The sequence below is a fragment of the Solanum lycopersicum genome, chromosome 8 (assembly GCF_036512215.1).
Source record: "Solanum lycopersicum chromosome 8, SLM_r2.1".
Taxonomy (NCBI): Eukaryota; Viridiplantae; Streptophyta; class Magnoliopsida; order Solanales; family Solanaceae; genus Solanum; species Solanum lycopersicum.
Window position 1 is genome coordinate 16153980 of NC_090807.1, and position 72089 is coordinate 16226068.

General features: G+C 32.8%; 1 protein-coding gene and 1 long non-coding RNA gene across 7 annotated transcripts; one reads left to right on the forward strand and one right to left on the reverse strand.

The window, feature by feature from the left end:
- Positions 1–33673: 33673 nt before the first annotated feature.
- Positions 33674–40165, forward strand: LOC101246741 (transcription factor TCP2-like). 5 transcript variants are annotated; one of them, XM_069287742.1, is made up of 4 exons: positions 33686–33970; positions 34187–34299; positions 35143–36206; positions 39502–39907. In XM_069287742.1, exon 3 carries the CDS (start codon positions 35198–35200, stop codon positions 36188–36190), a length of 993 nt encoding a protein of 330 aa, XP_069143843.1. In that variant the 5' UTR covers positions 33686–33970; positions 34187–34299; positions 35143–35197; the 3' UTR covers positions 36191–36206; positions 39502–39907. The 5 variants fall into 5 exon arrangements, with proteins under 5 accessions (XP_010324914.1, XP_069143843.1, XP_010324913.1 ...); XM_010326611.4 differs by lacking the exon at positions 39502–39907 and adding an exon at positions 39914–40165 and having other exon boundaries at positions 33688–33970; XM_010326612.4 differs by lacking the exons at positions 34187–34299; positions 39502–39907 and adding an exon at positions 39914–40165 and having other exon boundaries at positions 33674–33970.
- A 3599-nt stretch (positions 40166–43764) lies between these two features.
- Positions 43765–44478, reverse strand: LOC109120945 (uncharacterized). 2 transcript variants are annotated; one of them, XR_002028359.3, is made up of 3 exons: positions 44306–44478; positions 44122–44180; positions 43765–43994 (listed from the first exon to the last, which is right to left on the reverse strand). It is a non-coding gene; the product is annotated as an uncharacterized lncRNA (long non-coding RNA). The 2 variants fall into 2 exon arrangements; XR_011210997.1 differs by having other exon boundaries at positions 43765–44180.
- Between the last annotated feature and the right edge of the window lie 27611 nt (positions 44479–72089).

The following is a 72089-nucleotide window of genomic DNA, read 5'->3' on the forward strand; positions in this document are numbered from 1 at the left end:
TACAGTATGGGACGTAGATCAGACTACGGTCCGACGATGGTAACTGTCGATTGGACCTGTAATTTTTCTAAATAATTGATTTCTCGTTTGTTTTAGATATGGGGTATTACATTATCTCCCCCTTGGGAACATTCGTCCTCAAATGAAGACTAAACTAGCTGAAATAACATGGAGAGCTGCAATCCCTACTATCAAACACTGAGAACTGAGTTTTTGACAGAATTGAGTTCTGAGAACATGAAAATACACAGAAAATGCAAGTACAAACTGAGGGAACATGATTTTAATACTGAATTCTGAATGATTGAACAATTGAAGAGGAACTATTACCTCAAGCTAGAGTGGAATTGGAAGGATAGTGGTGAGGATACTTGGCTTTCATGACTGCTTCATCTTCCTAAATACCTTCCTCTACAGACTAACTACTCCACAAAACCTTGACTGAAGCGACTTCTTTGTTTCTCAACCTTCTAACCTGACGGTCAAGAATCTCAATTAGTACATCCTCATAATAAAGACTATCTTTCACCGCCACACTGTCTAATGACACTGCAGATGCTAGATTACCCACACATTTCTTAAAGAGCGAGATGTGGAAGACCGGATGCACTGCTGCTACGTCTGCTGGTAACTCTAAATCATATGACACCTTGCCAATCCTTTTCAAGATCTTTTAAGGGCCAATATATCTAGGACTCAGTTTACCTTTCATGTCAAATCTCATCACTCTTTCACAGGTGAAACTTTCAGGAAAACCCAATCATCAACTTGCAACTCTAGTTTCGTTCTTACATCTGCGTAAGATTTCTGACGACTCTGGATTTCTTAAGTATATTTCTAATGATTTGCACCTTCTCCATAACATAAAGGACTGAATCTGTCCCTAACAAAGCTGCTTCACCTTCTTCAAACCAACCAACAGTAGATCTACATCTACACGCACACAAAGCCTCATAAGGGGCCATCTGAATGTTGGAATGGTAGCTATTATTGTAGGCGAACTCAATCATAGGAAGGTTATCATCCCAACTACTCTAGAAATTGATCACAGAAAGCTCTAAACATATCCTCTAGGGTGTTAATTGAACGCTCTGCCTGTCCATCCGTTTGTGGATGAAATGTTGTGCTAAGGTTAACTTGAGTACCAAGACCCTTCTGAAATGACTTCCTAAATGAGAGATAAACTGAGTACCTATCTGAGATTAAAGAAAATGGAACACCATGTAACCTTACAATTTCATTAATGTAAAGCTTTGCATAGTCCTCTACCGAATCTATAGTCTTTACAGCCAAAAAGCGAGAAGACTTAGTCGTCCTATCCACTATCACCCAAATGGAATCATGTTGTCTGCGAGTATGTGGTAACGCTATTATAAAATCCATATTAAATACATCCCATTTCCAAGTAAGAATATCAATCTTTTGAGTCATACCTCCTGGTTTCTGATGTTCTACCTTGACTTTCTAGCAATTGGGGCAGTTACTCACAAAATCTACTATATCCCTCTTCCTGCCATTCCACTAATAGACTTCCCATATATCATGGTGCATCTTAGTGTCACCTGGATGAATAGAATATCAGAGATATGGGCTTCTGCAAGGATGTGCTTTCTCAACTCACCCATATAAGGAACACACAATCTACCCTAGTAGCCATGTACACTATCTCCCATTTGGGAGAAAACCTCCACTATCTGACTATGGACTTCACCCTTAAGTTCATGCAAGATTGGATCACTATCTTGCTTTTCCTTAACCACCACTACCAAAGAATATTATGCCTATTCTTGAATTGTTACACCACTATCTGATAGCTCATAAGGCGAGCTCCCAAGCGAGCAAGCATGTGAACATCCTTCACTAGCTCCTTCTTTTATTCCTCAACATGGGCTACACTACCCATAGATAATCTTCTAAGAGAATCTGCTACTACGTTTGCCTTACCAGGATGATAATGCATACTCATATCATAATCCTTAAGTAAATCAACCCATATCCTCTGACGAAGATTCAACTCTTTCTAGGTGAACACATACTGAAGGTTCGTATGATCAATGAACACCATACAAGTAGTGTCTCCATATCTTGAATGCAAACACCACTGCTTCAAGCTCAAGGTCATGAGTTGGATAGTTCTTCTCTTGCACCTTAAGTTTTCTAGAAGCATAAGTTATAACCTTATCTCTCTGCATCAACAGACAACCTATGGAAACTCTAGACGCATCATATTAGATTACATAACCATATGAACCCTCTGGTAGAGTCAAGCCAGGAGCTATAGTCAATCTTATTTTCAATTCTGCAAAGCTTTTCTCACAATCATATGACCACTGAAACTTGACCATCTTCAGAGTCAACCTAGTCAATGGTGAGGCTATGGATGATAATCATTCCATGAACCTTTTACAATGACACTCTAGATCTATGAAAATTCTGATATCTGTAAATGAGGTAGGTCTGGGACATTGTTTCACTGCTTTTAAATTCTTTAAATCCACTCTGATCCCTTCACAAGATACAATGTGACCAAGGAAATCAACACGTTGCAACCAGAACTCGCATTTGATAAACTTAGCAAATAACTAGTGATGTTTGAGAGTCTGCTAAACAACTCTTAGATGACTCGCATGTTCTTCCTCATTACTTAAGTGACTGAGGATATCATTAATAAAGATGATAACGAACAAGTCCAAATACTCTTTCAACACGCTATTCATCAAATCCATGAAAGCTACAAGAGCATTGGTTAGTCCAAATGACATAACCACAAATTTATAATGACCATACCGAGTTCTGAAGGCTATTTTTAGAATGTTTCTATCTCTGATTTTAAGCTGATGATAACCAGATCTGAGGTCTATTGTTTGAGAAGTATCTAGCACCCTGAAGTTGGTCAAACAAGTCATCAATCCTGGGGATGGGATACTTATTCTTTATTGTGAACTTGTTCATCTGTTTATAGTCAATGCACATTCTGAGAGAACCATCATTCTTCTTTATGAACAACACTGGTGCAACCCATGGTGAAATACTAGGTCTAATGAAACCCTTGTCTAGAAGGTCCTTCAACTGCACTTTCAATTCCTTAAGCTCTGCTGGAGACATTCTGTAAGGAGGAACAGAAATAGGCTGGGTATCTGGAAAGAGATGAATTCCAAAATCGATTTCCCTTTTGGGAAGGACTCCGGGACGATCTTCTTGAAAAACTTGTGGAAACTCAATTGACTACTGGAACTGACTGAAGAGTTTGTGTTTTAGATCTAGATTCTTTAACCCAAACTAGATGATAGATATAACCCTTGGAGATCATCTTTCTGGCCTTACGGTAAGAAATGAATCGACCCATAGGCGCTAAGCTACTAGCTTTCCTTTATAAGATTTGTTCATTTGGAAACTCAAAACAAATAATCCTAGTTCTATAATCGACTAAGGAATAATAGGAATGTAAACAATCCATGCCTAGAATTACATCAAAGTCTACCATTTCTAACTCTGCAAGCTCTACTGAGGTGACTTTCTAAGAGATTGTGACAGGGAAATTTTTGTATATCCATCTAGTTATAACTAGGTCACCAACTAGAGTAGAGACTGAGAAAGTTTCTGAGAGACTTTATGGACTAACACTGAATTGGACTGCTATGTAAGGAGTTACAAAAGAAAGAGAAATCTCTAGATCTAACAATGCGTAAACATCAACGTCAAAGAATCGTAACGTACTAGTGATCGGGAGAACCTTCCAGATCCTGGTAGGCCTGAAGAGCATAAAACATGTTCTGGCGCTAATCGCCACCTGTACTAGATGAGTTACCCTACTAAGTCGAGCGACTTGCTGGTGCAGATAAAGTTGTAGACTGAGCTTTACCATTACCACCTCTTTGACCTTGTCTAAAAAGACAATCCCTCAACCTATGATCAGACTGACCGCACCCAAACCATCTTTCTTTTCCTACGAGACACTCACCCGGATGTTTATTACCACACTTAGGGAAAGTGGGTTATGACTTGGTGCCTGAAACGCTTCCCTGAGACTTAGAGCTTGGTGCTCTAACCTTCTGGTCATACCTATTCTTGGAGGATGGAACAGTAGCTGATGAAGGGGCTGGATCTGAAAAATTTTGGTGACTCTACGAGCGATTTCCACCACCTAATTTCTGCTTAAAATAGTCATAGTTCCCAGTCCTATCCTTCTTATTATCCTTATCCTATAGATTTTCATATCTCCCAGTAACATAGCAAGTTTGCACTCAGTTTTCACCAAATCTAACACTCAATACAAGAACGTATTCATTAGAGCCCTGGAGTGCGCAACCATGTGAGGAGCATACCTTGAAAGTTGGTTAAAATTCAGCCCATACTCTTGGACCATCATGTTTCCCTGCCTTCAGTTCATAAATTCATGAGCATTTGTTTCTCTTAACTCTATTGGGAAAAACCTATCCATAAAGGTCTCACTAAAGCAATCCCAAGTAATAGGAGTTGCATCTGTACCCCTATTTTCCTTCCACTGAGTGTACCGGATATGAGCAACATCCTTCAACTAGTATGATGCTAACTCAACTCGATCATTCCCAGTAACTTGCATTACCTCAAAGATCTTCTTCATCTCGTCCAAGAAATTCAGAGGATCCTCATTAGTTTGTGATCCTAAGAACTCGGGTGGATTCATCCTAACAAAGTCACGGACTCTTGCTACTGTTGATCCACCATTTACATGCAAAGGAGCATGAACCTAATTGTTTTGGTTGGTTATATTCTGAGCCAACATTTGTATGGCATTCCTAAACTCAGCATTGAAGACTTCCTGATCTGGCACTGGAGGAGCTACGTTTGCATTCGTGGCATTCGCATTCCTAGTGGCAGCTCCACGAGGAGGCATGATCTAAAACTTAAAACCCTAGGTCTAATCATGATATAAGAATCAAGAATCTGACTGAAAACTAGGGGTTTAAATTAAGTTGGAAAAGATAAAAATACCCCGAAGTTAATTTTTGCTGGACCAAATGATGACCTGGACTGACAGGCCATCGTTCAATCGATGTCCGTTGTTTGGGTTTGTAGGTTGGGTTTGTTCAACAGGACTTTACTAAAACGGGCATAACTTTTTACTCGGAGGTCTGATATTAGCAATGACGGTGGTTATGGAAAGCTAATTAAACTATCTATATTTTTTTATGTCATATGATGCCTAATTCATTTTGGAAGGGCTGCAGTGAAAATCTACGAACTTGTAGTACGGGCCATATATCAGAATACGGTCTGTCGATGGTAACCATCAATTGGACCTGCAATTTTTCTGAAAATATGATTTCTGGTCTATTGTAGATAGGGGTGTTACAAATTCCATCACTTAATATTAAACAACATAACAATTGATTCACTACACAACAATTCATCACTAGTTTATAGCTTAGAGACTGAGACTTAGATCAAGTTTCTAATCTACTTCACAACCTAAGTCAATTACTCAAGCACTAGCATAATTAGATTACGATATATCACAATCTACACATAATTATCATAGTAACAACATAGGATAGTAATTCACACACAAACCAAATCAATTATATCAATACTATAAATTCAATTTAATATGCATAGGGTAAAGGGGAAAATATCATCTTCTACAAACTAGGTCAAATCATCAAGAATTAGAAGAGATAAGTAGGTACCAAAATAAATCACAAACAAAGCAATTCACATGATCATTTTCTCATTGGAAAAAAAATCACTTGAATTTTATCCTTTCGAAATCAATTTGGAGGAGCCCTTTGGGGATAGAGATCCCTAAGGTAAAAGGAATCACATACCTTACTAATTGATGAATTTTGATGGATAAACTTGATCCTTTTCATCCCTAGAACCCACCTCTAGCTTTTTCTTCAATGGGGTTTATTTGGGAGAGAGAAAGGAGAGAGAAGGAGGAACAATTGGGTTTGGAAAATTATAAGGGTTAGTTTTAGTCTAATTAGGTTTGGGTCTTTATATAGGTCATTAACTAACTTAATTAGACCTCCCTTAACCCCTAAATAATTAGCAAGAAACCTAATTAATTAATTTAGCAAGTCCTAAAACGTTCAGCAAAAACAATCTCTTTGACAGACGAGACCACGTCCATGCCCAAATTGTTAATCGATGGCCAATGGAACAAAGTTCCTGTTGGTCCGTTGTTTTGATCAGTGAGTTGCCAAAACTACCCCTTCACAATTTTGTCTAAGTTCACCAATGGTTCGTCACCTGCACACATAGGTAGACACTGCTTATTGGCAGCTTTTTGCCACATTGCAAGGGTGCTCTTCAAGGGCCGTTGGTTTGTCCTTGGGGAGTCGTACCCGGATGTTTCGACTATAAACTAACTCTAACATGTGTTAGACACCCTTACACAAAAATTCATCATTTCACGACTCCTAAAACTTAGTTCAATTAGCTAAGGCACACTTGCACATCATTGAACTAGTTTTCGAACATCATGGACGTTCCTTGACGTTTTGATTCTAAAAGTTTCTACATGACTCAAATACATTATAATTGACTCATAAAAAGTGTTACCACTCTTTTGAATCTAGTGTTAGTCTCTAGATTAGGCTTTAGAGTTGTAGAGTATTACATAGTCTCAGTCAAATGCAAGAGTCAATCACAATCTACCAAGTGTCAAAATGACATCCTTTGGCCAATTTTAAGAAACCTTTTTCACTCTCTATAACTATAAATATGAGACAAACGTGACACACAAAGGGGATCAAGAAACTCTTTAATGAACATTTTTCAATACGAGAAATCTACAACACCAGCTACATAGTTCTTCGAAGAAGTGGTTAACAGAGTTTTTCCCGGAGATCGACTTTCAACGATGAAGTTCTTTCCAACGTTTCCAGAGATCAAATACATCTCAAGGAGGTCTTCATCATCCTACATTCGGGAAATACACTACTAAAGAACCTCAAATTACGGAGAAGCTTAGGAGAGAAGAATTAAGAGAACAACAAATTGTACTCACAAGATTCATTAATAAAAACACATTTTACTTTATTTATTTTGCTTGCGGTTAATTTTCAGCTCTTAAGGAAATTTGTTGCAAACAAATTTGGCACACCCCGTGGGACCAGTTCTGTTCTTTATCTCTTCTTCCTACAAATAAAAAAAATAGTTCAACTTTGCAATGACCTAAGAAGAACAATGATGTTTCATGGAAGGACTCTATTGTTGCCACATTTGTTGATTTTTATGATGTTGATCCAATCACAAGACGTGAGTTCAAGACAAGTGCCTTGAATAGATCTGAATATATCATCTTCTTGGAGATGACAAGAAAGAGCAAGTGTTAAATGACATCAATACTACAATCCTTGAGGGAAACATTGCATCTATGTTGTTTGATGAACTTTATCACTCTAGCTTCAACTTTGGTGAATATAAGAATTCAGTGAATTCTTCAATTTAAAAAAAGGTTAACTCCTTAATGGTTTATGCAACTGACATGAACGAGAAGTTCCCATCGGTGGAACTAATAATTGGAAACTAAAAGAAGTCTATAGATGACAAAAATCTCCAAATAGCCCAACATATGATCAACTTAGACCTACAACTCTAGAGAGTCACATTACAATCTAACAGTGCAAGAAAAAGTTGATATGGATTCTCCCACCAAGCTAGTTGACTCTCTGAGAACAAAGTGATCTTCTACAGTTGTCACTCTAACATTTCAACAACTACAATATATGATGAGCATATCTAGCACGTAAATTCAAATTGTAGTCCCATAATCAAAAGTAATCCAAAAAATCCAGTCCTGCAATTCTTGATGAGCTGCTAACCAAGAAAGTCATTGTAGTCCCATAATCAAAGTAATCCAAAGAATCCAATAAAGTTGATGATCCCATGTATTGTAAGTTTCACCGCATTATCGTTCATCACACCACAAGATGCTTCATTTTGAAGAAAAAAATCATGACATTATCACCGGAGGGCAAAATCGTCATGGACGATGGGGAGACAGCTGAGATAAATCATGCAAGTGTCAAACTTGATCGTAAAAAGGGTTTGAATTCAGAAGCTCTTACTTTTATGGCATCGCTCAAAATTTAATAAGGTTTCATCATACTACAATTTGGGAGCTTTGAACCAGTTGAAGTTTTTGCCCGGAAGAAAAACAACAAACACATTCAAGGAAGATGACTTCTCAAAAAAAAGAGTAGTGACACTTGGACTTTTGTCGCCTTCAAAAAGAAAAAGCATAAAGGGACTTCTAAACTTTGACTTTCAAGTCGACAAAAAATCAAGTAGAAATTAGCTTCAACAATGTGAAATCATTAAATGCAACACCAAATTGTGGCTTATCAATGCTTCATCACGAAATACTTGAAGGATAGTTACATTGATGGATTCTTCCCTGAAATGCTCCGCGCGTACGAGCTTAAACTGCAAGTTCAAAAGCTCCTCGACACACAATCATATGCCGTAAGTTGTAGCGATCCTTGACATACAAGCCAAAATTGTAATTTGAAATGGTCCTTGACATACGATCCTAAACTGCAAATTGAAAATGCTCCTTGACATACGATCCTAAACTACAAATTGAAATGATCCTCGATATATGAGCCTAAACTACAAGTTACAACGCTCCTTAAGGTAGGAGCATAAACTACATGTTACTCCTGGACCACAAGAGTATATAATATGTACGACCCAAAAAAACCTAAAATAAAATAAATAAAACATAGCTTCTTCAACTACCATATGACTTGATCCTCTTCGCTAAGGTATATAGGCACTTTGATTAATTGTTCTAATATCATCACACGAGTAAAATAAAGGATATTTGATGGCATTTTGTTATCATCATACTAGCTCATTAAAATTATATAGCTAGCACGTGAATTCAAATGCGCCACAGATGAGCGAAAAAGAAGAGTTAAGCAAGGCATAGTAGCTAACTTCAAAGGTGTATTTGTAAAAATACAAAAAGGTTTTGAACTTAATTTTACATATATTCTTGTTCTTAGAGTCTAGTTGTGACAAAAAAATTGACTCGTGATTCAGAGGCTCCTGCCGAGTTATTGATTTTTCCTAAAATTGCTCAAATTTGAAGAGTGGAGTGAAATAGATTTGAGCTAACTTTAAAAAGATATATGTACTAATCTGGAAATCTTTAAGGCATGGTTTTTATATATGTTGTACATCTATGAATTATTCTTCCAACAGAACAAGAGTCACATCATTTCAAGACTCCTACGCGGAGTTATTGATTTTCTCCCAAAGTTTCTCAAAGTTGAACAGTTGAGCCAAACAGAATTGTGGGCTGACTTTGAAGAAATCTCTATCAAAATCCATAAAGTTTTTGGCCGTGATTTTACACATGTTATAGATATTTGAGCGTGTTTCCATCGAAAAATTAAATCATGATTTCAGTACTCCTACTTTGAGTTATAATTTTTTACCGCAGACGCACGAAGCTCAAAAACCCAGAAAGACAGCATTGTGGGCTGAATTTGTACAGATATTTGTACTATTCCACAAAGTTTTTAGCCTTTATTTTTACATCTGTTGTGGTTTTTGAGTTGTCTTTGCCATGGAATAAGATTCTCATGATTGTGGTACTCCTATTCAAACTTATCAATATTTTACGATAAACCAGCAAAGTTGTGAAACAGACATATCAGATCTAGAAATCAAGTTCATAAATTAATTTTGATCAATTTGGAGGGAGTTTTGTTATGAAATCTTGATATATTGCAAATAATTGTGTTAAATTTCCCTAAGGATCAAGTGGATTGCAATTATATTGCTCATACATCCGGGAATGAATAGGTGTTAAATAATTTCTCACCTAAGTCAGAAAGGGATTATCATGATGTCAATTTCTCCAAGAAAGATAGAATGCGGTCAATCTTAGCCTCTTTATCGCAAAGACTCAAGGATAATATGCACCATGTGCTTTCTCAACGAAAATGAAATGGAAGTACTCCAAATGTTTCTCTCGTGGAGCCGCAAAGGGGGATAAAAATGGAGGTGGCAAGTTGTCTCTACAGCAAGAAAGGTCCGCCCTTTCTTACAATACCCTAGCCCGTGGAGGGATGTTCCATTAGATCATCATCAAAGGTGGATCAAGAGTACAATATATGACTTACAAATAAATTCAATCCGATAACAATTGTAGGAATTGCATTGTTGTTCGAAATGTCTTGGATCTTTATTTCCTCCACAGTAGGAATCCGAATAGGATCAATACGGAGCTTCATAGCTTATTGAGAGCTTGGATGAGCATCATTTGGATGAGCAAATTTGATAAAATAGAAATAAATTGAGCCACATTCAGAGTTTCTCCTCCCTGAATTTGTAATTTATTTAATTGTATTTAGATAAATATCAGCATCAACAGAAAAAAACTGTGAGTTATCAATCTTTCACTCTTACAATTTTATTAAAAGTTCCAGGTTCAAAAATTTCATATTACAACAAAAGGTTACATAACATTTATATGTAATATAGCAAAAAGTTATAGGGGTGGGTTGTGGAGCCTCGGGGTGGCTAGGGTATGATGATCATTGTGTATTAGTTGGAGCCATTGAGTGAGTGGTGGATAAAACAAACATAGAATGTTACTTAAGGAAGTCATTTTCTTCATTTTGACAACTTGTTTCGAAGGTTGTTGTTGTTATAAACCTGTACTTATAAGGTTAATCAAAACAAAAACAGAAATAAGATGAAGTAGATAGAACACAAAATAATTTGAGTCTACAGAAACTACTGTATCTCCTGAAGAAATTTAATACCCTCATTGTACCCGATATTATAGATTAATTTATCCCAAGATAAAATGGATTAATCCTGTTAAAGAAACAGAGGTACCTCAAACTTTTTTAACTTCACCGAACTTAAGATCAACAACAACTCACTCAGACTCAGTCGATCGACACTTTGATTTTGAGAGAAAATATATGCAGAGAAGGAAAACATTTCCAATGTTTGAAAAACAAAAAATGACTTCTTTTTATAACCATTTTCAGCAAGAAACGTGTCTGTTCAAAGAAATCTGTTCAGACCCATTTTATAAAGAAAGTTGCGTCTTTTGAGAAAAATAACAACTTCTCGAAAAATGTATATGTTGGGAAAGTAACGACTTTTTGGAAAGTAACAACTTTTTGAAAAGAGTAATGACTTTTCAGAATGTCAGCGTTATGCGTGAATTAATTCTGTTAATTAATTAATTAACTAACGTCATGAATTAATTTATAAGAGATAAGATTAGAAGGATTTATTTGATTAAGAAAAATTGATTAAATAAATTTTATCCAAAAAGATTATTAATCAATCGAGGTCGAGGCCGAGTCCAAGCGACGATGGCAGCGTGAGGGGGCACCATTTCTTATCTCTTTAAGAAGTAAAGGAAGTGGTTCCTTCTATGAGAACAATTATTTCCCTTTCTTTTGCCAATATTGGAGAAATGACAGTGCAATGACTTTTCATTTTCCCTCCAAATTGGTTCCCTCACTTTTCCATATTCTCTCTTTTCTTTTCTCATTCACACTTTTCTAAACCCAAAAATCTCCCACATGAATAAGGAATGAATATTGTTAAAATATATGCATGAAAAAACTTGTGTGTCTTGTAAGTAAGGGTTAATTGGTAGATTTGATATCTATGAACCGTCGAGCTTTGGTGTATACCTACACAACATAAGTCACAACAATCAACCCTTGAACTGTTTTGTTCTTTTCAACCATGAACACATCTCGGTTAGTAAGTGCTTAGAGACTGGCCTTACCGGATTCTCCTTGAAGCGGTTAACACTTCACACTCACATAGGTGGTTTCTAAAATGTGTATCCCATAGATACACTATTTTATATACCCTTTATCAAAATTAGAAACCATTAGAAAGTCCTTATGCCTTTATTTTGGTTACTGAACGTTGTCTCATCATGAGAATGGACCATAAAATAATTTTTTGACAATGTTGAACTGTCATCGATGACTATGTTTTACCTCCTTGAACCTAGATCTTAGGATCTCCAGTCTTCTAGGTAGAGTTACCGCAATGATGACTTGTTCTCGGCCATAGTCCCATTCCCGTCGATGATTTCTCAACTCCCGCTATAGTTAGTCCTTTTGTAAGTGGATCCGATGCATTATCCTTTGACTTCATATAGTCAATTGTGATAATTTCACTACAGAATAGTTGTCTCACAAAGTTATGTTTTCGTCCTATGTGACGAGACTTGCCGTTATACATAACGTTTTCATCCCTTCCTATTGCAACTTGATTATCACAGTGTATGCATATAGGGGCCATTGGTTTAGGCCAAAACGGAATATTTTCTAAGAAACTCCATAGCCATTCAGATTTTTCACCTGCCTTGTCTAAGGCGATGAATTCATACTCCATTGTAGAGAGAGTTATACATGTTTGTTTGGATGATTTCCAAGATATTGTTCCTCCACCAAAAGTAAAAACTTATCCACTTGTGGATTTGTTTTAGTTAACCTAGTAATCTAATTTGCATCACTATATCCTTCAAGAAATGCTGGATATTTGTTGTAATGCAAAGCATAGTTTTGAGTGACATCTAAGTATCTCAAAACTCTCTTCATTGCCAACCAATGATTTGATTGGGAATAATTGTGTATCGACTAAGTTTACTAACAGTGCAAGCTATGCCTGGTAATGTACAATTCATGACATACATCAAACTTCCCAACACGCTGGCACAGTCCAATTGAGACTGACTTTCACCTTTATCTTCGCAAGATGAAGGTTCACATCAATTGGACTCTTTGCCCTTTTGAAATTAAAATATTTGAATTTTTCAAGTAGCTTTTGAATATAATGAGTTTGAGACAATGCTAGACCGTTAAAAGTTTTGAGAATTTTAATTACCAATATAACATCAGCAACTCCTAGATCTTTCATATCAAACTTAATAGCGAGCATATGCTAAGTAGATTTTATATTGGCGATGTCCTTGCTCATTATCAACATATCATCCACATATAGGCATACAATGACTTCATTATTTGGATTATCTTTTATGTAAACACACTTATCGCATTCATTGATCTTAAATTATTTGACAACATGGTTTGATCAAACTTTTCATGCCATTGCTTCGGTGCTTGTTTTAGTCCATAAAGTGACTTAATAAGTTTGCACACTTTCTTTTCTTTTCCAAGAACTACAAAACCCTCAGGTTGTTCCATGCAAATTTCTTCTTCTAGAACTCCATTTAAGAAGGCGGTTTTCACATCGATTTGATGGATTTCAAGACCTTCTTTTTATCTAAAGTCTTTGACAACAAGTCTTGCTTTATATTTGTCAATAGATCCATCATCTTTTATTTTCCTTTTAAAGATCCATTTTGAACCCAATGGTTTGTTTCCTAAAGGAAGATCAACCAACTCCCAAGTATGATTGCTTAGAATTGATTCAATTTCACTATTGAAAACCTCTTTCCAATAAGTTGAGTCACTAGACAAACATTGCTTCCTTGAATGTTTGAGGCTCACTTTTAGAAGGAGTGTTACAAAATCATATCCAAATGAAGTAGTTGTCCTTTGACGTTTACTGCGCCTTAGACTCTCTTCATTGGTTTCATTCTCTTTTGGTTCTTCTCGGGGTTGTTTGGACCCCTCAATAGATGACTCAAGTCTAGTTTTATATGGATAGATATGTTCAAAAAATTTAATACTATCTAATTCCATTACCCTATTATTATGAATATGCGGATGTTCGGACTTATGAACCAAAAATCAACATGCCTTAATTTTTGTGGCATATCCAATGAATACACAATCCACAGCCTTAGGCCCTATTTTTACCCTCTTAGGTATAGGAACTTGGACTTTGGCTAGGTACCCCCACACTTTGAAATATTTTAAGTTGGATTTTTTACCTTTCCACTTCTCATATGGAATAACATATGTCTTTGAGTAAGTCACTCTATCGAGTATTTGATTTGTTGAAAGGATAGTTTTCCCCTACAAGTTCTGTGGTAAACCTGAACTTATAAGTAATGCATTCATCATTTCTATTAAAGTTCGGTTTTTCCTTTCTGTATTCCCATTAGATTGAAAGGTGTACAGAGCAGTAGTTTGATGGATTATTTCATTTTCTAAACATATTTCTGCAAATGGAGATTCATATTCTCCGCCTCAACCACTTATGATCATTTTGATCTTTTTATCAAACTAATTCAACTTCATTTTTATATTTCCTAAATGCATCTATTGCTTCATCTTACCATTTAGCGAATACACGTAACGATATCTAGTGCAATCTTCAATGAATTTTATTAAAAACTTTTTCCCACCACATGATGTTGTTTACTTCATGACACAAATATCAGTGTGAATCGGTTAGAAAGGATTTGAATTCCTTTCAACAGATTTATAGGGATGCTTATAATACTTAGATTCAATGCAAATTTGACATTTTGATTTATTGCACTCAAATTTTGGCAAAACATTTAAGTTAATCAGTTTTCACAAGGTTTTGTTATTAATGTGTCCCTAACGTTCATTCCATAAACATTTAGACTCAAGCAAGTAAGAAGAAGAAGAATCTTTATTCATATCAATTGCAATTACATTGAGTTTAAAAAGTCATCACTGAGTTAGCCTTTTACTACATACATATCATTCTTACTTACTACTACTTTATCAGAAACAAATAAACAATTTAATGCATTCTTAGTCTGCAATTGAAACTAAACTCTTTCTCAAATCTGGACATACGAGACCTTATTCAAAGTCACCACCATGCCTGATGTCATCTTTAATAGGACCTTGCCAGTTCCTTTCACCCTTGCAACAGCGGAGTTTGCCATAAACAACTTCTCATCTGTAGGTGCTGGAGTATATGATGATAATAATTCTTTGTTGGCACAAACATGGTATGAGGCAGAAAAAATCTATCTACTATTCTCTTGGATTTCAAACCAAGTTACATCATGAAAGCAATGCACAGAGATCATCCATTTCTCCTTTAAAATTCATCCAAGCTTGCTTGATCCTTTTTTTTCTTGTCTTTCTTAGGACCCCGGCATTCAGTAGCCCTATGACCACGTTTACCACAATTGAAGCAGTTTCCATTGAATTTCTTCTTAGGAGGATTGCTTTTTGGATAAGATGCTTTATTTTTTTTCTTTAACTTTGTGGGATCTTCTTCAACAATATTTACTCCACATATTGTTGAGTTACCACTATAGACAATAAAATTCACGTCGAGAAAACAATAATCAATAATGAAAAGTTATAGCAACAATCGATTTATTATTTCAAGTGCGAGTATTACAGTCTCTATTATTCCTCTGAATTCATCTTTTCAAATATAATTCAAGGGCTTTAAAGCTTGATCTTGAACTTGGGATTTATGTTGATAATAATCTCTATCTTGATCTTGATCTTGGACTTGAACTTTGTGAACACCTAATTTTTTACCAAAATATAAAGAGTCAAATACCAATTTTTAAAAAAGGGTTATATTTAAAATAAATAAAAAATAAATAAATTGTGTAAATTACTTTAATGATAAAAATTATGAATTTATGGTATTTGTTTTAAATCTTCAACTTTTAATTAGTTTAAAAATAAAGGTAGAAGAAGAAGAAAAAAAAAAGGAGAGTCCTAAATATTCAAATTACCTTCCCTTTATCCTAATTATTCCCAACTTCCTAACTTATTTTACTAAAAAAATCTCATCCCATTTATTTTTTATTTTTTTCTCTTTTTCTTCTCTCTCTTTGGACGTTCATTTCACCTTTTTTTATTTATTTTTTTTTTTAATTTTCTATTATTATTATTTATTTATTTTATATCCATCCTTATCTCAACCCCAATCCCCTCAACAATATTTCAAATTAAATCCTAATCCAACTCTATTACTATCATTTTAATTAGCACCAAACTCTCAGCCAAAATTATTATAAAAACACGTTCAATTGAGAAGAAAAAAAGAGTATAGAAAAATACACAGATACAGAGAAATACAGAGAGGAAATACAAAAAATACAGAGAGATGTAAAAATACAGAGAGGAGAGAGATACAGAGAAATACAGAGAGGAAAAGAGAGAAAAAAAACAAGCAAAGACAAAGAAAAAAACGAGTTATTTCTTTTGAGAATTAGGTCAGAGTTAGAGATTTTTTGTCGTTGTTCCAAATTCGTGGCTCAAATTAGTAGATCATAGAAGTTATTTTTCGTGATATCCATCTTCGCGGCGAGGTAATTCTAAACTCTCGCATTATTTAAATGTAATGTTGTATGAAAATTTGAATCTAATAATATGAAGTTCTTTGAATCGTATGTTATTATTATATAATATCAATCCGTAATGCATGTCTTATGTTTTTTTTAATTTTTCTCTCGATCTGAGTGTTAATCTGTTAACAAAATAATATAAAATAAAAAATATATCATACATTCTTTTGCATTATTATTAGTGTGTTTTTTTTTTGGATGCAATTTATATTAAAATTTATTTTGTGATATTTAATAGAAAATGTTTTTTCTGGAGCCTAGTTTTTCACTAAAAAATAAAATAAAATTTATAAACTCGTTAGATTAGGATGTAAACTAAAATTTTAATTGATTAGTAATTTAAAAACTTATGTGTAATATGTTTCAATTTTTTTAAACACATTATTTGGATTAAAAATTATCTTTAGAATAAGTATAACATAGTTATCTAATTCGAATTATTAAGTTTATCATTGAGAGAATATATAAATATTATTCTGAGTCACAACTAAAATTAAAAATAATGAAAAAGAGTAATTAAAAGAAAACAAAAAAAAACCATAAGAATTAAAAAAAAAAAACAAAAGAAGAAAGCATAAAAAAAATATCAGAACTTTTTTTTTAAGAAAAAAAAAACAGAAACAGAAAATTAAAAAAAAAAGAGAAAAAAAAACGGGAAGATCGAATAAAAAAAAGAAGAAGAGAAAAATAAAATGAAAAAATAAAGAATAAAATATAAAACTAATAAAAAAAAACAAAAGTAGATATAAAAAAAATGAAAAAGAACGTAATAAAAAAAAGCAATAAAAATTATTTTTTTAAAAGGGAGAAGAAGACAAAATTTATAAAATAATAATAAAATAAAAATAATGATAAGATAAAATTAAAGAAAAAAAAGAGAAACGAATTTTACAGAAAACAAAAAAAAATAAAAATATAAAATTTAAATTCAAACAAAAAAACGTGCAGAAAAAGAAAAAGAAAACGTGAAAAAATTAAAAAAAAAAACAGAAAAACTTTAAAAAAAAAGAGATAAAAACATAAAAAGAACAAAAAGTAAAAAAAAAAAGATAAAAACAAAAAGGATGTAGCACAAAATTTATTTTTTAGTAAGGAACGTAAAATTTCTTTTATATATATATATTAAAAAAAAAGATAACAAACGTAAACAAAAAGATACATATATAAATTCATCTCCATAATAACATAAAAAAATATTAAAAAAATATAAAAGCAAAATAAATAAATAAATAATAAATACATAAATAAATATGAATGTTTCAAATTTTGAAATAATGGACACACACCAAAAATAATAAAATAATTTTTAATATATTTAAAATAAATAAGACGATTTTTAAAAGGTTTAAAATAAATGAGAGAATAAAGTAAAAAAAATATATATTTTTATTATTAAGTTAAATAATATAATGTCCAAAAATTAAGTCAAGTCATACTAAAGTCAATAAAGCGACCGTGCCAGAACCACGGGACTCGAGGGGTGCCTAACACCTTCCCCTCGGTCAATAGAATTCCTTACCCGAATTTTTAGTTCGCAGACCAATAAAAAATAGAGTCAAATTTCCTTTTGATTAGGCATTTAAATAAGGTGACTTGGAACACCAAAACTCAATTCCAAGTGGCGACTCTGAATAATAATTATCCCTTTTCAAAATGTCACTTTAATTGGAAAAACTCTTTTTTTTCTTTTCAAAAAATAAAAATCAAAAAAATATAAAATCGATATTGAGAGAGAAAAAAAAAAGGAGTGTGACAGATGGCGACTCTGCTGGGGATTAACTAGAATTCGAGCTTTAAATATTAATTTATGTATGACTATGTCCTATGTATTTACGCTTTTTGGATATTGTATTTATTCTAACTTAATATGCTAATTGTTTATTTATTTAATGTTTTAATAATATTTGAATTGCTTCTCTCTCAAACCATTCTGAGTCTTCAATAAAAATATGACGGGAATTGCAACTATGCACCCCACTTCTGTCAAGATAGCCAGTGGATCTTCGGTCCATGGTGAAGGATATGTAGTCAAACCATTTTAGGATAGGGAGCACCCATGCACAAAGTCGGAAAGCGCTGCTACCGGTACGTTGCTACTCCCTGATCGAGTTGTCCGCTCGTTTTACAGCCAGTCTAGATATCTTACCTTAGTAGAATTGAAACTTTCAGACATGATATCCTTACTAGGTTCCGATTTATTTGCATTGTGTGCATGTAACTTAGCAGAATTTAGCATAGGGGCCCAATTTAACTAGGACATATATCTATTCGTGAGACTATCATGTGCATTTTTGTGCTACTTGTTGCATCATGTGAAGACTATAACAAAATGTTGACCGGCTTTAGGATAATCGACTAAAGAAATAAATATCTATTTTCTACCCATTTTCAACCAATGATTCAAAATAAATAAATTAATACACACATATATACATACACCTAATCCTCAATTTTATTTTTCACTTTTATTAAAATAACACATAAATAATAAGTATAATAATATTAATAATATATGTATATATGTCTTTTAAATTGTACATATAAGAAATTTTAAAAGTTTTCTTAAATCACTTTAAACGAAGTAAAGAGTTGCATTAGTCAACAAATTTGTAACAAAAATTATTTTAGACTTCAATCTGAACGAACTACGCACACCTGATTCTCACCTTGATGAGATACGTAGGCAACCTTCCTTGGGTTCGGTGATCCTTATTTAAAAATTAAAAAATTTAAAAAATACCTTAATTATTATTTAAAATTAAAAAATGAAATAATATGTGTATATATTAAAAGAGGATTTTTTCCTTAAGAAAACATATTTTTACTTATATTTTGGAACTACGTTAGACCTGATTCTTGTTTTAACAAGATACGTAGGCAGAGGCAACCTTATTGTGAGGTTCGGTCCAACCGAAAAAAATCCTAAAAATTCTAGTCACATAAACTGGGGCAAAAAAAATAGATTTTTTTTCTTTAACTTGGTTGGTAATAACATACTTAGGATTATGCATAAGAAAAAAAATAAAGTGTTAAACTATTTGGTAAGACAGATCAACTTTGTTGTGACCTATAGACTTCTATTGGCATCTCTCAATACATTTATGTCATATTTGAGAAATTATCTTGTTTAAAGTTATGGATAAAATAAATTTGATCTCATTGTTTCAAATGCATTGTGTGGTGAGCTTTAGACGTAAAATTCAAAGTCATGATTTTGCTGATCTAGAACTTGGCCCAAATGTTGGTTGAGACGAAATTTTGAGCAATATTTAACTTGAGAAAGGATTATAGGCTTTCTTTGAATCGATTGTGCCTTTCAAGCCTACCGAATGACATTTATCTACAGAACTCCCATTTCGACCCTGAAAGTTTTTTATTTGAATAACCGCATCTTAGCATATATTTTGAGTGTAAAAATGCACTAATCCCTTTATCTCACCTCCTTAAGCGCACTATGAAATATCTATATAACATCAAAGACCTAAGTTGGGTAACAAAGTGAAAAAAAACAAATATGTCCAAAAAAAAAAGATAAAATGAAAAATGAAAAAAAAATCTCCAACAAAAAGGAGAGAAGATCAAAAAAATGAAGAGAGAAAAAAAATTGAAAAAGACCTTATAAGAAAACAAAGGTCAAATGAAAATACGAATTCTAAGGAGGAAATAGTCACTTTATCTCAAATGAATATCCTACCTTTTCCCTAAGACTACATTACAAGCCAATGACAAGTCCTATATGATCTCATTTTTTATGTTCTCATATTAGTGGATGCTTACATGAGGGCCAAGCATATGGTATCTTAATCTCATGCATTGAATATCTTTCTGAGTGGGAGTGACTTTCAAAAATGTCCTACGATCTAAATTATTATATTGTGTGAAGTAGGACTTTCATATATTGAGAGTGCATTTGAAACATGATGATACAAATAATTCTATCCCTTAATTTTGACAAGATAAATTGATCTTGTAATTATTTAAATATATTTGAGATACAATTTGAAACTATATAAATTACTCAAAGTTGACCTCAAATTTATTTGAAAGTCGTTGAATGCAGTTCATATGCATAATACTAATTGTTGGTACCAACTAAAGTCAAAGCATTATCAAACATGAACTAATTCTTTCCAATTTTTCCATTATATTTTTAAAAATAAAAAAAAAAGAAAAATATTTTTTATTGAACTACGTTCGACCTGATTTCTAAGAGGATACGTAGGCAGCCCTTCATTGAGATTCGGTCTAATCACTCAATAAAATAATGATCATGCTATTTAAAATCTATAAGGGTTGGTTGAAACATGACATTGTAGTCTATGGTATGTTACAGAAAAAAATAAAAAATAAAAAATAAAAAAAATAAGAGGGTCTTATGAGTGAAAACTCTCGAGAAAAACATAAGACAACAGTAAAAAAAATAAGAATGTCTACTTGGTAAAAAATCACGAGTGACACCATTTATCAAATGATGACATTCCGTCTCAGCATGAGCACAATAAAGATAGAAATAAAGTTAGAGGCTGAAAGAGCTATAAAGACAAATCATGCAAGTAATTCGCTAGAGACAAACGCCGCGATGGTAAGTTTTTGAATCCTTGTCTCTCATATAATATGCAAAAAAAAAGAATTATTTTTTTTCTTAATAAAATCTGGGGCATTTTATTTTATTTTTAAATTGGTCAATGTACCAATAAAAATAAAATAAAATAAACTAATGTTAAATAATAATGATAATAAAAGTAAAAAAAATAACCCTATTCTATTTTTCATGTCTTCACAGGGCACAATAACCCCTGGATTGCATATAGGGCACAATAACCCCTATCATTTTTTTTGTCTTCACAGGGCACAATAACCCCTGGTTGCATATAGGGCACAATAACCCTATTTATTTTTCATGGCTTCACAGGGCACAATAACCCCTGGTTGCATATAGGGCACAATAACCCCTTTTCTATTTTTCATTTCTTCACAGGGCACAATAACCCCTGGTTGCATATAGGCCACAATAATCCCTATCCTATTTTTCATGTCTTCACAGGGCACAATAACCCCTGGATTGCATATAGGGCACAATAACCCCTATCCTATTTTTCATGTCTTCACAGGGCACAATAACCCCTGGATTGCATATAGGGCACAATAACCCCTATCCTATTTTTCATGTCTTCACAGGGCACAATAACCTCTAGATTGCATATAGGGCACAATAACCCCTATCCTATTTCACGTAAAATTTCTTTTATATATATATTAAAAAAAAGATAACAAACGTAAACAAAAAGATACATATATAAATTCATCTTCATAATAACATAAAAAAAATATAAAAGAAAAATAAATAAATAAATAATAAATATATAAATAAATATGAATGTTTCAAATTTTGAAATAATGGACACACACCAAAAATAATAAAATAATTTTTAATATATTTAAAATAAATAAGACGATTTTTAAAAGGTTTAAAATAAATGAGAGAATAAATTAAAAAAAAAGAAATATTTTTATTATTAAGTTAAATAATATAATGTCCAAAAATTAAGTCAAGTCATACTAAAGTCAATAAAGCGACCGTGCTAGAACCACGGGACTCGAGGGGTTCCTAACACCTTCCCCTCGGTCAACAGAATTCCTTACCCGGATTTTTAGTTCGCAGACCAATAAAAAATAGAGTCAAATTTCCTTTTGATTAGGGATTTAAATAAGGTGACTTGGAACACCAAAACTCAATTCCAAGTGGCGACTCTGAATAATAATTATCCCTTTTCAAAATGTCACTTTAATTGGAAAAACTCTTTTTTTTCATTTCAAAAAATAAAAATCAAAAAAATATAAAATCGATATTGAGAGAGAAAAAAAAGGGGCGTGACAAACTTGAACTTTATGTTGAACTTTATCTTGAACTTAAGCTTTATCTTGATCTGGACTTCTAGTTAAATCCAAGGGCTTCAAGCTTTATCTTGAATCCAACGGTCTTGATCTTGATCCTTTTTTATCTTGATTGGTCTTGAAACTTAAATGCTTAAATTCTTAAACTTGTAAAGAAATCTGTAGCTTTTGATCCACGAGCTTTCAGCTACTTGTTAAAATTCTTGGTTCTCTTTTCTGAATTATGAGACCCCTATATATAGGTTTAGAATAGAGGAGTTGCAATTGGAATAGGACTCCCTTCGGCCAATCAAATTTAAGTGAAATATCATATGGGCTTTATGCAGCGGGCTTTAATTAAATTCATCTTTATCTAAATATAAATTAATTAATTAATTATATTAATCCATAATATTTATTTGGTCTAATATATTCATTAATTTAATATATTTAAAATCATTTAATAATTCATTTTTTAAATAAATTTTAAATTATTACAACCACGTGACCTTTTTTTGCAGCCTTATTATCCTCTTTGATTCTCAACCTTACTATGAGATCTTCAACAGTCATCTCCTTGTGTTTACGTTTCAAGTAGTTTTTGAAATCCTTCCACAATGGCAGCCACTTGAAAGGCATCATTCACAATAAACCCTTCAGCAAAGAGATCATGGATTATGACCTACAGTTCTTGAACTTGAGTGACGACGGTCTCACTGTGTATCATCTTATAGTCTAGAAACTTTGTCACTATGAACTTCTTCATTTCGGCGTCCTCTGTTCTGGTACTTCTTTTCTAAATCATCCCAGAGTTCTTTTGAGGTTTTGACATTGTACATCTTGTACAGATCGTCTTGCAGGCCATTACACAAAAAATCTGAGTGTGTCCATGCTTCTATTACCAAGAATTGTTCTTCAGGTGGACTATCATCCGACATAACTGGAATATTCTCATTAATGAACCTCTGCACACTCAATGTAGTGAGATGGAAGAACTTCTTCTACTGCCATCGCTTGAAGTCGACTCCAAAAAACTCTGCAGGTTTCTCAGTCGGTGCTAAGGCAGCAGTTGAATGATTGTGTGCAACTGATGTTGTTGCAGCACTCACTATTCCAACATTTTCTTGACTTGAATTAGTAATTTTCTGGCAGAAATAGCAAATAAATTTAGTATGTAAAATACTAACAATAAAGAATAAATCTTTAAAAGTCTGCTTCTAATTTAACTATAAACTTTTTATGTTCTATTAATCGTTAATCGAATAAATTTAAAATTCAAACAGAGTAGTAAACCATAAAGATTTTAATCTCCAGAAACCTCAATTACAGAAACTTATTAAATTTCTTAATCTTGTTATAAACCTGTACTTATAAACTTAATCAAAACAGAAATAGAAATAAGGTGAAGTAGAGAGAAAATAAAATAATCCGAGTCCACAGAAACTATTGTGTCTCCTTAAGAAATTTAATCCCCTCACTGTACCCGAGGTTATAGATTAATTCTCCCAAGATAAAATGGATTGATCCTGTTAAAGAAATAGAGGTACCTCAAACTTCTTTAACTTCAGCGAACATAAGAATAGAAACAAATCACACAGACTCAGTCGATCGACACTTTAATTTTGAGAGAAAATATATGCAGAGAAGGAAAAAAATTTCAGTGTTTTAAAAACAAAAAATGACTACCTTTTATAGCCATTTTAAGCAAGAAACGTGTTTGTTCAGAGAAATCTATTCAGACCTGATTTATCCAGAAAGTTGCGTCTTTTGGAAAAAATAATAACTTTTCGGAAAATGTGTCTGTTGAGAAAGAAATGACTTTTCAGAAAGTAACAACTTTTAGAAAAGAGTAACGACTTTTTGAAATGTTGCCGTTATATGCAAATAAATTCTTTAATTAACTAAACTAACTTCCTGAATTAATTTATATGAGATAAGATTAACATGATTTATTTGATTAACAAAAATTGATTAAATAAATTTTGTCCAAAAACTTTATCAATCAACCACATCATTTGCCAAATCTGAATCCAAAGTCGAAGACGAAGTCGAGGTCGAGCAAGCGATGACGGCGCGAGGGGGAACCTTCTTCTTAGCTCCTTAAGAAGTAAAGGAAGTGTTTCCTTATATAAGGACAACTATTTCCCTTTCTTTTGCCGATATGGGAGAAATGACTTTTCATTTGCACTTTGCCAATGACTTTTCGTTTTTCCTCCAAATTGGTTCCCTCACTTTTCCATATTGTATCTTTTGTTTTTCCATTCACACTTTGCTAAACCCAACAGTTTCTACCAGATTTTGATATTATTCGGAGACTCCAAACGGACCGTCAAGATCCATTATGGACTCGATAAAAATAAACCAGATATGTCATTCTGGAATAAGAATCTACATTAAGGAAAAAGCTGAGTAGTTTCGCAAACGTATCTGAAGCAATGTAAAGCTTCCACCTGATACAGTAACATAATTATATAGTGTTGTATTGGCTTGTTAGCCTGATACAATGTTTTTTTAAACTTAATTTTATTGTATCCTATGATTTAATTTAATCATTATGTAATGAGGAAAAGACTCATTTGTGTAAGATCACATTAGAAGAAGAATAAATATTGAGAATTGAATTGATTGATCATTCCCTCAAGTTGATGGGATTAAACAGCTGTTACATAAATAAGGAAAGAAGATAATAAAATACTACACAATCTCCTAACTCCTTAATTAAAGATATAAGAGAATATTCTCATAACTAGATTATTTAGTCATAACATGTTTAAATATTCACATATCTACACCATCCAAATATATCATAATTAACAGTCCCCCTTAAGCTGGAGCATATAAGTCATATGCTCCTAGTTTGCCACAAATATAGTCAATTTTGGATCCTCGGGGTGATTTTGTGAAAATATCTGTTGTTGATCTTTTCAATTAACAAAACTTGTGGTGACATATCTAGACGCAATCTTCTCTCAAGTGAAGTGACAATTTATCTCAATGTGCTTCGTTCTTTCATGGAACACTACATTAGAAGTGATATGTAGTACAACTTGGTTATCACAAATCAATTGGTTCAAATCCTCCCATCTTCAATTCATGGAGAAGTTGTCTCAACAGTATAATCTCACACATAGCTAATTCCGCAACTCGATATTATGCCTCTGCACTTGATCTAGTTACTACAACTTGATTTTTAGTTTTCCAAGATATTAGATTGCCTCCAATTAGAACACAATAACCTAAAGTGGACCACCTATCAGAAAAAGATACTTCCCAATTTGCATCAGAATATACGACAATGTTGGTGTGTTCCTTATCTTCATATAATAAACCTTGTCATGGAGAGTTTTCTATATATCAAAGAATGCAAATCACTGCATTCCAATGACTATCACAATGTGATTGCAAAAATATTCTTACTACACTGACAAAAATGAGATGATTGGTCGTGTTATCATAAGATAGTTAAGTGTGCCAACAAGTCTTCAGTGTCTACTGGGATCTTTTAGAGGCTCCTCCTACCCTAGTCTTCGATACCAACATCTTTCAAAATTTCTAAGGCATATTTCCTTTGAATAAAAGCAATACCATGGACAGATTGTGCCACTCCAATGCCCAAAAAGTATTTCAACTTGTCCAAATCCTTAGTCTGAAAGTGACTTGAGAGGCGTTGCTTGAGTTGAGCAATAAATTCATAATCATCATTAGTTATAACAATATCATCACCCTAAACAATTTAAAAGATATGTTTGCCATGAGATGAATGTCTATAGAATACACAGGGACCCGCTTTTGTTCGGATCATTCCAAACTCTTGGAAAATAGCTCAAAAAACGACCAAACAATGCTCGGGCAGACAACTTGAGACCATAGAGGGAATAATGCAGTTTACAAAATAGTCTAACCTCCCCCTAAACAACAAACCCTGGTGGTTTCTCCATATATATACCTCTTCAATTCTCCATGTAGGAATACATTTTTTATGTCTAGTTTAAAAAGGGCCCAATAATTCATTGCTCCCAACAAGATAAGAAATCGGACAAAATCCATATTGGAAAATGGTGAAGAAGTATCTATAAACATATGAGTTCCATCTGATCAATTTTGCAAAGTTGTAGTTCTCCCAGTAACTGTTTCTGTCTCCATTGCTCGATATTTTGATTCTGCACTAGATCGAGCAACCACATTATGTTTCTTAATCTTCCAAGACACAAAACTACCTCCTACTAAAATACAATATCCGGATGTTGAACGATTGTCAGAGGGTGATCGTGCCCAATCAGTGTCTGTATATCCAATGATATGCTCATGACCTTGATCCTCAAAGAGTAGTCCTTTCCCAAGAGCTGACTTTATATATCGCAAAATACGAACCACTACTTCCCAATGACTTTGACAAGGGGAAGTCATAAACTGACTTACAACACTCACAGGAAAGGAAATGTCATGTCTAGTCACTGTGAGATAATTCAACTTTCCAACGAGCCGCCTATACTTTTCAGGATTACTAAGTGGCTCCCCCTGTTCTGGAAGGAGTTTAACATTGGGATCCATAGAAGTATCAATAGCTCTACATCCCATCATTCCTGTGTCCTCAAGAATGTCTAAGGCATACTTGCGTTGAGATAACTATACCTGAACTAAACTGAGCAACCTCAATACCTAGAAAATACTTCAATCTGCCAAGGTCTTTAGTCTGGAAATGCTTAAATAGATGTTGCTTCAAATCGGTGATACCATATTGATCATTATCGTTGATAACAATATCATCAATGTAAACAACCAAATAGATACATCGACTTTGTGCAGAAAGCTGAGAAAACACCTAGTGATCAGCTCCACTACGAGCCATGCCAAACTGTTAAATTATTATGGTGAACTTCCCAAGCCAACCTCGCGGAGATTGTTTCATACCATATAGTGACCTAGACAATCGATATACAAGGCTACTAGACTGCCCCTAAGCAACAAAACCAGGTGGTTTCTCCATATAGACTTCTTCTTCAAGATGACCAATGCAGAAAAGCAATCTTATTGTCCAACTGATGAAGAGGCCAATGACGAATGACATCCATAGATAGAAAAAGGCGAACAAATGCTATTTTAGCCACAGGAGCGAAAGTGTTAGTATAATCTAGCCCAAATATCTGAGTATACCCTTTGGAAACAAGGCGAGCTTAAGTCGATCAACCTGACCGTCTAGGCCAATTTTGACAGCGTAAACCCAACAACAACAACCATATATTTACCTATAGGAAGGGAGACAAGCTCCCAAGTACCACTTTTATGCAAAATAGACATCTCATCAACCATAGCCTGTCTCCATACAGAATGAGAAAGTGCCTCACTTGTAGTTTTAGTGATGAAAATAGAGGACAAAGACTACACAATGGCAGAATGGGGTGATTCTAGACGATGATAACTTAAGAATGTATAATGTGGGTTAGTATTTAGAGTGGATTGTATACCTTTTTGAATTGCAAGTGGCTATCTAGGATGAGGCAAGTCCACAGTAGAAATAGGGTTTGGCGCATGACATGAATCATATGGGACTAGGCTGGACGTGGACAGCGATTGATAAGTTAGTAGTGATGTCACTACAGTCAGAGATGTAGAAGTAACCGTAGATTCTTCAAAGGTTGGCACAGCTAACACTTGAGGCATGAGTAAGACCATAGATACATCAGGATGGTCAGAAGATGTACAATAAGGTTGAAACTCAAAAAATGTAACATCAACGCACATAAGGTACCGATGAAGATCATGTGAATAACAACGATACCTTTTTTGAACCCTAGAGTAACTAAGAAAGACACATTTGAGGGAACTAGGAGCTAATTTATCTTTTCCTGGGGCTAAATTATGAACAAAGCATGTGCTCCCAAAGACACGAGGGGGGGATAGGATAGAGATGTGACTGAGGAAACAGTATGAAATGTGGAACCTGATTTTGAATAGAAGAAGAGGGCATTCTGTTAATTAAATAACAAGCTAAAAGGACTGCATCGCCCCAAAACGCAACGGAACATGGATTCATTGAGGAGAGTGTGAGCAGTCTCTATGAGATGTCTACTCTTTTTTTCTGCGACACCATTTTGTTGAGGAGTGTATGGACAAGATGTTTGGTGAATAATTCCACGGTGAGACATAAATTCCTGAAAGTGGGATGATAAGTATTCTAAGGCATTATCACTACGGAAAGTATAATAAGAAACACCAAACTCATTTTATATTTCAGCAAATAAATCTTTGAATATAGAAAATAACTCAAAACGATCTTCATTAAGAAAACTCAAGTGTATCTCGAATAGCCATCAATAAAACTAACAAAATAACGAAATCCTAAAGTGGAACTGATTTACTAGGACCCCAAATATCAGAATGAACTAATAAAAAAATAGACTCTGAACGACCTCAGTACTAGGTGAACATGTAGCACGAGTGTGTTTCCCTAGTTGACATGACTCACAATCTATTATGGATAAACTAGACAAACTAGGCACCATCTTTTGTTGTTTGGATAGACTTGGATGTCCCAAACGTTTGTGAATTAGATGTGGAAAATCTGTAACGGAGCATGCTGTTAGGGAATTAGAAGAGGTAAAATAGTAAAGGCCTCGTGATTCATGCCCTGTTCCAATCGTCTGTCCTGTACTGCGATCTTGCATGATATAAAAATCATTAAAAAAAAGTTATGCTAGAATGTAGGAATTTCGTCAAATGACTAACTGATGCTTAATTAAAAAGAGAACCAGGGACATAAAAAACATAGTCTAAGGTGATAGAAGGTATGGGCTTGGCTTTTCCAACCCCTTTTGGTTTTGTTTGGATCCCATTGGCTAAAGTAATAGATGAAAGACATTATGAATAAACAATAATAGACAAAAATGATTTATTACCAGAGATATGATCAGAAGCCCCCGAGTTTATGACCCATGATCCAAGAGTGCTAGATTGTGACACATAAGTAAAAGAATTACCCGCAACAGAAACATGAGTTTGTGCAACCGAAACTACTTGTGGAGACGTTTGTTTATTTGCATTATACCGAAGGAAATCTCTATATTCCTTTAGAACAAAAGGATCATAACTGGGTGGTGGACCATGCAAAAATATAACATATGTCACGAGTGTGTCCAGGTTTATGACAATGACTACACCTGGATCAAGGTTTTCCAAAACGTTCTCTCCCTCGTCTATTCTTCATAGATTGGCATGTACGTCGAAAAGTTCTGGAAGTGCTACACTAGTCTGAAATATTGGAAGCTGCAGGAATATGCCCACAGTGGCCTGAAAATTCTGATTTCGCCGGAATCTTGCTGGAAATGGCCCGAGAATCACCGAAAACCTAATTCTGGTGATCATATATAAAGAAAAGCGGTCGGAATCTGGTCGAAAATATTTGGCGACCCCAACAGAAGAAAAATTCTCGGAAAAAAAGTGATCGGAGACCACTCACGTGCCGTTGCGTGAACGTTGGGGTTTGGTCGCCTGAGCTTCCCGAGCCTCGTGACGGTGTTGTCTTTTCCACAACACCTTCAGAACAAAACATGACGCAAATCAGTCCCACTATCGTCACCGGAATTTGACACCGGTGAGTTGAACTTCTCGTTAATGCTCTGATACCATGTGAGAAATATATGGGGAAAAAATATTATTGAATTGTGTATCTAAATTTTATATTGAGACCCTATTTATAGACACTACATTAGAATCCTTTTCCGTCTAGTAATCCTATTCTTATTATTATTCCTATTCTTATTCCTAATCCTATTTCTATTTTAAGTAGGAAATACTTATTCTATTATAACAAATTGAATAGGTCTGTTGTCTTTTAAATTGATGACTTAATGATTGTGCATATCAACGAAAATTTAAGGAGACTTTTGAGGTATTTAGTATTTCTAATGGATAAAAGTTAGTATAATATTATTCACTTACTATTTTCTTTTTAAAAACGATATTGTAAGTATATATGGATTTCGAAGCACCCAAATAATTATTTTTTTAATAATTAATCGACCTTTAATACTATTGATTTACTATACAACTTATTATTAATTAATTGATGTAAATTAGCTTTAATGAGCAATTTTGTACATCAATATTTTTTTGAATGTAAGTGTTTAAAAGTATTCAAAATTGATAAAATTATAGTACATTTTTAAAATGTATTCTTCTTTAAATAATAAAATAAAAAATTTAATTGTGATAAAAGATTTTCAGTATGAAAATTTATTCGTAATAAACTAATAAAAAAATTACAAAATAATATGATCATTGTAGTTAAATAAGTTCAACGAATTAAATTAGTCTATTATTAAAAAAATTGATGACATGTCATGTCAACTAGGAGAGTGATGATTATGAAGTGTCAAGACTATATGGAGAAAAATAGTGATAGTTGAGTGATATTTTGATCTTAAATAAAACATAAATGATATTTTAAGACAATTCTCTTAACTTAGGTGATCATTTAGGGAATTGACTCATATCCATGTGAATAGAATTCACTCTTTGGTAGGTTACTGTTGGTCCAATCTTGATGGCTAAGCTGTAAATAGTCTTTTCTTAAACGGGAAAGAAAGGACACTCCATACAATTCGCACTCGCTTTTACTTATTTACTTTAAGTTTTGTTCTCATTATTCTTCTTATTTGATTAATTTGTTAAGCTAGTTATTTCATAACATGCACTTATTTTCTCCTAGAATAATTTTTCAAATGATATTTTGAAAATTTGAAATAATAAAGACAAGAATTGTAATAAGAAATTTGAATGACTAAACTAAACGTATTACTAGTAAAGTAGCAAACCTTGCAACTTATTGAAGAGTACATAACATGATGAAATTATTGAATTTGAAAATTAGTCAGTGGAGTATTGTCTAGGCTTGTCATTGGCTTCTTCAAAAATTATAATTTGTATCTTTAGCTTAACTATTATCAAATGTGTTTGTTCATCACGACTTGGAAGGGAATCAAAAGTAACAAGTCCTGTGTTTATGCACGAAAAATGGTCAAACAATGAAATTTGTTTGTCGAGAGTCTCATGTTTTGTCCCTTTTTGGTCAATTCAAAAAATGGTCATCCCTTTTAGTTTGTTAGCTTCATAGTGTGATATTTCTGACGTCGAACTTGCATATTCTTATAGAAAGCGATTATAAACATACATTTAAATTAATTGAAAGTTAAATATGTTGAAATTTAGCAATAATTGAAAGAACAAAAATTGCTATTCTCCCTCCCTCAAAATTTTTGGTACATATAGATTTCGGGAATTTGGTAAAAACAGTAGCTTATATACTATAAAACATGGTAGAATTCACACCATCAATACACAAAAAAATGTTACTTTTTTACATCAAAAGCCTATAAATCTCAAAGGAGGTTAATATAATATCCTTTTCTGAAAAATGAAATAAATTGATCGGAAGAGAAGAGAAAATCTAGGTTTTATACTCCCTATCCCTCTCTGCCTAATTATGTGTCTTTTGAATTTAGACATCAAATAAGAAAATATTTGACACACTAAGTTTATCATTTTATTCTTATTAATTATGAAGTGGATAAATTAAAAAATTAATATTATCAAGAAGTTCTATCTTTTTTAAAGTAATTAATTGAGAATTTAATAGGTAAAATAATTTATTTTTTCTTGATTTATTAAATTGGACAAGTAATTACGGACAATTAAAAAATGTGGACAAAGTTAATGATATATTATCAATCAAACGGGTAATTACCGCTATTAAATATATTCTTCACATAAATTATTTTAACTACATTTCCCAAACAATTAAATATATTCTTTTTATATGTTATTTTATTGTTATTAATATGGATAAAGAATAAATTATTAAAATTGATTATCTTATTAATGATTTTTTCAACATAATATAAAAATAGGAAAAGTCTTTTGGTCAGCAAATTTGATTAGAATTTGGTCAGAATGATATTTTATCTTTTAACTTCAATATACTTTAATTAAAAAACAATAATCAATTATTTTTAAATAAAAAAGGTATTACCGACTTTTTAAAATTCGGACCAATTTTTTAAAAAATTTAGCATTACCCATAATAATAATAAAAAGTAATTAGACGGAGGGAGAACAAATTTAAGCTAGTCCAAACTCCAAAGAGAATAATAAAATCGAAATATGGTAGTCTTTCTCAAGGTGTTAGCGTCCTCATTTATGACATTATATTATGGTCAATTTTATTGACGCTGCTATTCTGGCAAACTTGCAATGAAGAAGCAACATATAATTAAGAGTGAGTTGTCCAAGTTTGAAGATAATAAAACGGAGTAAAATTGATTCATGAGTTAAATTTGCTTCTCATTTTATGTGGCAATTTTTAACTTTATATATTTGAGTTTTTTTGAAATTTGTTTTCGATAATAATTCTTCAATACTTGTATGAGTAATAATCATTTCACTGGTAGAAGTATAAGGAATTTTAAAATTAAATTATTTCTATTTATAATAAGAAAGACATTCTTTTTAGAGGAGATAAAAAAAGAAATGAAATGGTACATTAATACTACATAAAGAGTCTGAATTGTAGTTACTAAAATTTCTGATTCGTTGTAGAAAACAATGAAAAGGTTTAATACAATACAAAAATTAATGCATAGTGACCGTACACTTTTACATAAGCATACAATGTCAACAACTAAAGTAATAGCATGATAAATTTATTTTATATATAGAAATTTCACATCATTCGTTTTCAAATGTGTTACAGAAAAAATTATTTTCTTTAAATTTAAAAGAAATTAAATTAAAATTTCCATTTTAATCTTGATGAAAAGTTTTTGTATATTTATACAAATGTTATCATTTTTAGTATCACGGGTTTTCAAAATCTTTAAAGCGAAAAGACTTAAAATCATCACTGAAATAATTTGAAATATTTAAAAGAGATTTTTAACTTTTCAACCCTCCAATTATCTTACTAAATAATTTTGAAAAATTACTATATTATTTTCGACCAGCTTCTAATTCAAAAGTCTTTTTTATAAAAATAAAAAAATTATGCAAAATTAAACAAGGTCACGCAAAATAAATCAAAGGAATATTATCATAAAATTTGTTTTTTAAAAAAATTAATTGAGACCAAAGGAAATACCGTATAAAATTAAAAATGAAATAGAAAAATATTGTGGGACAGCAAAAAGGGAAAAATATATCTTGACATGGCATTAAAAGAAGGGAAAAAGTTCAGTTATCAAACTTTTAGAAAATGACTTATTTATACTAATAATTAATTTAATTACTTTAGAATTATGATTTTTTTAATTTAAAAAATTAACGACGTGGTCGAATTATAATTAATCACATGTTAAAAATGATTTTAAAAAATCACTGTTAAAAGTTGTTGGCATGAATAATATTATAAATAAGCCAAACTTTTAATTGATAACATAAATGAGTTTTTTTTGAAAGTTTAATGATATATTTGAGTTTTTTCTTGAAAAAAAAGAAGAAGAGGAAATGAGAAAAAATGGGGTATTTATGTACAGACAACCTTAGGGTTTTAATTCTACTATTAGGTTCGACTATTTAAATTGCCACCCAAATATCTTGAAAAAAACAACAAGGGAATGAAAGATTTTCCATTTTGGCCAAAAAAATAAAAATAAATAATGGGGACTTGTATCTTTTCTCCTAAAATATTTTTAAGGTCTAACAATGAGGGTTGAAAATAGTTAGTACTACAAATCTAGTGACCATGTTATATCAACATAAGTTATCTTCTTCTTTTTTCTTGTGTAAAGAAAACTGATTATGGCTTTGGAGTTTTAAAAGGTGTGATCTAAGGAAGCAGAGTTACACAAAATTCTGGTAATATTCTTCAACTTTGAACTTAGCTTCTTCTTCGTTTTTTTTTTTTTTTTTTGCATTTTATTTTACAGGTAAAAGTTCACATTTTTAGTTACTCCATAAAAAATGTACCTTTTTGAGTTTTGATATTGTAATTTTTGTGTTCAAAATTGTTTTCTTGAGAATTTTTGTTTTTGTGCACTAGCATAATTTGAATTTGATTTTATGTGAAACTAGGAGCTGATCTTCTGAGTAGCAAAGATTTTTAAAGAGCACAAAACTCTCAGATCCAACAGAAGTGGATTTGCATTTTGTAGTTTATCTGCATACATTCAAGAGACAACAAAATGGTAAATAAATGTATTGTTGTTGTTTTTAATTAACAGACACAAACATAAATATATTATATATATAAATAAAGTCCCACTAGGCATTGTTTATTATTTAACAAAAACATGTTATTCTTTATTTGTTTATATTCTTTTATTTATATTAATTGTGTAGACTATCTTGTCTCTTTTTAGGGTCAGCTAGCAATAGCATATCTTTAATTTAATTACAGAAAGAAAAAGGCTCTCCCCACTCACCTCCATATACTTGTTCTTTTTAGATTAGGAAATAGCTACTCCTCTTTGTTTAGCTTTTCCTCATCAAACCACTTAATCTTAAAGAAAGCTTGGAAAGGAAGGTCAGTCATTAAAGAAAGCAAGAAAAAAAATTATTAAATTTTTCATTTTTTTAAAATAAAAATATTACTAGTAGTACTAGTTACTTTTGATTTTTTAAATATTTTTTTGTGGCTGTTTTTCCTAGAGTGTAACAGGGGTATGGTGCTTAGTTCTGAACAAAAACACAGGCCTTTGTTTTGTTAGCACTGCAAAAAAGAAAGCCTTCTGACATTTGAACAAAACCCTATTTGTATCTGTATCTGAACGTGATATATCAAACCGCAAAAAATGCCTTTTTACACAAATTTATGTGTCTCTACTCACTATTATATCATTATAAAAGCCGAAACTAGTTTGTAATCATCATCAATGGAATACACATCTGTCTAGATACACCTCCTTTTATTTGTTTATCCCCATCTATGAAACCCTAATTGATCAAGTCCCAAATCCACATAAAAAAAAACCCTTTTTGTTGTTTTTATTTGGATAAAGAAATAAACTTGATTTTTTTGTTTGAGAAAGGTATGAAAGTTGTGCTAGTATGGAGATGTAAGAGAAGGAGTGCAAATTTCCAAGAATGAGTAACAAGGAGGATGAGCAGTATGATGTTGGAGAAGTCAAAAAGAGTGGTGACCTAGGTGGTGGGATTGGGAAATTATATGGTTGGCCTACATCAAGAATTGTTAGAGTTTCTCGTGCATCTGGAGGAAAAGATAGGCATAGCAAAGTATTGACTTCAAAGGGGTTAAGAGACAGACGTGTTCGTCTTTCTGTCAATACTGCTATACAGTTCTATGATTTGCAAGACCGTCTTGGCTGTGATCAGCCCAGCAAGGTTGTAGAGTGGTTGTTAAAAGCAGCCGCTCCTTCAATCGCTGAGCTTCCACCTCTTGAGGATCTTCAAGATACACTGCAGCTCAGCAATGAGAAAAGATCAAGTGAGCATGGTTTTGATTCAGCTGATGTTGAAATGGATGATGATCTTAATTATAATAATCAGCAACAACCAAGTTGTAGCAATTCTGAGACTAGCAAAGGTTCTGGATTGTCACTTTCCAGATCTGATAGTCGAGTCAAGGCACGGGAGCGAGCAAGGGAAAGGGCTACAGAGAAAGTTGCTAATCATCACCGAAATATGCACCCTAGCTCATCATTTACGGAGCTATTGACTGGTGGTATGAGCGATAACAACAATAACAAGACTAGTGTTAATGATGACCAAAACACACCGAGACAATGGTCTACAAATCCCTTGGAGTATTTTACTGACGGACAAATTTATTTGGGAAATACATTAAGACCAGTGTCTCCACCAATGTTTAGCATTACAGGTGAGATGCAGCATTTCCCATTCGGCGGCGACCTAGTTCCAGTTGTGACAAGTAGTAATAACGAGTATAATTTGAACTTCAGCATTTCTTCTTCATCGTCATCTGGTTTCAATAGGGGGACCCTTCAGTCCAATTCTTCCTCTACTTTGCCTCGTTATCAGAGGTACGGATCATATCTTGGTTCCACAACTGGATATGACAACCAGCATTCAGATCAGAAAGGAAAAGAAAAGAAGTAACTTCAAGTTCCATCTGGTAAATTTTCAATTCATATTAGATGAGTTAATTAAGGTGTTTAGTATGATGAAAAAAGATTTATTGGTTTCATAAAAAGTTATTGGGGCATGTGTTTCCTGGGAATGGGGATCGGCTGTTTGTTTGGTTTCCTTGTTGCTTAGCATGTCTATACCATAGACAGGTGTTAATAGCTGGGCACTTTTAAAATGGTGGAAGAGTAGATGCTCCTTTTTTAAAATACTATAAATATCCTCTCTGTTCTCATTGGCCTAGTGTCCCATCAAATTGTCATAAGTCACATTTAAGTGCATAAGTAGAGTCAGTTCAACGGCGCTTTGTTAGGTCTTGCTGTTGCTTAGCTAGGTCAAACAAAACCTATACTCCTAATCCTATATTATGTTTGTTAATGTCAGGCTTTCGCACACAACACTATATTCCCATACTTGTCTATGTTTCTCTAGACATTTTTTGAAAAATCAATAAATACATTGATTCATAATTTGACTATATAACAAGCCTCAAATTACTGGTACAAGTTACCTTGCTCATTAAAAATATTCAATACTGAAATGAGTATATGATGATAAAGCACTTTAATTTTCAAAGAATAAATTAAAGTGGATATATAAAAATGGATGAAAAAGTAATACTATGCTAGCGTTGTAAGAGGTTGTTTTTTCTCATATTAACTCCAAACATTCATATATATTCATATAATTTTTTTGGAATGATACAACAACCACAACAAATATAATGTACTCTCATAAGTAGGATCAGAAGACCTTATTACTACCTCGAAGTCATAAGTAAGGTGTTTTTTCATACAATGGTTTCATATAGATTTTATGACACATTATATATATATCAAAAGTACACAAAAAAGATATATTTCATATCAAAATGAGTGAATAGAATAAAAAAAGTACATAATCGTTCAGTTGAAATACTTGAAATAATTCTACAACTTCTACTAGGACTTAAGAGTAGTGCTTTAGTGCTAGCTGGACGTAAAATAATGAATTCTATGCAAAGTATTTTTAGGACTTGGCCATGACATTTATGGCTACATGAAAAAGCTTAAAAGTGTTAACAATAAACTAAAATGTAATGATTTTTCATATATATTGAAACCAATAAATATTCCGACATCACAGTAAATATGTGAATTAATTGTTAACAGCAGCATAAAGCAAGTAAGGCTTTGGGTATTAAATAGTTTAATATTTTATTGATCACAAATAGAGGAAAGTAATTAAGGGAAGGTAGAATTTCAATTATTTATTATAATATTAGTTTGAGATGATTTTAAATGATGAAATATGATAAGTAAGGATTCATATACAAACTCACTTATTTAAAACTTAGGGCATCGTAAAATTTCCAATCAAATTTACTTTAACTAACGAGTGAAGCATTGCTATAGTATTTATCTTGAACTTCTACTAGTTTGATTCCATATGGGTTAATGTTTAATAGGTAAGGAATAAACTCTTTGAGCAATAACTTTGATCATTTAGTTTGACTGTGACACTGTGGTCTAGGTATGTATAAGTGTTTTTGGTCATGTCCTTTGTGATATAACTTACTTTACTAATAGCTTTATTTTACTTTATTTGTTTAGTTTTCATTTGAAATAAAATTTTGAGAAATAGATAGTTGTTCTAATATTTTGGTCTTGAGTTAAAAATTATGTAAAAATATCAAAATTTCATATAATTTGTAGTAACATATCATATAGAAAGTTAGAATTAATTAAAGAGATATCAAAGTAGATAAACGAAACTTGAACCAAACTAAAAGAAAAGTAAGACAACATAGAGTAGTATTTAAAATTTTAGTACAAAGAAATACAAACCTCGGGGAATTTTGTTTATATATATGACAAGTTATAGACAAGTAAACTCTTAGGTTAAGAAGGCCATTGAATAAGAAAACCTCTAGTGACCCTTAAGGGTACCCAATGGTTTGAGCTTGGACTTTTATGTTAGAAGTCTCAAGGAAACCCTTTGCCAGCGAAAGCAAAGGGTTTGTCTTCTGGGTCGAGCTCGCTGCACCAGACTTGTCTAGTACAGGTTCCCTCTGCTATGTGGTTTGCGAGCTATTGCATAGAAGCTGGAGTTTTATCTTGTGCATATCTAAAGGGTAGCGATTGCGGGTTTCCCTCGTCATCAAGAAAAAAAAAACTTTAGTGAGTTAGATCTTGTTCCCATCCATGCTAGTTTGATATTCATGATCATGTCTATTGAGAATATAATTAAGTATTCTAAATAAACGAGTGGTTTCTGCAACGGATTAGTTTCTTAAATGAAAGAGTCACACACTTATCATAGTGGTTAATTGTTGCACACTGAAGTCGGGAATGTTAAGATGTGTATTACGACAATGAAGTTTCTTAGTAGGGGCATGAAAACTGACATATATGCATATAATGTGAGATTGTCAATTATAAGATGGATCATTATTTGCTACCATAAGTTAATGCTATATAGCAGTATAAAATTCCATCGTGTATAACTTTAAACTCTAATGAAAATGTTGGGTACTTTGTTATTGGTTTCCCGTACATATTTCTTATATATCTAATGAAGCTTTCAATTTAAATATTGAATGTGCGTCGGATATTCAAGCGAGACAGAGGGTATAACCTAACAATAGTGCCTAGATGCCAAGGCCTAAGACAGCTTTTTATTTTTTGGTCAGTTTTCGTGCACTTTTAACTAATTTTATGGGATACTTATCACCTCCCACCGGGGCGGAGCCACCTTAGTATAAGGGGTTCATTCGAACCCCATTCGGCGGAAATTTATATTATTTATACATAGTTAAAATAATTTTTTTATGTAAAATTATGGCTCCGCCATTGCCTTCCACCATCGACAAGTACTAGCTAGATAGATGGAAAGAATCACCTAATGTTTTTATATCTAAGGAGTTTGAACCTAAGACTTCATGACTCTCGACCACCACCTAATTAATCACTTGATATACTAATATTGTTAATAGTTTTGCCCTTCAAAGAGTTAATATAATGAGTTTTAGAGTACATCTGCCAAGGTCTTTTTACCTTGTTATATATCCTTTTTGCCTAATTGAGATATTGATTAGTCAATGAACTTTTGGTGTCATTACTTAACTAAGCTGTCCAAAAGCATATTTTTCTAGCATATCTCATGGCTCCAGTAATAGCTTTCTAATATATATTTATTCTCTTTGAGAAGAAAAAAAAAGGATCTTATGTTTCATTCTTTACTAAAAGTTATGTGACAAGATCAAATTTTAGTTGACTTTGCTTATGTTTTCACCTTTAATACAGTTGTTCAATGGATGGAGGGAATAAATATTGCTGAGTAATTAAAGCTACTATATAGGCGAGTCCAACTCATGAATTCATTGTTTTGGCTTGGATTATGCAAAAAATGTACATATACATTAAGGTTACACATTTTGATTCCCCTACCAATAACATGTTTTTTAATAGTGAAAGTACACACTATATCACTACCCCTTCTACTAGAAAACCCCTCTATCTTTCGGGTAGGGGTACATTCTGTGTACACAATAGCCTTTCAAGATTTTACTTGTGAGATTGTGTTGAATGTGATGTTGTAATTCTAGTTTCATGCATCCTTGTTAAAATTCAAGATGAGTGAAAGTTAGTTTCTCAAAACATGTTTTTTCTTGTAACCAACCTGTTGAAGGTTTTAATTTGTCACGGAATGATTCAGGTAATTCTAAATGGAAGCAGCCTCAAAGTCCCAAAGGAAGCACCCATATATGCTTTTCTCTGCTACAGGCTTATCATATTATACTAGGGAAGCTCCATAGTTGAAAGTTGAATTACAAAAATATCCCTAATCATTTTTAAAATAATTACTTTGTCCTGATCATTTAACTAATGTATCAAACTTTTCCTATTACAATATTTGTATCTTTTGTCTTTTAAACTTCAATCAGTTATATAATCTATACTCTTTTCATATTCTTTGCACTTTATAAAGTTATCATCCTGTCAAATTTCTTTATTATTCTATTCTTACTCCTATTCTGTTAGACTACACAAAAAACTATTATTATCGCCCTCTTATTTGTTGAGTTTACTCTATCATAAGGTAATACTATTTTTTTTTTCCTTTGAACAAATTCAATTTCTGTTTACTGCTTAAATTTGGCTTGTGTTTATGCAATAATGTGTATAGATAATATTTTTTATTTTATTTATTTCACACACTCTGTAATTTTAGTTTGCTCCAAAAAATATCACATTGGGAGTAGCTATTGAACCAAATTCATAAGTATGGAGTATATATTTCATGAGTTTGATTTTAAATCCAACTTTATTGGTTTCATTTAGTGTTATTTTTGTATAATTTTGTGGCCTCTCAATTCTTATTTAGTATGTATATTTATTTTTAAAACATTATTAGTATCATACCTAAAGTTGCTATCTTCGTGAAGAAATAGAATAACTTCCAAGCATGTATCTCATTTTGTTACATGATATATAAATAATATTACATTACAAATATATGTTGCATTTGAATCTACTTTTTTCAACTAAATGACTGTTCAATTGCTAAATAGAGTATTATATACTTCATTTTAGGAAGTCTATATTAATATATTAGGATGAGACACATGTCCAGAAATCAATTATGCAAAAATTGAGAAGAATCTAAGTCAAAAGTTGAATTACAAAAATATCTCTTGTCTATTAATTTATTATCTTGAAATTATTTAAAATAATTTTTTTATTAATATTTATTTTGGAATTCATGAATTTTGACTTTCGTATTATGATAATAACACCCTATGTCTAACTAGACTTACAATCCAGTACTCATTATTAAATTGTAAGTTATTATTAACAAGAAAAAAAAATCACAATCTTTACAACTTTCACGTACTAATGAAGATGATTTTTCGTATTGATAATTGCTACAAATTTCTTAATAATTAGTCATAATGATTTTTCATTACACATTTAATATATACATTTTTTTACATATTTTATCCTTAGATTTTTACTCATACATTACATTTAAACGTATAAATTATTTAATTAATTAAATATTAAATAGTAAATAAAAAATTATCATATTAATACACATAAATTGTATTATCACTAATTTTTCATCGTAAATATATGTAACTCCCTAATTATATTTGTTATGGTTTTTACTCCTATCTCTCACCATAATCACAAATGGATTAATTTCATTTTCATGACAACTCTTTGTGTTTCTCAATACTATCATATCAATAGTGACGTTTGACACAATAATGTACACACTTAAATCAATTACAAAAAAAGAGAAAAAAAGAAAAATATCTATACTCTCTTCTCTCGTCTCTTTTTATTTGTTTAGTTTAAAATTTGTGTTTCTTATTTGTTGTTATTGTAAAAAATTTATAATGTTGTGTTGTTTTTATTATTGAGAATTTACCATGGTTTGTTGCTATATATACATTAGCCTAGCATGTGGTATTTTAGTATCCTCATTTGAATATTGAATTTGTGCAATAGTTATTTATTTTTATTTTATTCACTTTTAATCAATTTAGTAATCAAATATATATTCTTTTCTTAGAAAGATATAAGTAGTTCCTAGGATTAATTACGTGAATGAATTCCTTTTAAAAAATAATTACTTATTTTAAATATACTCTTTACTTATTATCATTTATAACAATTTTTTTTATTTTTTTCCTTTTCTTTGTCTCGCTCGTTCTTTCTTTCTCTATCTCGCTTTTTCTTTTTTTCTCCTTTACTGTGGCTTTCTTCTTCTTCTTTCTTGTTTCTTTCTTTCTTTCTCCCTTTCTTCCTTTTTTTCTTTCTTTTTTCCTTTCTTTCTTGCTTTTTTTTTCTCTTTTTTTTTTTGTAGAATAGTTAATAATTCTAGATTGAATAAAACTTGTATGAATAGATAATTAGATAAATTATATAATCGTAACAAATGAAGAGGCATAAAACTGTAAAATGATTAAACTTTAATTATAATGTATTACAAACATATTGAAGTTGAATTATTAGAAGAGAAGTAATATAATCGTAACAAATGAAGAGGCATAAGAAACTTAAAATGATTTAAGTTTGAATTAAAAATGTATTACATACAAATTAAAGTTGAATTATTAGAAGAGAATCAAATATGAATGCAGAATGTAGAAAACAAAAGAACATTCTTTGATTTGCATGTAAACTGAATAATATCAATTATCGTAACAAATCAATTGATTAATCACAAAGTGAATTAAAAATACAAAAGTGTATTACACAAGTATTAAAGTTAAGGTAGAAGAGAGAATTAAGCATAAACAAAAAAAATGTAACAAAAAAAATATTAGACAATGATTTATAGAGTGAATTAAACTTATATTTATAATGAATTAAACAAGTATCCAAAAGGAACATATAAATGAATAAAAAACTGGAAAATGAATTAAATTTGTATTAAAATTGTATTAAGTGGTATGAAATTTGAATAAGAAGAGAGAATTAAGAATGAATGGAAAACGTAACTATGACTGACAAGACAATGATTTGTAGAGTGAATTAAACTTGTATCAATAATGAATTAAACAAGTATCCAATAGTAACAAATAAATCAAAATGCCGTGAAATGAATTAAATTTGCATTAAAATAGTATTACACAGTATTTAAAGTTGAATTAGAAAAGAGAATTAAGAATGAATGAAAAATGTAACTAACGAAAGATATGACAATGATCAATAAATTGATAAGTTATATTAGTAATGGATTAAACAAGTATCCAATAGTGACAAATCAATCAATAAACTTCAAAATGAATTACATTTGCATTAAAATTTTATTATCTAATTCAACTTTAATACAGTTGCAAGACCATTTCAATATTATATTTAATTCATTTCACTTTAATATTTCTCCTAAAATCAATTTTAAACTTAACAATGGTCTCTTAAAATTGAGATATAAACTCCAAACGACATTTTCAATCATTTGTAGGAACTACCTATTCAATCTTATCACAAATTTATAAAATTCAAATAATAAATACAATATTTGAAGCTTTATAATGACCATCAATGGTGAACTCTTACTTCTGTAATTTTAAAGATTTGAAATTTCTGCTTAAAAACGTAATTTTATACAAATTTGCAGTATTTTTGTTCCTCTTTTCATCTTGTTTTTGAATAAAAATAGTGACATGAAAAAAATTGATTTGAGTAATAAGATTATTTAGATAAAAAGTTCAAAGAAAAGAACAAGAGTTAAAAAAAAGATGAGAGGAGGAAGATAAATAACACCATTGAAAGAGACAAAAAATTAAAAGAGTAAAAGAAGAAGAAGAAAGAGGCGAAGAAGCAGAGGAGTAAAAAGAAAGAAAGAAAGACTCAAAGAAGCAGAAGAATAGGAAAAAGGATTGAGAAAGAGGCGAAGACCGTACAATTTTCTTAATTCCAAAAAACTGTTATATTTAGTTAGAAAAATTATGTTGACATAAATAGTAAATATTTTTATAATATAGCATATTTATGTGATTTACCCTAGTTCCTATCTGAAAAGGACGACTTTTTTTTAGTAAATTACATAGATTCAAAGGGGATAAAATATGTAATTTGCAATATAAAATTTATATGAAGTATTTTGGAATAAACGTGCAACGCACGTTTCCAGATCTAGTAGATAATAGATGGGAATTCCTTTTTTTTCGATGAGAGGAATCCCTTGTTTGCTTCTGGTCTGACTTCAGCTCCAAGCTCAGCAAGGTTGTGTAATTGAAGAATTTATCCTCATTTGCATTTTATGATTGTGCATACCTTTGCTTGAGGAGGATATCATGTTAGATGCTGGATTGTTATGCACATGCACTTGAAATGCATCACATCTATATCTACTCATTATGTGGATTCATTTATTTCTATTTTAACATATTTATTATAATCGCTCACCTGAAAATAATTAAAGTTGCTGTCAATGAAATCCAATTCAATCCATGTCATGTTGCCATCTAAGAACAAAGATAATGTATGTTAAAGAATTTATAATCTAAGTAGCCCAAAATGCATGATGACCCGTCTAAGTAAACACTTTTCCAATACAAACACAATTAAATTTATATGATCACCAAATCACCTGATCAGAATTGCCTAAGGCTGAACCATCAATGTTAATTTTGCATTCATGTTGAGAGGGGATGGATAGTGAAGGCTTGAGATCGAGTTGTTTGCATGAGGGATTAATTATCAGCCATGCGACATTTAGCTGCCTTTGAAACAGACACTTGGTTGTTTTGGATGTAAAAGAGGTGTCATTTTGTGCAAAGTCAAATGCTTCGGAAAGATAATCAGATTGTCTCACACAGAATGATATTGAATTATTTTCCTTTTTAAGGTTCGTTTGGCAAAACCATTATGTTTTTCAACACTTTCCTCATGTTTAATTTGATTGGATAAAATATTTTTCAAATCAATTCATTTTTTTCAAATTTAATCAAAATGACGTCTCTTCAAAAATTAAGAAAAACAATTTTTTAAAAACTTTCCTCCAACTTCAAATTTCAATTTTTTTTAAAAAAAATGCACTAAAAGTTTATTAAAAAATTATTTTTCATCTTCAGTTTTTTAAATTTTTTTTACCTTGACCCCTCTCCTGCCAGACCCCACTCCCCCTCCCCCCCCCAAAAAAAATAATAAAATTTCATCCAGTTTTATAATTTCTTTTTTTACCTTGACCCCACTCCTGCCCACCCTCCCCCCTCCCCCCCCAAAATAAAAAAAAAAATAAAAAATTTAAGCTTCTTTCTAAAAAATATCTTCAATTTCAATTTTAATTTTCACCCAGCCTACATGACCCCCTACCCAGCCCAGCACCTCTCTCCCCCCAAAAAAATTGAAATTTATTTTTTAAAATACTTTCAGTTTCAAAATTTCCTTTTTGACCCATAACCCCACCCCTACCCTCCCCCCCTCCCCCCTCAAAAAAAAATTATGTTTATTTTTAAAAAATATTTTATATCTCAGATTTTTATTTTTCACCCACCACCCACCCCTACCCTAACCCCTATCCCGCAAAAAAAAAATGAAGTTTATTTTTTAAAAATATTTTCAACTAGTGAATTAGTTCGCGCGATTATAAAATCTTATTGAATTTTCTGAATTCTTAAATATCAAGATTATTAAAACTTCTTTTAGCCTTGAATTTTTGAACACATTGTTTAAGCTATACATAATATTTGTGTTGATACATAACATTATGATATACTATCTCCTCTTTTAACCAAAATTAAAAAATAAAATAAACTATGCACTATCGTTATTTATTTTCTTTTTATTTTTCTTTAATTTTCGAATTTTTAATCATCTAGAAATACTTGAGTTATATATAATAATAATCTATATAAATAGAATAGTAATTTATATTTTCTTTTAAAGCTGAATTTCGAAAGAAAAAACGAACTTTAAAATAATAATATAATATTTTTATATTGAGATGTATTCAAATTTAAACTTAATTTTACTTCGTTAATTAAACAAACAAATACATAGATATATGTATCTATTGGATCATTGAACATCATAGGACATAGATTTTTTTTCCCCTTAAAGAAGATACTTTTTACATCGTTGGTCATACCAAAGAAATAATTCAAGAAAGTAAAGAAATTTGGGGTACGTTCTTCTCCCATACAAATACACGTATAAATCAATATTCAGAGAATATAATAATATGGCAGAAATTGCATAACTCCAACCACTTGAACATTTCTTTCCAATCTATTCACTAAAATTCATTAAGTATATTCTAACTTTTTCCCCAACTTCCAAGAACTACACTTTATATATTACTTTTTTTTTAAAAAAAAAGAATTTTAGAAGTGTTCATCAACAAAGGTTACTACCAAAAAAATAATTGAGTCCTAAAGTGTCACGATCCAAAATGAGCCGCGAGTGGCACCCACATTTATCCTACTATGTGAGCGAACCAACAAATCTAAACCCCAACATTTACCAACATTCAACCATAATGACCAAAATAAAATGCGGAAGACTTAAAACTCATTAACGAAATCAATTAATAACTTCTAAAATTTATCAATTACTATCCCCAAAATCTGGAAGTCATCACCACAAGAACATTCTATCCTAAAATTACTAAATCTAAGAGTGTCTAGGAAGCTAAAATAAGAAAACAGATGGTCCATGTCCGAACTTCAAAGACATCAAGACATGAATGAGAGAGAATCTAGTCCGAGCTAGGAACAATAGCTCACCCTGAAATCTGATTATGCTGAGGTCTGGCTAGAGTTGCGGTTGAGTTGAAGTCGACGGTACGTTTGCTGCACTCCACAAATAACAAAGAAGAAAATTACAAGTAGGGGTCAGTACAAGGCACAAATACTGAGTAGGTATCATCGGCCAACTCAAAATAGAAAGCAATATATATCAGATAATAACATAAAACCAACCAGATACTTAACAGGTGACAACAACAAGTACCATAACCGTTGGACACAACCCAAGCACATCTATGAGGACTCAAGCCTCCACACCATACTCACTTAGGAATTAGGTTCTTTAAAGCTGAGTATATTAACATAATTCAAGATTCATTCCGTTTACTATCCTGGTGTCGGAACGTGACACTCCGATCCCCTCAATATTCATTCATGTTACTATCCTGGTGTCGGAACGTGACACTCCGATCCCTCAATATCCTGATATCGGAACGTGACACTCCGATACCCTACTACTACGTGTCGGTTCCTGACACCCGATCCCCTAATACTACGTGTCGGTTCGTGACACCCGATCCCCTAATACTACGTGTCGGTTCGTGACACCCGATCCCCTAATACTAAGTGTCGGTTCGTGACACCCAATCCCCTAATACTACGTGTCGACTCGTGACACCCGATCCCCTAATACTACGTGTCGGTTCGTGACACCCGATCCATTAACCTCATTCTTTTAGTTCATCAAGCCTTCTTTTATATCAAGACATCATCATTAATAGAGAGGTTTTAAGGTTTTTAAGATTCCACAGTATCATCATTATAAACCATCAATATTTACACAATCACAGCATGCAACAACACAATTAAGCATATAGAAGACTTTACAATACCATCCAATACATATCAATCGCTATTTAGAGTTTACTATGAAATAGTATAAACCATAACCTACCTCCACCGAAGAATCGTGATCAAGCAATCTACTCCTCCAATGCTTTGCTTTCCTCTTCGTTTCTCCCTCTCTCGTTCGTTCTCCCCTCTTCTCTCTGTTCTTTCTATTTTTCCTTATTCAAACTCTTTTTCTTTTACCCTAATTATCATATAATTAAGTATGAAAGATGGTAAAAGTAACCCATTATTTATTCCAAGGTTTTCTCCTTTAACCCCCAAATAATTGAATTATTAACATTAAACCACTAATTTTATAATCATAGGCAGGAATAGTCCAAAACACCCCTTTAAAACTTTAGCAGAAATCCGACCCAGGTGGAATTACGCCACTAGTGACGGCCCGTCGTGCTTGCGACGGTCCGTCCTGCAGTGTCGTCACAGAGTTCAGAGACTCAATTTCATTTAAGAGCTCTGTGACGGTCCGTCGTGCCTACGACGGTCCGTGCTGTCATGTCGTCGCGAAGTTCAGAGAGTTGTTTCCCCGTACCCAAATATCAGAGTCTAAGTATTTTGGAACGAGACCCCCTCGACGGTCCGTCGTGGGATCCGTCGACCCAGACAGCTATTACCAGAAATAAACTCTACTGCTCAAAACGACTAAACAGGTCGTTACATAAAGATTATAAAAACTATATTAACAATTCATAAAATATAAAATCATTACTCATTTTTATTTTTAAAAAATCCGATATATTCAATGCTCATTTTTTTTTAAAAAAAGGAGACAACTCAAAAATGCAATTGACATTCTGAAGCTCCATTTTTTTTTGTCAGACTTAAGAATTTATAATATATGTATTTCTTTTAACTGAAAGTACGTAAATTTAATTGGTAGAGCTTACTGTAAATTAACATATTATTATTATAGTTGATATATTTTTAACTTTAGCCGCCAACATCTAAGCAACAAAAATATGCTTATATTATCTAGAATAATACAAGATAAAGGAATGAGAAAACACATTATAATAATAAATATAGTAAATAATTAACACCAACAATTCAATAGTACCTGTTTTTTTCAAGAAAGTTCATAAACATTTAGAAGAAGATGGGTGTAACAATGTTATTGCATCATAAAAAACATCAATCAACTAAAAATAATAAATAACTAACAAAACAAAATAAGATAAAATTATATCCGCTTATGATTCCATTTGATAGTAATCTGTTTTCAATTTGCAAAATAACACAAACATATATCACACGTAGCAATATAATATTATATAAATATTTTTAAATAAAATAAAATAAAAATAAAGAATTCAATGAGATTAATCACCAGTCAAAAACACAAAGCTATATAACAAGCGATTATATAATAATATATAAATATTTAAAAAATACTAATAAAATAAAATAAAAATAAAAATAAAAAATTTCAAAGGGATTAACCTGACATCAAAGGAAGATCCATGAAACTTGTTTAATTTTTTCAATTACGTCATTTTCCTATTAAATCATTAAATCACCCATAATTTATTTCTTTTAAATATTATTGGTTGATTTTGATCAGCTTTCCTATTATAAATGCCTTCAATTGTTTTCATAATGTAATGATTTTGATTGAAGGAATGAAGAAAAATTCTATGGACCTCATTTGTTTTCTAATATATTCAAATGACTTCAAGTAAAATACAATTATTTTCGAAAATATTCATTATCAATTGGACTAATGAGTTTTGCAACAAAATATGTGTCGTCTATCAATACCCCTCATAAAAGCTGATTACACATCATCCAACGATGTTTGTTTAAAAGGAATAAATTATGAGTGGTTCAATAATTCAATAGAAAAATATCATAGTTGAGATACCCAAGGGAAAAAAACGAACAAGCTTAGGAACGTATTTATGTATTTGACCAAACATAAACAGGTTATATTTAAGAACATTCATTTTTTTTTTATTTCATGCCGTTTAGAAAATGCTTCTTTTAATTAGTTGGTTAGAGGCTTTTGAAGTTTTCATCATGATTAGATCATCAAAGAAATGCATTTTAGGGAGTAAAAATATTCAATTGTTAATTATCTTTTAGATTTCTTTCACTCATTAAATTTGTGTAGTTATAACTTTTCAAGGTGAAAAAGTAGGTGGACTTATTTAATTATTTTCTTAGTGGGTAAATTATGTTTTCTTAGTGAATAAATTACTGTATTTATATGAAAAAATGCCTAAACAATAGGGAAAAAGATAGATGTAAATGGAGGATATATATATATATATATATATATATATATATATATATATATATATATATATATATATATATATATCAAATTTTTATTTTAAACCCACCATCTCACCCTTACTCTAACCCCCGCCCCCACCCTAAAAAAAATAATTTTATTTTTAAAAAATATTTTCAATTTCAATTTTTTTCATCCCACCCACCTCTACCCATGAAACCCCCACCCCCAGTTTTTTTTTTCTTCTAAAAATCAATATTTTCAATTTCAATTTAAAACTTATTTTTTACTCTCTAGTAAATTAAAAGATATTTTCTAAATAATTATTTTTAATTCATAATCCAAACACTAAAAAATATTTTTCGAAAAATATTTTCAACTCACCAACCAAACATAAAAAAAAACAAATCAGGAGTGTGTTTGGCATGAAGGAAAATGTTTTCCTGGAAAACAAGTAGATATTGGACTTATTTTCTCATGTTTGGGTTGGTGAATAGAAAATATTTTTCGAAAATGATTTTTAGTGTTTCATTTATGAATGAAAAATGTTTTCAGAAATATCTTTTATTTTTACTAGAGTAGAAAATAAATGTTGAAATTTAAAATGTTTTTTAAAAATAAAATTAATTTTTTTGGAGGGTGGGGATAGGGGTGAGGGGTGAAGGTGGAAAGGTAGGGGTGAAAAAATAAAATTTTGAAGTTGAAAATATTTTTAAAGAACAAAATTATTTTTTTTGGGGTGGGGGGTGTAGCGTTTGGGCTGGTAGGAGGGTTGCTGGGGGTGGGAGATAAGGGTGAAAAAAAAGAAAATTTAAAGTTGAAAATATTTTTTAAAATTAAAATTAATTTTTTAAGGTGGGGTTGGGGGTGGGGGATTGGAAGGGTAGGGTAGCGGTGATAATAATAAAATTTCAAAGCTAAAATATTTTTAAAAACAAACTTAAAATTTATTTTGGGAGGTGTGTGTGTGTGGCCAGGGTGGATGGTGGTGGTGAGGGGTCGGAGAACACGGTGAAAAAATAGAATTTTAAAATTGAAAATATTTTTTTAAAAAATAAACTTTTTTTTTGGAGGGGGGGGGGGGGGGGAGGGGGGAGGTCTTGGGGGAGATAGGGGTGGATGAGGTAAAAAATTTAAATTTGAAATAAAAAATATCATCTAAAAAAACATAATATTTTTTGGACGAGGGTGGGGGTTGATAGAGGGGTGGGGTGGGGTGAAAAAATAAAATTTTGAAATTGAAAATATGTTTTAAAAATGGATGTCTTTCCAAAAAAAAGAAATGTAATTTGAGGTTGGATGAGGGTTTTGGAAAATATTTTCCTTAATTTTTTAAGGGAAATCATTTTCCTTAATTTTGAGGAAAATGAGTTGATTTGGAAAAAAATTTCCAAAACTGTTGTTGCAACCAAACATGAGAATGTTGAAAAACATTTTCTGAAAAATGTTTTCCTTCATGCCAAACACACCCCAAAAATCTACTTGTTTTCTTGAAAAATATATTTTAGGAAAACATTTTTCTTCATACGACACAACCTAAAAGTGTTCGATATTCCAGCATAGTTAAGCCTAATAGTGATAAACTATTAGTGGTGATATCATTGCTACTTGTGAGGGCAATATTATGTCTGAATTTTTCACTGCGATCAATGTCTTCATTCTTAACCACTAATGCCAACAATTATACATATATATTGATTTTATGTTTAGGCCAGAACTATTATGTAGATGGTGGTTAGTAGAGAGCCTACCATGATATAGAGGTCATAAGAATATATCAATTTTATTGAGGTCTGAGGGTGTGAAGCTTTCAGATCCACCTTAAATTTCTAGTCTCGCATGTAAAATTTTGGTTATATCATTGGCAATGAGGAGGTAGGCAGACTTGCTCTAGTTGAGCTTGTCCTACTCATTACACATAAAAGTGATAAACTAGTTCCTAATAATGAGGCCTAGGTTATCTGAAGAGTCGAAGAGGATCAATTTTGAGGATATCCTCTCCATAAGATAGAGGCCATTAGATGATACTTCTAATGGCATCAAACTTACAAATTCATCAGTCCATACTATTATTAACCATGTTCCCTTTAGGAATAGTCAATCTTGAAAATTTCATACTTCAAAACTAGACATTGAGTATGCATTGCCAAGTTCTAAACTTGCAATTTTTGGCATGATTCTTACAATAGTTTTTCTAATTAGATTTTGAGTCCAAAGGTTTTAAGGGTTCTTGTAGATTCTATGAATTAAACTTGCATCAAGAGCTTTGTTCTTTAATCTTACTTTCTAAAGTCCAATCTGTCTTTTTCTTTGTGGGGCAAGTGATAGTGTACCGCCCTACATGATTGTAATACCCCGTATTCTAGTGAGCTAAGATAGGGCTAAACGTGTGGTGTAGCAAGACATGGAAGAGGGCAAGGGCCAATGACTCTTAGATTTTTGTTAGGGAGAACATCTCTTACTTTTGCAACTTGGAAAAATGGGGTCCCATTAAAGTGATTAGGCGATTAGCCAAGTGGAACCCCATCACCTAAGGGGCTGCCCCAAGGAGCCAATGTGCTGGAGTTTTGGCGAGCCAGGTCGGGGCTCGCCCACTAGTAGGCGCATCGCCAACTGAACCCTCCATCACCTAAGTGTCTGCTCCACCAAGGGGAGTTACTGGAATATTTGGGGGACCAAGGGTCCACTCGGGCGCTACCCAAATGGGGCTGGCAAATAGCTTAAGATAGAATCTTAGGGGTTACTAGTTATTTATCCCTATGTTAATACTAGAGTAAATTATTCTTCCCTAGTAAAGTATATAAGTCTTTTTAGACTCAAGTTCCCCTCAATTAAATCATTTTCCCTAGAATTCAAAGAAAACCCAACTTTATCCCCTCCAAAGAAAACACTCTCTCTAGAAAACTCAAGAAGAATAAAAGAGGATCAAGCTAGGGCAAATCAAGATTCCATTGATTCAATCTTTCTAGGCTTTATATACATGGTATGTTAGCTTATTCATCTATGAGTCCTTCCACCCATAGACCCCCTTTAGATTTTACCCAATTGTGAAGATAAAACCCAATCTAAGCTAGGGTTTTTTCCTATATTGTGGATAGTGTTGGGTATGATTCCAATTGAGTGTATAATATCTAATTATGATTAATTTAGAATGTACTTGTGATATTATGATAAATTTATGAGAATTCCACGATTAGCCCTAGTCTAATTGGAAGAATTGATATTATATGGGTTTATGCCATGAAAGGTGAAATTGAAGGTTCATAGGTGATATTCTAGAATTATTGGTACGAGTAATAATTGTCTAAGACTAGAAACATATAGACATGTATTAAATTAAAATAATGTAAAAATGATGGGTCTTGACTAGTAAACTTGAGATTGAACTTACAAGATAAAATATGACTAGAATCATCTAATAATGAAGAATGTGATTGAATGCCTTGTGATCTAGTTATGAATGATGATTGTAAGAAGTAAAAATTTGAGAGTAAGGCTTGTAGTTATGAATGTTAGGGATTTGAGAGTAAAGCCTATATGATATGACCTTACTGTGTATTGTTGGAAGCAAGTTCTCACTAACACACTTAGGCATAAACATCTTAGGAGGTGCAAGATTATATCTCACATAGAATGATTCTAGGTTGAAAAGGTAATCACCTAAAATGAATCAAATCATGTTAGACTAAAATATCTTGAAGTTGTGGTATGTGAATTCTTCATGTATAACTTTACTTGGTTAGAAAAGACCATTTCATGGTACCTTAGGATTGTGGACATATACGCTCCTAAGGGTATCTTGAATTAGCATTGTAAGATACTTTCATGGTAGCTTGAACTAGAAGTAGTCATGTAGCCAGGATTGAGGACATACACGCTCCTAAGGGTAGCTTGAACTATCATTGTAAACTTCGTCATGATAGCTTGAATTGGTTAGGCCAAGACCATTTCATGGTAGCACATTATTGAGAAACCATACTCTCCTAAGGGTAGATAACATTAGCGTCATAGGATGTTTCACATGGTAGCTAGAATGGAACAGTTGTATCTTTCCATGAACAACTCTGACTTGCATGATAGTATGCCCTCCATGGTAGCTTGACTTATCAGAATGTAGTCATGTTAGCTAAATGATTAGCCTGGTCTAGCCTAGTAAGGTGTTATTCCTTGGTAGCCTTGAATTGATAACTTGTGATCATTCATGTGTATATCTTGCCATGTACTAAGAAGAGAAGTACCTTAAATGAATAGAGGCAAATGTAAAGAGGGACTAGTCCCCAATTAGTTAGTATGTATGATAGCCTAAAGTGGTACTTAGTGTGATAGTAGTATGTGATACTATTCATACATTGCACAAGAATCAGTTGAAGCTAATTATGAAGTGTGTTCCTATATGATGTATGTTTAGCTTGGGTTGTTGCTATCGTTGCATTCCATGATATGATTGACTTAAGGTGATAGTTACCTTGTCTATATCAAGAAAAGCTAAGAATGAGACTAAGTGAATGGTAGGTATGCATATGGTGACTTTAAGGTTATGCTTAGTGTGAATGGTATTATGGGATGCACTTCATGCATTGAAAAAATGTGCTTTGAGGTTACTTAAAGGTATAGTAATCTTATGATATGAAAGCCTAAGACTTGACCATGCACGTACACTAAGATTAAGATGAACCAAAGGGATAATTAGCTTGGATTGTATTATGGGATACTATTCATGCATTGTACAAGTATGCTTTGAGGTTACTTGAATATAATACTTTTCTGATATGAACGAATAAGAGTTGAGCAAGGCTTATATAATGCTTATGTTGGAGACTCTACTTATGATAATATTGTTGTCTCTCCTTCTTATTGTTGATATTTCATGAAGTATTGGATTATGTCTTATGTTGACTAACCCTTATGATATTATGCCCTTATGATGCTATGCTAGCTAACATATTTAGTACATTTTTTACTAACACATACTTTGCCTACATTCTCATTAAATATAGGGTTTAGAGATTTGAGTTCCTATCTTGAATATGAGTATCTAAGGAGCAAAGAAGTTGAAGATTTTGTGAGTCCTCATATATTCGAGGACAAAACCCAGTATTTCCTTTATGTCTTTTATTTTCATGTTGAGACTATTTTATGGACTTTGTTCTAAGAGATTTCTTCTAAAATTGTATTAGATGGTTTTAGACAAAAGTGTACTAAAATACTTCCGTTGGCTTATATTAAAAGACTTCGATTGTATGGATAAAAGTTTTTAAATTTGTCATACTTTTCTATTATCTTATATTCATGATATTCTAAGGTCTTGTATGAGACCCCTCCGGGTCAAGTACGCCATGTTACATCTAGTGTACCCTTGGGTCGTGACAAAGATGCATATTTTTCTTTTCGGTGGTAGTACCCCCAAAATATTTCTTTAGGTACTACTGATGGAATTTGTGACGTTGGTGGTAAGCTTGATGAATTACATTATATGGTTAATGATGATACTAAGAGTTTCTTGTGTAAGAATAATCATGTTGAGAAACTTAGTCTCCTAACAAAAGTTTCTGGTATTTATGTTGTCAATGATGTATAGAAAATCATTGTTGACACATATTTTATGGAAGATAAATTAGTCAAGATATTTGTCAGACGAGGGTCTAGGTCACACACTAAGACTTGTTCAGAAGGAGATATTATCATTTTCTAAATAGTTGACATGAGTAGATGGTTTTTGAATATTGTCTTTTTAGCCATATTTGTTGTTGAACTCTCTCAAAGAGTGAGTGATGGTAAATAAGTTCTTGTCATTGGCCTTAGAAAGAAGGTTAAGGTCATCAACAAAGAGTAAATTAGAAACTTCATGTAACAACACATTCAATGGTTATGGGGTTGTTAAGGTCATATTATTCTAGTTAGAATATCTGTGGTAGCATTGAGTTAACAAGAAATCAAAGATGGGGAGGTTTAAGAACTAAAAACTCTTGGGTAATCTTATGAATTATGGTTGTCATATTATAGTGTGTTCCCTTAGGAGATGACCTCGTTATCTACAACTACATAAGGAATTCTAAGACTACAAGTGAGTATGTAGGAGGTATTTGATTGTGTCCTAGTTTTAGAATCATTTAGGGCTTTATTTGAATAAATTTAGTGTCCTCAAATGCTTATTTGTGCCAATAACTAATGTAAAATTCTTGATTTCTAAGTATTTGGATCAAGGATCAAATAATGGACACTAGTTTGCAAAAAGAAACGAAGCAAGCTGAAAAGAAAGAAATGAAAGCCTGGTGATTGCCACGTCTCATTGCCGAGTCGCGAATGAAAATTACCTTGCCTAAAGTTCCAGTGTGCAAAGTGCAAAACCTTGAAGAATAAAATCAAGTTGGCGAGATAAAGGAGCAGTAGGCATGATGTCGAGTGGATCTGTGATAGAGTGTTAGATCACCCTAACTTACGGAACTTGAGGATGCTGAAGGCCAAATAAAATAGGCGATGTAACTAACCAAAGAGCGGATCGACAAACACGACTTACTGTGTTAAATAGTTCTTTGCACCGTATTCTTGGCGCCTATAAATACTTTTTTGAACATTTATTTTATTATCAAAGAGAGTTTTTGGGATTGTGCAGTATCTTATTTTGAACTATGAGTATTGAGACAAGTTTTTCATTAGATTAGAAATATTAAAGTTTTCCATTTTTGAGAAACTGGAAGTTAGTCTTTGAGATTCTTCAATTTAGACCTTTGTAAAAAATAAATAATCTTACCTAGTTGATGGAAGCTCAGTCTAGTACTGATTTTTATCTTTTTATGATGTCTAGCTAAAACCCCAATTCTTCGGGTGTGATTATGTGATTACAGGATGATTTGTCTTGTGGGTATTTCTAATTGTTATTTTAAACGTTGTTTAAATATAAAAACCAATAGACCATTTGAAAAAAAGAAAAACAATAAGTCCAACACAGTTGAAAATACACATCTATACAACTTAAAGTCTATAATCTTTTAAGGAGTCATTTGTTCACAAACACGTTATTCAGGAGTTATGTGGTATTAACTATCCTGAGATAAGTTATGGATAAGTTATCACACATGTATATGAGATTAATCATCCCGTTACTGTGGTATAAATAGTGGAATAAGTTATCCCAAGTATGACAACAACGCAACCACCAATATTTTATCCCTGGACTATTTTGGTTATCCCAAGACTATTTATTTTTATCGTTAACACAAACAACCCCTTAAAGTTTATTTTTTGGCCAAAATAGTGTTGTGAACTACCCATCAATTGAACATGACATAGGATTTTGCAGGTTGAGTTTAGTTCTAGTCTTGATCTTAGTATGTTGTTTTTCCCTCATATCGATAACTTGTTTGAATAGACGAAGGTTTTAGAGGATATGTCGTGGATTGTGTGATAGATTTTAGTGGTCACTGAGACTAAATTTTTGGATTGACAGAATTCATTTGTAAATATAGTTATCATTGAAGCAATCAAATGGCTCAATTTAAGGCTTTGTGTGGGAAGAGATGTAGATACATTAATGATTGTCTAGATGCTTTTAAGGTGAGACCGTTGGGTACTGATACTTTGACGAATTTATTGGAGAATTTTAGGGTAATTCATGATAATATTCTAGAAGCCTAGAGTAGGTAGAAGCAGTACGTAGATCAAAATGTCTGAGACATGGACTTCATAGTACGAGAGAAAGTTTATTTCAATATTATACCATGAAGGTCGTGATGAGGTTTGAAAAGTGAGGTAAGCTTGATTTATTAGTCCTTTTGATATTCTTAGATGTGTGGGATATGTAGTCTCTGAATAGGATTTTCTTATAGGTTTGTGAGGAGTTCATCTAATTTCCATGTTTCTATGTAGAGAAAGTATCATGATGATGGTAATTGTATTATTTTATAGGATTTATTCTGATTTATTGATAATTTGTATTATGACGATGAGACTATGAGCATATTAGATAGAGAGGTACAGAGCTAAGGTCCAAGGAGATTGTGATTCTAAAGGTTTAGTGGATAAATCATCATGTGAAGAAGGCCACTTGGGAGACCGAATCAGACATACATATTAAGTATCCCCATCTTTTAATGGAGTCAGGTAGTTTCTCCCTTGCTTCCCTTGTTTTTCATTTGGGGATGACTAGTTGTTTAATTAATATCTGATGTAATAAACCAACTTGTTGTTATGGAGTGGTTAGGGTCATAGGACCCTTGTTAGAGTATAGCAAAAACAAGCTAATAAGAACTCAAAAATGGAGAGGTTTAGAAATTGATAACTTTTATCTAATCATGATCAATTTTTATTTTTGTTTTGCATTTTTATTGGGGTAACCAAGTGATCTGTATAGCGAATTCTAAGACTATGACTGAAATTTTTAGCATATAATTTTTGTGGTTTTTGTTTGTGGCTTGTGTGATGTTGTTTTATAGTTAAGATTTATGGGGCTTAGTTATGTTTTCATCAAGATCATGTGTAAGAGGCATCACAATAGCGGTAGGTTCACTGTTGTGGTGAGACTGTCATGGTAGTCAAGAATCACGATAAGGGTTAGAAAATTTGTCAAGGATCCCCATAGAACCTCAGTATCCATTCTTGGTCCATATACTGGATATGATAGTAGCATTGAACAAAGTGAGGCAAAATAGAGTTTTAAATCTAGTTACTTTGAGTTTCTCCCTCATAGCTCTAAGAATTTGTTCTAAAACTCCATAGGGTGATTTTCCCAAGACTAGGGATATTTTTTCATCAAGGTAAGTTTACTACTCAAACTTGTAACGCCCTAAAACGAACTAAGGTGAACTAGAGCTTCGTGAATGTATCTTGAGTGAATTTTGAGTTAAAATGATTTACATTAGTGTTCTTAGGCAGTGTGTGGAGTTTGTTTAAGTTTGAAGGTCAAACGTCGAAGAACGTCCATGACTTTTGGAAAGTGTGCGTTAGAAAGTATTTGTGTGTCTTGTTGTGTTTGAGTGAGTTTTACGTGTTTGTTTTGCTTGAAATTTATGTGGAATGTTTCTAAGACCTAGAATACAACGTTTAGGTTTTTAACGTTTGGGTACAACCCAACCTAGGACCCACAAGGGGCCCCAGAAGAGGACCCATCTCTTGGCAACAATCTGCCAAAACAGTGACCAAACGATGACCCAAGGGACAGTCCGTTGGTCAAACAACGGTCCGTGAACCATGGACGTAGATTGGACCTGCAAGGTTAGTTGTCCAGGCTCCAAATGGATCTAAGTCTTAAACAACGATACCCCACCAATGGTCCGTCCATTGGCAAACGGTGTGTTGGTTGGTCCGTCTGAGAGACTGCCCCTAAAGCTGTTAAGAGGCTTCCAAGTCTTGTGGTGTTTGGTAAATTCACCCCAAGTCTTTTAGGACCATAGGATGATATTTTTAGGGTTTATAGGTATATTAAAGTGTTTCAAACCCTAAGATCTAATTTTATACATCTCTTCCTAAAACCCAAAACCCCTCTCCCTTATAAGACTTTCTCAAGTCACCATGAAAACTAGAAGTCAAGAAGGAACTAGGAGGACTGTTGGTGGTCGTTTCTTCATAAAAATCTTGGTATTTTTCAATTTTAGGTATGATATCCATACTCTAACACTCTTCCATTCAAGGAGCTTCTTTCTAAAAGATTTCAAAAATAATTTTCAACCCTAGTTTCTTCTATCTTCATATCTAAATATAGGTCTTGCATGAAAACTTTTGAATGACTTAATAATGATGTTCCTAATGTTATTTGATGATTTTAAGTTTAAAACTTCAATAAAATCATGTTAAATCTTTTCATCAAATTTTTACTTTAAGAAATGGGTTAAATGAGCATGAATTGGTAGTCTTTGAGCTTTGATTTCTTATGGTTGATATTGTGGTTTAGCTACTGATCAAAGGGATTCATATGATGAAATATTGAGTAAAATGTTATAGTTGATGAAATTTTGGATTAAAGGGTGACTTGGTTATGTTGTTTAGCTTTAATTTTGAAATGCTCTTGAGTGGTATGGTCCACCTTCTTAGTGGCGGTGTTTACTTGAATTATATTAATGTGAAGTTACTTGTTTATTGTGAATGAGGAAATGAAGGCTTGTTATGTGAATTAAGATGATAATAATGTTATTCTTGTGAAATGTGCCTTATGAAACTATTATGTGAAGTAGGCTAGAGAGTATGCTGAAATGAAGTTATTCTTGTTAATTGTTTTATGAAGCTTGTTATGAGAAGTATACTAAGGATTATGTCTGAAGGACTTGTATAATTATGTGAAGCATGTAAAGTGTGTGATGTGATGAATGAAGGTCTAAGCATGTATAGAAGTTAAATGTAAATGAAATGATACTTATGTGCAAGCTGTGGTCACATGTACACACACTCTCACACTTGAATGAATGAAGGAAGTTAAGTTAAGTCCAAAAGGGGATTTTTTGGTGAAAAGTATTCATGAGTTTAGATGAAATGTTTAGTAGAAACGCCACTACATCCTTAGAGCTTTCTAAGATAGCTCGGAGGATAAATGCACTTTGTGAGTTGAGATGTGGTGTTTACTAGTTATCCTTAACCTATAGTTTATAATGTTTAGAATCCATGGGAATTTATGCCTAGCACCGAGAGGATATGAAGAAGAGGTGGTTACTTTTCGTGAGTTTAGATGTTGTATTCCAATGTACCTCTTGAGATGAGTACTCCTCGTTAGTAGAGAATGAATTACTTAGTAGCAATCTCCTTATCCCTTAACTATGTGCCCGCACAGGTGTAGCTATTGGGTAAGCCATATAAAAGCTAAGAGAATGAGCTCATCCTAGGCAAGTAAGGATCCCTCATCCGATATGGGTTAATATTGGGATTCCATGTCTAGATCTCATGGCCTATGTTGGTTGAGCTAAGTCCCACAAAAGAAATGAATGTGCTAAGTCTTCTAAAGGAATGTTCTACTTAGGTTAGGTAGTTGAATGTGATGCTATTTATCCATTGCACTAGGTAGGTATTCCGAAAGGGGAGTCTTATTTGAATTGAATGAACTAAGTCTCCTAAAAGAATGTACTACTTAGGGTAGGTGGTGGTATGAGACGCTATCTATCCATTGCACTAGGTAGGACCTTACGAAAGGGGAGTCTTGGTGCTAAGTCTTCTAAAAGTGTGTACTACTTAGGGTAGGTGGTGGTATGGGACACCATCTACTCATTGCATTAAGTGGGCATTTCGAAAGGGAATTCTTGGTGTGTAGTTGGGTGTCCTTCTATTGTATTTCCATTGAGTGGGTGCTTGTTCTCCCGAGGTGAGTACGCCAAAAAGGAGGTAGTCTTGGGGGTCGCTTTGGTGTGTATTGAAGGAGGCATATGCGTACTTCCTTCATGTCCTACCTTAGTGAGTCTTAGGATGACCTTAGATAGGGAAACTCCAACGGAAATGATGCTTACTTCCTCATTGGCCATACTTTGGAAGTTCACTACTTTGGAGTCATACTTGTCACTGTAATGTAAAGAAAATTCACTATAAATGCTAGCTAGTTCACTGTGATAGTTTGGAAGTTTACTATAAAGTGTGCCTTTTGGGTAAAATTATGGAAATCCTTATCTAATTGTTAAATGATGTTTGTTATGTTGTTTTACTTCTTACTTAATGAATGTTTTAATTATTTGGCATGAATCGTTATTTTACTAAAATCTCCCTTTTTTCATGATTTTACATATGTCATACTTAGTTCATTGTTTTGTACTAACCTCATACTTTTATATACTATCTAAGTATAGGTTGGAAGCAAGGTTGAAGTCTAGAAAGCAAAAGCTTGGGAAGGCTCCTCTCAAGACAAAGTGTGTCCTCATATATCTGAGGTCAATGTTAAGACTTATTATGTATCTCTTTCAAATGTAAAGGGACGTGTCCCTAAGTTTACGATGTCGTGTCTTAAGTTGTCTTGTGACGATGAGATTTTCTAAGTATTTATAAAGAATTCTTGTTTATATTAATTATCGTGAAAAGTTTTAATTCTGCACTACTTTTCATGTCTTATGTAATGAACGATAGTTAAAGGGCTTGTACAAGACCCCGAAAGGCCAAGTACGCCTTGCCACGAAACGATGGTTCTCCATAACATTTAGGGGGTGCTTGTGGGTTGTGACAAAACTATTCTACCTAGTGATTCTATAAAACGCTAGTAATCAAAGAGGATGGTTTAAATGGTGGTTTATGGGTTACCCAAGAGTTTGTGAAAATTATGGGGAAAGCTATAGGTTGACATATTTAGTGTCTATTTTGATTGTAAGTTGTTAATTAACACTTTTTAGGATGAAATGGATGTTCAAATACATGTCTTTGATGTTTTGGAGGCCCATAATCTGAAAAATGAGAATTTTGCACAAACACTAATTTAAGAGGGTTAAGGGAGTAGAAAGTCGTGAATATAGATAATAAAACCATCAGGAAGCTAGAATATGAGGAACTAACCTTTCAACAATGTATTAGGCCTTAAGACAGGGTAGAATTAAATGAGTTTGTGATATGTCCATTTTACACCGCTTAAAATATATAAATAGGTTGATGTCAAATATATAAACCAAACAAGGTTGCGTTGAATCTCACAAAGAATATGGGGACAATATTACTCTTTGGCGAACTCAGGAAAATGGTTTTTATTGCTGCAAAAGGTTGCATCAAGTAACTTTTTAAGAGTTTTATTTAGCATGTATGACATAGAATATTAAAATGTATTTTATCAATAAGAATGAGACACTAAGTTTGTGGTTTTGATCTTTGACATATTTATATCCCTAAGCCAAGTGAAACTCATATTTTAGCTAAATTTGAGACCCAAGTTTGTTATGTTTCTCGTGGTGTGGTCTTGCCTATGTTGTTTTACTAACCAAAATGATTATTTGTTTGTAGGATGGAAAACGCATGGAAAAGATGCGTAAATGGAGAAGAATCACAATTTACATATTAGTTAAAATGTGACAAAGAGAGAAGAAGAACCCAACTTCGCTTCCTCTCAACATCGTAGAGTTGGGAAATTTATTTCCGTCTCAAGAAAATTTGGACTAATGGACTTCATATACACTCTGTGTCATTTTTATTATTCCTTTTTATATACTTGGAGGAAAAGACTTGGATGAATTTTATCTTCTATTTGTAGGATTCATCCAAATTCTTTATCATCTTTCAATTTCTTGGATGATTCTTAACTATTCAAACACTGTGAATTCGATTATGAGTAGCTAATTTCCTCTATTATAAAGTTGTGGCTACGAATGATTGTATAGTATTAACTCTTGAGAGTACGAATGACTGTGTGGTATCAAATCTTTAGATAAAGATGGGTTATCATCAAAAGTTATACTTGTGTTCTTGATTTTACTATTTTAATGTTTGATCACCATTGGAAAACAAATGTTGTCTTTCTTGAACTTGAGAGAGGAATAGAGAGATAAAATGTAGAATACAAGGAGGATAATTATTCTTTGTTGAAAACTTATATTGATTTGTATCTAGCATAGGAATATACCTAGTTTATCATACTTCTTTATGAAACAAGATGAAAACTTAATGTTGCATGGTTGATTTAGTGTATCCCCACTCAAGAATGTAGTTAGATTGTCAATTGTGATAGGTGATAAGAGGCTTGGAAGACCATAATCATATTACCTTGTACATGTAACACCACGAAAATCTAACAAACTAAACTAGATATAACATGTAAACTAGTAGCCTAAATGTAGTTAAACGTAAAGATTACTGTCCTATAATGACACCCCAAAGTAAGAACACATGTTTTGGTCCCTAAACGTCAAGGCATGACCCTCGCAAGGACCAAAAAATGGTCCTTGAGGAGAACCTTGGTTGCATCAAAAAAGCTTTCTGTAGTTAGTCACGACCCTCCCAAAGACCAAACAAGGGTCCTTGAGGAGGGCCTTGGTTGCATCCAAAAATCTTCTTGTAGGCAGTCACCCAAAATGGGAACCCACACCCATAGGTTGGGGTCGTGAGTCGAGGCTAGACCTCCACTAAATCTTTAAGTTTTAGTACGAAGGCACACCCCAATAGTATAGTCTATAGACCCACTCATGCCCCGTGGGTGAGGTCTTGTGAGTAGGGCCTTGAGTTGGACAAGAGAAGGGACTGCAGACCCAAACCAGAGACCTGCAGGATGGGGCCCACCTATGGTCCGTGGGTGATGGGTTTAGGTCCCCTCCTACAAAAGCTGCTAATGTCTTGACCAAGGCTTAGCCAAGGCCCTTAATTCCAAAACTTATTATATTAGTGTGTGGTCATTTAATTCATGTATTGATATATTTATAAATAGTTATAAACCGTTAACAACCTCTTTAACACCTCATAACTCATAAGACTCAAATTAGAAATTGCCTCCTCTCTCTAAAATTTGTCTCCTTAAGACTCCCTTGAAGAGAAAGGGCAAGGTCAAGCTAGGGTTTCAAGAAACAACTACTTCTCAAATTTCTTGTAGAAATAAACCTACGATGGATTCTTTTCATTTTTGGGTAGCTATAACCCAAAAAGCCCCTTTAAACATTGTTTTATGACTTCTAATTCTCCTAAACACCTCGAGTTTTAATCTATACCATGGGTCTTCTTCGGAAATGAACTTAATTGTTTAATTATGTTTTATTATGTTTGATGATGATTTATTATTGGAATAATGGAGTATTTTTGAATTCTGATGAAAATCTCCCTTAGACCCATGATTCCCTATCTTTTATAAATTGTGAACTATGGTATGTCTTGATTGAGTATGTTAGCTTGACAATTGATTAAGTGTACATTTATTATGTTGTTTAATCATGATATCTCTCTATCTAATGTGATAATTTTAGAAGTTAGGGTTTATCTTAATTCATAGCCTTGAAGGGCAACCTGTTAGGGTTTATACATGATTAATGAGGGTGGCATATGAACTTATGATTCACTTGCATAGTGATTATCCTATGACTATTGTGTAGTTGTGGTATTGATTCCAGATCCTTTTATCACGCCCCGCGCCTACACCCCGGACGTGGTCGACACCCAACAATCATTGGTGATCTTGAGCGAAACTTTGACTATGACTTACTTAACTCAATGGAAGAATTAACTCAAATAAAATAGTCTCATTATATAACTTAATAAATATCTTGTCCAAAATGACATATAAGTCTCAAAATAGAGAACATCTGTAATGCAATACAAGAAGTCACTCAAAACTGACTAACTGTCTATCTAGATGGATGTCGGGATAGACCCCACAACATCCTATAAATGAAATACTAGAAATCAAATAAAAGTGTAGTCCAGAATGCAAGAAGGTTCACCATTGACTACGAATGCTCAACTGGATGAATAGGGCGCTGGATGGTGCTGATCCTCGTTACCTGCATCTGCATCATAAAAGGATGCAGGCGAACTAGCATCATTACATTCAATGTACGATTATGCAAGTTGGAATGGTAAATGACAACTTAAAGCTTGAAAAGAATAAGATGAACTTACCTTGGCTCTGCTCAACTCATGAGTAATCAACTCAGTGTGTGTGTATGTATATATATATAAATCTTTGTAAACTAAAACAACTTAGTCCATGAAAGAAAATTCAGTAACAAGCTTAACTTTACTTATATATGAAAGTAATATAGTTCTGTGGGAGATTCTCTAACCGACAACCATAACTATGAGACTAAGCGATGATACAACTTCTTAGTTCACGTCGCAAGAGGATTGTCGTATACCTTTGCATTAGTATATAACCGAACTACTAAGTGGATCTACTAGTCTATGCTAAAAAAACTAAGGAATCATCTAAAAAGTATAACCCTTCATCTGTCCATGTTGGTTATATAGTTTATGGAGGCTTGAGTTTATATGAACACGCATCCCTATATCGGTGCTCAATACTACTCCCAAAATACATAGATCATATGTTTTAGAAACAACTTCTTCTCTGATTTGAGATAATTTGCTCAAACTTAGCTTTTCAAAAGATCCCTTAGAAATCATAGTTTCCTCTTTGCTAAAACAAGCAAAAGAAACTATTGGAAGTCTAGCTTCTTTTCTTTCTCAATAATGTCATAACATTTATAACTCTTAGGGAATACTTAGTTCCCTTATAACTTTTGAGTAATGAAGTCAACTCTTTACTCTTTGCTCAGCTTGTAACTTAACTCTTAGGAAATACTTAGTTCCCTTATAATTTTTGAGAAATGAACTCAATTCTTTTCTCTTTTCAGAACTTGTAACTTAACTCTTAGACAATACTTATGTCACGACCCAAAGTACACCCTAGAAGTTAGGGCATCCTTCAAGTCGGAAGACAGGGTACTTGACCTTTCGGAGGTCTTGTACAAGCTCTTAGACATCATTCATTGCATATAAATGAAAAATAGTGCGAAATTAAAACTTTTCTTTCAAAACATAACACGGAATAATTTCATAAAACTTCTAACATATGTTTCCACAACCACCTACAAAATCATGAGTAAAATAGTCTTGGTTCACAACCCATAAAAATCTAACATATAAAAGAACATAAAAGACATCATAGTGGCGGTGTCCTCAGATGCTATGAGGACTCACCAATCATAACTTCTTGAAATCTTGGAAACTCTACCCATGAAAGCAACTATATCTCCTCAAGACCCTACATTCAATTAGTATGTAGGAAAAATATGCGTTAGTACGAACAGTACCAAGTATGGAAACTATCATACCAAAACATAAGATATCTCAAAAGGTTAATCAACAATAGGCATAATTACAAGAGATAAAAGAATTAGCATAACATGGATATCATAAGAATAATAAAGCATCATAAAGCATATTAGATCTCATATTTAACTCATTGTCCTTCTTACTCAGATGAACTACTCGCAAGTCACCTCCAAGTATACTTGTGGAAGGCTAATGTAGCATCTCATACTACTACCAAATATAAGTACATCTCTTTGGTCATTCTTGATCATAATATAATATCATGATTAAGACCTTAAGTTCATCATGACATATGAGCACTATGCCCCTAGGCCCCCTCAAAGCACACTTGTGCAATGCGTGTGAAGCATAACATGAATATCATAAGCATAATAAAGCATCATAAAACTTATAAGAGTTCATACTTAACTCATTGTCCTTCTTACTTAAATGAACTACTCACAAGCCACCTCCAAGTATACTTGTGCAAGGCTAAGGAAGCATCCGATACTACTACCGGCTTAATACATCTCTTTGGTCATTCTTTATCATAATCCGCTATCATAATTAAGACCTTAAGTACAACATGACATATGAGCACTATGCCCCTAGGCCACCTCAAATCATGTCGTGAAGTCACCCTTGTTCCTTTAATTTTAGTATCGGAGTCTCTAGTAGACCTATTTCATATTGACAAGGAATTGTCATCTTAAGTCAATTATGTCATGGAAAGCAACCATAGCCACTACCTAAGCTAAACATACATATCATAGGGGTCATGCCATAGGTAGCTTCAAGTCATACTTCTGACATGTATGGATATAATCTCATTCTATCATCCACACTAAGTACTTCTCTAGACTAATCTAATCAAAGATAACTAAGGAAGGAAACACCCATCCTAACAATCATGCAACCAATCATGTATATGCAAGCTAATCATACGGGATCATGAGTCCTCAACCCTACGCTATCATGAGAAACTAATCCCAATTTAATACTTGTAATGCACCTTGCATGCAAGACAAGCTATCATGAAATATATCTAGCATGCAAGTCAAGCTAACCTTAGGATAGTATAGGACTTTCCCCTAAATATGTCATAAAATGGTTTAGGCCTACCCAAGTAAACCTATAATGAAGGCATTATAGTCATGCTACTTCAAGATAATCTTAAGAGAGATTCACTACTCATTCCCAAGCTATCATGATCAAGCATCCTAGCAACACATGACCAATCTAAACATGAGAGAGGTTACTTTCTCCATCCCAAGCTATCATGAGATTCATAACCTTAATCTATCATGAGACCGACCATCTCAATCTAACACACATTTGTATTGTCTTACCAAGTCAACTAAATAAGAAGAGGATTATTCAATATAACTTCAAGCTATTCTAATTCATCATGTAATTTTAAGTTATTTGGTCAACCTAAAGTCCATCTATGTGAGATCACTTTCTTATCCTATCATATTCATTTTTAAGTATAGAAGAGAAAGAAAACATTACAATCCCTTCATAATGAATTCACCCCCAAATCCCTAGCATCAATGGCATACAAACCCTAGAATCGATTACTTCCTTTAATTCATCATGATCCATGTGAAATTATAAGTTAATTCATTCAATTTGATCATTAGAAGGTAAGTCTAGGCATACATGATCACATAGGTTCAATTCCAATTTTCCAAGTCAAGAACATCCTATATAAATTAGTCCTAGTTCCATTCATATCTAGGTGATTCAATCCTGATCAATTAGCATATAATACAACGCAATTGAGAAGATCAACTTAGAAACTCCATCTTGCCTCTAATGGACTAAAATCATCATGATCACCTTCAACATAAATTACTACAATTCACCATGGAAACCTCATGAAAACATTACATAATCATTATATGAACATAATTGAATGCTACCCATTATATTGGGATCACAATCTAGCCTTAACCATAATGCAATCACAACCCTTTCTAGATTGGGGTATTTTGGATTCACAATTGAGTGATAACTAGGAGACTCCATGAATACAAGAATCCATGGATGAATAAGATTCAAATACCTTATATTAGAGACTTAAACCCATCTTGAAACCAAGGTGAATTCGTCCTAGGAGCAGCCCCCAATTTATCTTCTTCTTCTTCAATGATGTTCTTGAGAGAGTATTGGAAAGACAGAAGTTTTGATTTGGAGTTTAGAGTCTAAATGGATTTTGTTATACTTAATTAAAATTAAAACCCCTAAAATAACCACCAATAATTAATCCCTAAAGTTCCCAAAAGACCCCTGCAACTATTGGACCATTTAACCAATTCTAATTTGACTTAAAATCGGCGCGACCAAATCTGGGAGTTCACTGCGCATCGCGGGTCACCTCCAGATCTTAGTTCTAGAAATTAATTTGGGAAAGAATGTTTCACAATTTCCCCGTGTCGCAGGGAAAAAATTGCCCCTTTAGTGCGCCTCCACATTCAGGCTGCTCGGCAGCTTTCTTGGCATACGTTTGGGTCCTCTTTGAGGACCCTTAGGGTGGTCCTCGGGGCGTTGTACTAAAATATTTTGACCATTTACATGTAATTATATGTTTAGGAACCATGTATACTTAATTTAACCTTCATACCATACCCCAAAACTCCACTACAAAACGCTACGACACACTAGTTCTACTTAGGCTAACTTCCAAACGTTTTGGACGTTTGACCTTCAAACTCTTCTGAACTTATTATACTGCCTCTGAACATTAAAATTATTCATTTTAATACCCTTTTAAATGCTTAAACTCATGTTAGAAATCTAGATTCACCTAGTTCATTTTGGGGTCCTTACAATATTCCCCACTTGGGAAATATTCGTTCTCGAATGATACCTTCTTATATACTTCTTAAAGGACAAATTCTAAACTAGCATCCCATCATATATGCATTATAACTAAATTAACATACAAAAATCAAGGAAAAATTCAATTCCAAGCTAGACAGAACTACACATAACCATATAAAGACCATATGAAAAGAACTCCTTATCCCACACTTGCGAATAAGCTACACATGTCTTTTTAACATCAATTCATCATCATTAAAAGTAGAAAAATCACAAAGCATATCATAATAATAAGAAATTCTAGAAATTTTCATAAATCATTAAAGAAACACATACTGAAGAGGGACATAAGAAGATCATTTTTGATCACCCTTGGATTGGAGAGCTTAGAACCTATTCCTCTTTGGAGGAACATTTTCCACTTGATTAGTATAAACTTGCGTGCCTTCTCTCACATTAGCTTTTGCCTTAGGGCGATCTTTCATACTATGAACACTCTCCCACACCTATAGAAACCATATTTACCGGCCAAGCACCTACCTTCATATTTCTAACTAGACCTAGGATAAATAGGTCGGGAATACTCATTACTCTTCTCATACCTAGAAGTACTAGAGTAGCCATGTCCGGAAGACTTTTCCCGATTCTTCAAATGACCATGTCCATAAGACCCTTTACTTTCCATCCTACTTATCTTTCTCTCCTTCTTAAGATTGGATTCCTCTATTTCTATAGAAAACACCATTATTCAGGAGATATCCATATCATTTACAAGAATTTCCATACGACACTTTTCTTCCACTAGTTCATACACCCCCGTCATGAACCTATTCATCAAGTCTTTAGGGTTTGATACAAAGCTTTGAGAATATTTAGACAATTGAGTTACTTCAAAGCATATTCCTTAACAATCAACTTGCATTGCTTGAGGTTTATGAATTCCCCCAATTTTACCTCCCTCATATCCCTAAAAAAGATCCTATCAAGGAAAGTTGACATAAAAGTCTCCCACTCTATGGGACCCGCCCTTACCGACCTAGAATCTTTCCATTTCTCATACCAAAGTTGATCTACATCTTTCAATTGGTAAGCAACTAGATCCGTTTTCACCTTAGAAGTCAATCCCATAATAGCAAGAGTCTTATAAACCTCATATATGAACCCATTTGGATCATACTCCACCTTGGAGCCGCTAAATTCTGGAGGGTTCATCTTCAAGAACTCTCAAATTATATAACCACACATTAACCCTATAGGGTTATCCACCACCTCCCTATCGGATTGAGAGTCGAGGCTTGAGCCAACAAGTTCATTGAAGTCCTAAATTCCTTTAGAGTCACATTCTCCACTTGAGGAGCATTAGGAACTTGAAGAGGGACTTGATTCCCTTGGGGAGGAACCTCTTGATTCTCAATGCCATCTCCTTCCCTTATTGCATTAGCCTTAGTGTTATCCATAACCAGGACAAAATCATAGGCAAACATTAGAAGAAGTTTTTACTCAAGCCAAACTCTATGGCACAAATTGAAGAATGAAGAAGTGAAACTTTCCTAAGCATCCCATAGACTCCTACTCATAGATGTGTCGTGACTCACACCGATGAATGAGACTCCACAAGACATGGTTTTGAGACATCCTAGACAATTTCATAACCTTATGCTCTGATACCATGTTTTTCACGACCCAAAGTACACCCTAGAAGTTAGGAAATCCTTCAAGTTGGAACATGACACATTTGACCTGTCGGAGGTCTTGTACAAGCCCTTAGAAATAATTCATTGAATATATACGAAAAGTAGTGTAGAATTATAACTTTTCTTTCAAGACATAACCCGGAATCATTTCATAAATCGTCTAACATATGTCTCAAAAACCATCTATGATATCATGTGTACAATAGTATTGGGTCACATAAAAGTCTAACATAGAAAAGAACATAAAAGACATCATAGTGGTTGTGTCCTCGGATACTATGAGTACTAACCAATCTTCACTTCTTGAAAGCCTTGGAAGCTCTACCCTTGAAAGCAACTCAATCTGCTCTAGACCCTACGTTGGATTATAGTATAGGCAAAAGATGTGTTAGTACGAAATGTACCAAGTATGGAAACTTTCATACCAAAGCATAAGATTATCTCAAAGGGTTAGTAAAAAATAGTCATAATCATAAGAGATAAAAACATAAGGATAACATGAATATCATAAGCATAATAAAGCATATAAGGGTTCATACTTAACTCATTGTCCTTCTTAATTAAATGAACTACTCACAAGCTACCTCCAAGTATACTTGTGCAAGGCTACGGTAGCATCCGATACTACTACCAGCTAAATACATCTCTGTGGTCATTCTTGATCATAATCCGCTATCATAATTAAGACCTTAAGTACATCATGAAATATGAGAACTATGCCCCTAGGCCACCTCAGAGCATGTCTTGAAGTCACGCTTGTTCCTTTAATTTTAGTATAGGAGTCTCTAGTAGACCTACTTCATATTGACAAGGAATTGTCATCTTAAGTCAATTATGTCATGTAAAGCAACCATAGACATTACCTAAGCTAAACATACATATCATAGGGGTCATTCCATAGGTAGATTCAAGTCATACTTGTGCCATGTATGGATAGCATCCCATACTATCATCCACACTAAGCACTTCTTTAGACTAACCTAATCAAACATAACTAAAAAAGGAAACACCCATCCTAACCATCATGCAACCAATCATGAATATGCAAGCTAATCATAGGGGAGCATGAATCCTCAACCCTAAGCTATTATGAGAAACTAATCCCAAGTTATACTTGTAATGCACCTTGCATAGAAGACAAGCTATCATGAAATATATCTAGCATGCAAGTCAAGCTAACCTTAGGAGAGAAAAGGAGTTTCTCCTTAAGATGTCATAAAATGATTTAGGCCTAACTAAGTAAACCTATCATGAAGGCATTATAGTCATGCTACTTCAAGATAATCTTAAGAGAGATTCACTACTCATTCTCAAGCTATCATGATCAAACATCCTAGCAACACATGC

Coding starts and splice junctions, on each gene's coding strand:
- LOC101246741 (XM_010326612.4), top strand. CDS start 35,198: ATGAGTAACAAGGAGGATGAGCAGTATGATGTTGGAGAAGTCAAAAAG.